The sequence below is a fragment of the Myotis daubentonii genome, chromosome 15 (genome assembly GCF_963259705.1).
Source record: "Myotis daubentonii chromosome 15, mMyoDau2.1, whole genome shotgun sequence".
NCBI lineage: Eukaryota > Metazoa > Chordata > Mammalia > Chiroptera > Vespertilionidae > Myotis > Myotis daubentonii.
In genome coordinates, this window is record NC_081854.1 from 52,256,680 (window position 1) to 52,323,951 (window position 67,272).

Here is a 67,272-nt window from a genome sequence, read left to right on the forward strand (position 1 = left end):
GGGTGCTGCCTGTCCCCTCATGCAAGGCCTGGGCCCCTCCTGACTCAGGGCGCCTCTGAGGCCGCTCCAGGTGGTGGCTGGGGTTCTCCCTTCCCCTCGCCAAGCACTGACTGTTCCTGGAGGGGCTAGTGACAGACACATGCCCCTTCCCCTCTCTCTTCCCGGCCCATCGCACCTTCCCTGTCCTCCCCGGAGGGGGTCCAGGGAATAGGAGTGCTTGAGGCTTCTGGACACCCCTCAGGACCCGCCGTTTCCTGGGAGTGGACCTGCTTAGAGGGACCCAGACCCCATCTCCACACCTGGCCGCCCATCCCAGGTAAACACCGTGGCCTTGGGCTGGATGACCGAGATCCCTGAGACCAGCCCCTGGGAGTCTAGGCTGGAGACCCCGCCACTACCACCACCAGAGGTTACCTGTGGCTGATGGGCACCACATTACCTGGAAACGCCCAGGAGGTTCTGAGCAGTGATGTGAGGGCATAGCAGCCTTGTCCTCTTGCCTCTGGAGACGTCACTTAAAAAAATGTTTTCATGGATTTCAGAGAGAGGAAGGAAGAGGGAGAGAGAGAGAGAGATAGAAACATCAGTGATGAGAGAGTCATCCATCAGCAGCCTCCTGCAAGGCACACTCCACACTGGGGATCGAGGCTGCAACCCAGGCAGGTGCCCTGACCTGGAATCAAAGAACCGTGACCTCCTGGTCCATGGGCTGACGCTCAACCACTGAGCCTCGCCAGCCGGGTGAGTTCACAACGTCTTTGGTGCCATTCCAAGCTCCCGGGGACCAGGCAGAGGCCAGGTTTCCCCTGAAACCACGTCTGGCTCGGCTTCCTCCTCTGCCCTGTTCCGCTTTCCTCACTTTTGTGTGATTGAGGCTCTCACTTAACCCCTTGCACGTCATGGGCTCTTTGGCTCTGCTTCTAGGGAGCTTGACCTGCAAACTTAACCTCGCGGCCTTTCCTGTAGGATGCGATCAGGGCTGGGGGTGGGTGGGGGTGTGTGACCCAGTGTTGGGGGCGCAGGAAAGCCTCCCAGAAGCGGACATTGGAGGTGGGGCCTTGCAGGTTGAGTAAGAGTTATTGAGCTGAGCGGTGCTCCATTGGCCAAATCTTGCCTGATTTACCTGCTGAGGACGCGGGATGGACCGAAGAGGCCAGAAGAGCCACCTGAGCAGCAAAGATCCTGAGGCAGGGCCTGTTCCAAAGAGAGAGAACCTGCGGCTCAAGGGAAGGCCAGACAACGGAGGGAGGAGGTGAAAGAAGAAAGTTGGGGCCAGAGCCGTCACCACGCTGTCAGCTCACGTCACTCACCATCGCACAGTGGCCGCGGTGGACGGGCTGTACACTCCTTCTTGCTGAGCCGGGAGAGAGCCTCCGGTCCTCGCCCTGGGCCTGGCACCCCATTCATCCATTGAATTAGCCTGCGAGGTGACACCCCTCACAGTCCTGGCCCAGGGCAGGCCGGGCTGGGCCGAGTCCAGAGGCCTGCAGAGGATGGGCCCAGAGTACAGTAGGGGCCTCCGGGGAGGCAGCCATTGTGGCCCATAAATAGGTTAGGCGGCCAGGAAGCAGGAAATCCTGAAAACACAATGAGGCCCGGGCGCAGGGGTTTCCTCCAGGCTCAGGGCTGGACCAAGGATGCTTCATGGGCCAAAAGCCTGACTGAGGCAAAACTCCCTGGCTGCTGGCCCCACACGCCGCTCTTCCCACAATCCTCAGGGGCCTCAGGGCCTCGTCTTACTCCACCCACCCCCGGCCCCGCCAGGGCAGCTCAGGACAGTCCAGGACGGGCCAAGACAGGCGGCGGAACCCCGAGGGGACAGCGACTGTGGGCTCAGCTCCCAGCTGAGCCTGGCACAAGGCGGTGGTGTGAGCCGCTGGGACAGCCAGATTAGGGCCCAGGCGAGGACCCTGCTCCCCGCACCTGCCCAAGATCAGGGGTGTTTGGGCCCAGCCGTCCGACCCCAGGAGCCTGCACACCTCTGATGCCTGCATCCCTGGTCCTGTCCCTGCCCTGGGCTCCCCAAGGGCCTCGAGAGCACCAGGCTGACCCCACGTGGGCCTTAAGCATGGAGAAATAACGTGGTTCCTCATCAGAAAGGAAGCCGTAAAACCCCGGCTCAGAAGAATTTTACTGAGAAAAGCCAGTAACAAAACACAATGTCCGGTAGCATCCCAGTTTTGTTAAAATGCGCACACGTCCAAACCTGTGCACAGAAGGGAGGAAGGGAGGGCCAACAGAATGTCAAGGTGGTAGGTTTCTGGGGATTTGCACTTTCCTCTTTGTTCTGGCCGGTTGGTTCTAAGTTTTCCACAGTAAACTTTGCACTCATAACAAAACCAGCCCAAACCCCGTGGTGCCTGTTTTAAGTACAATGTGTACAAAGAGTCTTGAAAGCGGGGGAAATGTGGATAATCCAGCGCTGAGGGAACACAGGATACAATGCTGTATACATCGAAGTCGGGGACGAGATGCTCGGGGCAGCAACGGGACAGGAAGGAAGCTCGCAGCGTGGCCGGGCCGATGGCCTTGGCAGGGGCACCGCCACAGTCCCGTCCGCCTACAGTCTACGGGTATCCCCACACCCCTGCTAACTCTGGGTACCGCAGGTCCCGAACAGTTTTGGCGGTGCCGTGTGGGACAGTTGGAGGCTCCGTGTGATTTGATGCAATGGGTGGAAGAGAGAGCCTCATTATTCACACATCTCTGATCAACGAGCCTCTTCCCTCCACCCCCCAAGTCCCATTTTTATTATTGATTTGTAGGCACTCTTTCGTTAGGACTGGCCCTTAAGGATTCAGAAAGATTTAAGACATAGTCCCTGCCCCTAGGTTGTTCCTGGTTTATCAGCATAGACAAACGAAATCAAGATGTGATATGATGGCTGCTAGGCATTCATTTAGTCCTTTGTTTTGTGAAAATCAATCAAAGGAAACCTCATTTAAAGCGGAGTCAGGAGCCCTCACGCACTACCTCTGGACGGCCATTACAGACCCCAATAGGAAGGTGTCCGTTGCAGACCCCAACGGGGAAATCCTCCCTGCCAGTGACATTATTACCTTCCTCCTCCCGCAGGAAGAAGGCAGACTCCCTTCCTGGCTCAGCAAGTCGACCAATGAGAAGCCGTCACCACCCTGAACTCTCACTTTCCTCCAATGGACTTTCCTTCAAAACAGCCCCTCCCAACTTCCTCCTTTTCTCTATAAAGGACACTCCTCTCCTTGCTTGTGGGAGGAGCCTGTGGTTCCTGCTGCAGCTCGATTGGCCGGAATCGCTGTGGCTGAAGGAGCCCATTTTGCTGGCAAAATAACTGGCTGTTTGATTTCGAAGGTTGACAGTTTATTTAAATGATGAAGTCCGATCATGTCACTTCTCTGCTCCTGGCTCCACCTCACTCAGGGTCACAGCCAACAGGCTGCACACAACCTCACCTGGTCCGGTCCCCTAGGCCTCTGACCTCCCCCCCTGCCACCCCCTCTTCCTCCTTCCATCGGCCCCAGCTGCTCCGGCTCCTGGCCACGGCAGAAACCAAGCGTGATCTCTGCTTCAGAGCCCTTGTCTTTGAGCTTCTCTCTTCCTGGAACATTCACCTCCGATCTCCACAGGACTTTACTTCCTGTGTTTGTTCCCTAGGGCTGCCGGGACAAGTCACCACAACTTTGGTAGCTGAACAACAGAAATTCTGCGAAAACGCTTTCTCCAAATAAGGTTTCATTCACAGGTTCTGGGGACTGGGACGTGGACTATCTCTTGGGGCCCACCACTTAATCTACTACACTTCTTTAATATGGGGTGTTTTATTTAAATATTGATTTCAGAGAGAGGGAAGGTGAGGGAGAGGGAGATGGAAACATCAATGATGAGAGAGGATCACTGATTGGCTGCCTCCTGCCCACCCCTAGTCCGCAACCCAGGCATGTGCCCTGACTGGGAATTGAACCGTGACCTCCTGGTTCATAGGTCGACGCTCAACCACTGAGCCACGCCAGCCGGGCTAATCCGCTACACTTCTTAATCTCCTTCAGGCCTTTGCTCAAGTGTTACCTTCTCAGAAAAACTTTCTCTGGCCACATTCTTTAAAAATGTGTGCACACACACGCACACCCCACTCCAGATCCCCTTCCCTCCTTTTCTGCTGGATTTTTCTCTCTGGTACTTACTCTCAGGCACATCGTGTGCAGTTTACTGATTTATTGATTTTTATTGTCTGTTCCCCCATTTGCACGTAAGCTCGGGCCAGACAGGTTTTTGTCTGCCTGTTGTGTTTTGTTCTCTGCTGTCTTCCTCACGCACAGGACCGTGCTGGGAGGACAGAGGACGTGCAGTAAATAACTGTTGAAAGAAGGGATGAATCGATGATCACAGTGAGCCCCAAGCTCCGCTTTAAATAGAAGGGTACACACAATAGGAGCGTGGGCGGAGGGAAGGAAAGGCGTTCTGTTTGGAGTCGTGTCCAGGCAGGCTTTACGAAGGAGGTATATTTGAGCTGGGTCAGGCGGCAGTGGGGAGGTGTGGGGACCCCCGGAGGCAGGAAGGGCAGGACCACGACCCAGGGCGTGACTGGGAAAGGGTGAGGAGCCTGGTGTGGCCAGGGTGCGGGTTAGGGAGCAGGGAAGAGGGAAAGCGTGGTGTGCGTGAGGCAGGAGCCCACCTTTGCTGCCCTGACCCCTATGATGGGAAAACCATCCCGCGTCCAGGCCTCTCCCCAGGGGAGACCCAGATTGATGATCCTCCCAAAATACCTGGGCAGGGAAGCCCACGGCTGTTCTCAAGGACCATGTCTGTCCAGGTGCCCTGCTGAGCCCTCCACTGGCTGCAAGCTCAAAAGGGCATTTATTGGCCTGGGGTCTGGATAGGCCCACGTAGATCTCATTTTAGGCTTAAATTCATCCAGGGCTCAAAGTGACGCCAGGCATCAGTCAGCTCCAGAGGCTGGCTTTTCCCTGCAGTGGCTCTCAGGTAGCACCACACACACACACACACACACACACACACACACACACACACACGCCCCTCCCCATGGCGGCCAGCAAGCAGCTCCAGACCCCAAACCCATCAGGGAAAGAGCTGGACCTTCTGAAGGCAGCAGCCAAAGTCCAGAGGTTACCTTTGATGAGCCTACTGGGGTCATAGGATCATCTCTGAGCCAATCACAGTGGTTCCTGGGATGGGATCTGCTGATTGGCCAAGCCTGTATCTGAGAGGCGGGGCCAACCCCATCCCTTCTCCCCCCCCACCCCCCTCCCCCAGCTGCCCCCCAGGAAAATCCCTAGGCAGGTGGCCGGTATGGGAGGCAGGCAGACTGGGTGCAGGAAAGGCACAAGGCCTGAGGCTAATGTGAGAGGAGCTTTGGGGTGCACATTCCCCAGAACCAGGTGCAACTCTTCCCCTTTCTCATTCACCCCAGAACACACAGTGGGGAGACACACATGGCAGGGGGGAGATCAAGCTTCAGTCACCCGGGTGGTAACCAGCTGGATAACACGTCCTTAGTTCCTGTCTTCTCTTCCCTCATCACTTTCCCGATCCCGTCTGTGTCCCTGGGCCACCAGCAGTCACCTACAGTACTTTCCCGGATCCCAGTCCCGGGGCGGCTCCTGGGGAGCCCAAACGAAGACACAGGAGCATCCTTGCCCCCGCTGTGATTGGGTTTTCTTTTTCTTTTCTTTTCAGTCCTCACCTGAGGATATGTTCCCATTGGTTTTTAGAGAGCAGAAGACAGAGGAAAAGACAGAGAGAAACATCGATGAGAGAGAAACACATCGACCGGTTGCCTCCTGCACGTGCCCCCACCAGAGCCCAGGCCCAGGCCGGGGAGGAACCTGCAACCTAGGTACGTGCCCTTGACCAGAATCAAACCCGGGACCCTCCAGTCCGCAGGCCAGTGCTCTATCCACTGAGCCAAACTGGCTAGGGCTGATCCGGTTTTCAAAGCAAATCACTGGCAAACTCCTATTGAGACATAGAACCCCAGTAGCTGTGAGCAGTGTTAGGGAGGGCAGGCGACTTGGGAGGGGAGCCCCGCAAGGGCCCTGAAGCAGGGCTCTGTGTGGGGGTGGCTGCTGTGGCCCTGGAGGAGGGGCAGAGGGACCTCACTCTGCACCCAGAGGACCAGGGGACTGGAGGGCGCATCTGATTCCACGCTGGCCCGGCGCGCCTGGGGGACGTGGTCGGTGGCGCTATGAATTGGGGCAACCTCTCTGGGAACAATTTGGTGACTTAAAAAAAAATGCACACATCCTTTGACCCGAGAGTTTCACTCCTAGAAATGTACCCCACAGGCATGAGTCCGTGCGCGTGGAGCTCAGGGAATAACATATGTGACAATCGCCTGTTTCCCAAGGAGACGAAAAACCAAAGCGAAACCCGCGTCACACCCACCAGGATGGCCACTGTCAAAACCCAGGAAACAGGTGCTGGCGAGGAGGGGGAGACAGTGGGACCTTGTGCCCCGTGGGCGGGACTGTAAAACGGTTCTTCCCAAGTTAAAAACAGGGCTGCCCCTGGGCCCGGCGACCCCACCTCGGGGTTTGCGGGGAGAACCGAGAGCCGGGTCTCCCGCCGATGCATGGGACGCTGGTTTGCTCACAATCCTTGGCTATTGCAAATAGCCCTGAACGATTCTGACACCAATTCGGACGTGTTTCTTCAGCACCACTAAGCCATGAACTCAATTCTGAGACCGTCTACCTACAGCCAGGGTGGGGGACGTCCTGCCCGTGGGCCATAGAAGGCGTGAGAAATCGTTGGGTTTGTCCCTGCCAAGGCATTAGGGCCGAGTTAAGTAAATGACCAAACGGAGCAGGCTAGGTTTTAAGCTGATCATTGTGTGTGGGCTTTTGAATGATGTTATTAAAATCCCCAGCGGCCCTGGGCAGGGCACCCCTGACCTAGAAAGAGCATTAGATTCCCACGGGTGAAGGGCTCAGTCCTATAAGCCCGTCCCTTCCCTTCAGATGCCAATCAAAACTCCAGGTGGCTACCTGCGCGGCCGACCACGCAGCTATACATGGAGGGTTCTCAGGGCGCCCTCCTCGGGTCTGATTGCTTTGCTAGCTCGGCACGCCTGTCTTCCTGAGGGCTGATGGAGCTGAGCATGTTTTCATATGTTTGCTGGTCAGTGGGATACCCTTTGTTTTAACGAAGTGCTGACCAAGGCTTGTATGCATTTTTCTTTGGGATAATCGGCTTCTTTTCTTATTGTTCCGCAGGAGTTCTTTACATATGATGGCGGCAAGTCTCCTGTTGGACGTGCAGATGGCCCCGTCTTCCCTCTTGCTCTGCAGCTTCCTTTTCATTCTCTTAATGGTGCCCGGTGAGTAGATGTTCTTCATTGGAAAGCCCTGCTTTCTCAAGTAACCTTTAAAAGGTTTGTTTACAGTTTATGTAACGCTTGCAATTGTGAAGTCATCTCCCCGGGAAAAATTACTAAATGGGTGTTAAATGTCTGCCTCCTTCCCGCCCCACACTCCAGCCAATTCTGTTGGGTGTCGGCCATAAACATCCAAAATTAGAATGCGCTGAGGTCGGTTCGGGCTATCCTGTCTTCCGTAAATAGCACATCCTTGTTTAAAATGGAGGAATCGGGAAGCACCAGGTACTGGGAGCGCATTCTCTACTCCGCTGTTGTAACAGAAAGACGCCCGGAATGCCCAGGCGCCGCGATTGTCTTATATTCATTCAATGGAATCCTGAAGAGCCATTCAACAAAGAGAAGATGCATTTGTGCATAAGAATATGCTCATGTTCCTTGTAGGAATGTGGTGAACCACGTTTGCACAGCTCTGCCTGAAGGGGCCCAGGCCAGCGCAGCGAGGAGGCGGGGTGCAGGGGTGGGAGGGAGAGTTATATTCTTTTACAAATCATTTGGGGTTCCCTTCAAATCATTCAAAATGTTCTTCAGCCACGTACATCTATTATTTGTTTCTCTAAAAAAATTTTTTTATTGATTTCAGAGAGGAAGGGAGAGGGAGCGAGAGAAACATCAATGATGAGAGAGAATCATTGATTGGCTGCCCCCTGCACGCCCCACACTGGGGATCTAGCCTGCAACCCAGGCACCTGCCCGGACCGGGAATCGAACCGTGACCTCCTGGTTCATACGTCAACCACTGAGCCATGCCAGGCTGGGCTGTGCATCTATTATTTATTCCAAAAACAAAAGCTAATGAAAAGTCTGAAAAATACAAAATAAAGGAATTTGAAAGGGAATAAAAATCTTCATCCTAAGAAATGTAGGCAGTCATTTCATCGGAGCCCTGAGCGGTTCCCTTCAAAGCCATCAAAACCTCTCCCTGCCCCACGACTGTCTGGGTACGGACCAAGGTGAGTGAGGACTAAGCACAGGGTGTCTCCTTTCAGGGCGCTACTCTTGGTCATGTGACCCCCACGTGTGCACACTCATCGCCCACTTCTCCACGAGCCTTAGGGGGGCAGTGCTTGGGTCCACAGTAGTCATAGGGCAGTGATGGTGAACCTATGTCAGAGGTGACACGCAAACTCATTTTTTCGGTTGATTTTTCTTTGTTAAATGGCATTTAAATATATAAAATAAATATCAAAAATATAAGTCTTTGTTTTACTCTGGTTGCCAATATCAAACAATTTCTATATGTGACACGGCACCAGAGTTAAGTTAGGGTTTTTCAAAATGCTGACACGCCGAGCTCAAAAGGTTCGCCATCACTGTCCTAGGGGTTCATGGAAATATTTGAATTCATTTAAAAACAGTAGGAAAAAACCAGAATAAAACCCAGCCTGGATTATACTTGTCTTTATACCAACAGTCATAAAATATAATCATATATAATATGTATTATGTTAACTATGATAGATACTTATATTTTATATTTATTTTATGTTACATATTTAGGCTATATGATTATAATTATGTAGCATATGTTATATTAAATAAAACATGTTACATGCTATATAAGGCACGTATAATTTTTTTTTTCTTACCAGGAAGGGCTTCGTGAAAGGGCAAAGTGCCTAGAAGTCATAACACGGCCCTGGGCAGACGTTTCCTGGGAAGGGCCACTGGTAAGTGTGTCAGGCGTGGGGCCAGTGGCCTCTGTGGGAGTGAACTCTGCCCTGGAGACCTCACACAGTGTCACAGCCCAGCCAGATGGTGGGAGTGGCCATGTCTCGCTGTGTTGACAAAGACAGACGGTGGCAGAGTTTGGTCGGGGGCCAGCCCTCTGCAGTTGATGCTGGTAAGTTTCAGTATTTGTTGAATGAATGAATGAATGAATGAATGAATGAATGAATGAACCGGAGGGGGGTGCTGCCAGGACGCATCCCTGTCTGGTGGTTCGGTTTGGGTGGGTGGGGTGGACACGGGGCTGGGGTCAGTTTTCCCGTCACCCCAGCCTCTGACTTGCTGTGTGACGTTGGGCCAGCTGCCAGCCCCGTCTGTAGGATGAAGGCAGCGACCTCCCTTCGCAGGACTCCGCTGAGAGATGAAATGGGACAGAGGGTCCGGAAGGGCCCGGAAGAGGACAAGGAGGTTCCCCCTGGGCAGCTCAGGGCAGGCACGGCCAGCGGCCTGGAGGCCTGGCCGCCCAGGCAACGTCACTTGGGCAGAGGAAAGCAGGGGTGGGGGCAGCCGGGAGCATGACCCGAAACACAAACAGTCCCAGAGAGGGGCCGAAACTCCCGCTTGGGGAAAACACGCTTGGCAGGTTTTTGTCCTGCCTCCGAGCAGGGCAGGGGAGGTGCCCTGGGCTGGTGTCAGTTGGCAGGGGCTGGCAGCGGCTGGCAGGGCCTGGGCCCCTCACGTGCTCCTGGGCACACATCCAGCCAGAGGCGGCCCCAGGTGCCCCAGGTGCCACTGATCACCCAGGACACGACTCCAGAGCCTGAGGTTGCAGGGCAGGAGCCAGCCCCCCAGCCCCATGCAGGGACCTCACCCCGTCCCGCCCCCACCCCAACTCTCTGCAGGGCTGCCCAGCGGTCTGGTCAGGCACGCTCTCATGTGACCTGGAAGGGCAATTGGGGAGCACGTGTGAAAGCAGACAATATAGCCCTCACCGGTTTGGCTCAGTGGATAGAGCGTCGGCCTGTGGGCTGAAGGGTCCCAGGTTTGATTCCGGTTAAGGGCATGTACCTTGGCTGTGGGGATGTGCCCAAGGCAGCTGATCAATGTTTCTCTCTCATCAATGTTTCTAGCTCTCTATCCCTCTCCCTTCCTCTCTGTAAAAAGTCAATAAAATATATTTTTAAAAAAGTAGACAATATAGCTTTTCAAAAAGAAGAATGAGGTTGATCTTGAGACGGTGACACGGAAGAGGCCCAGGACATACGATTGGGTGAAAAGCCAGCGGCAGAGCACTGCGCACAGTGTGACAACATTTATATTAAACAGACCGGTGGCCGACAAATACTGTCTCTGTTGTGGACAGACAGATGTACAGTATATAACCGCACGGAGTGATCTGGGACAATGTAAGTCACCAGTGTTTGCACTTGGCATACGCAGAACGTGCGCACACACTGCGCTTGAGTAAGTAAGAGTGAGGGCCGGGCCTGGCCGGTGTGGCTCAGTGGTTGAGCGCCGACCTATGCACCAGGAGGTCACGGTTCGATTCCCGCTCAGGGCACATGCCCAGGTTGCAGGCTTGGTCCCCAGATGGGGACATGCAGGAGGCAGCCGATCAATGATGTTTCTCTCTCATCCATGTTTCTGTCTCCCTATCCCTCTCCTTTCTTCTCTCTCTAAAAGTCAATAAAAACATATTAAAAAAAAAAAAAAGGAGTTTTGGGTCGTGACCTGGACCTTCCTCCGGGGGCCAGAGGACCACGTCTGAGCCTAACTCTGCCACGGACTCTCTCTGGGACCCTGGGCCAGCCAACGGGCGTCGTTTTGGACCTCAGTTTCCCCAACGAGAGAATGAACCGGACGCTCTTGAAGGCCCCGTGTCCCCCTCCCGCCCCCCACGGGGTTAATTTCCCTTCTCGCGCCCCTCCCTCCTCTGTGAGTCCCAGCGGGGCCCCAGCCCTGGTGGCCTGTCCCGTGCTGCCGAATGGGCTTGTGTCGTGGTATCCCACCACAGGCCGGCCACGCCGCGACCGACTCACCCGTGTCCTGTTCTTGTTCCCATTGCGAATGAAGAACAACAAACATCTTTGTGCACACAGGCTTTCCCATGCTTTGAAAATATACTTCCTCAGTATTGATTCCCAAATGGCTCCATGCGTGCACGAACCCGCGCGAGAGCACGTGTGCGCAGAGCCTCTTGTTGACGGCAAGTTCTCCTGGACGTGAGGGAGGGTGACGGGGGCTGCGCATCACGCAAGCAGCTGGCCCCCGTGAGCTGGGCACCGCGGCCGGGTTCGGTGCGTCTGCGCTTCCGGAGCCCTCACTCCACTGCTGAGTTGTATGTGACCTGGGGCCCGTCTCCTCTGCCCCTTGAGCCCCAGACGTTGGCAGTAAAGGGCCGGATTGAGTGACAGGGGTATTGGTTGTTGTTGTTTTCAGTTACAAACACAGAAATGCCAAGTCAGACTGGAGGGACCAAAGGGAGTATTTATCGGCTCTCACCAAAGAGTCAGGGCGACAGCACCAGGTCTGGCTGTATCCAGGGGCTCAAACTATGGCATCTTTGTCTTTGCCTGTTCCCTGTGTGCTGCTCCCAGGTGGGGGCAGAGGCCAGAGGTGACTGGGATCGTTGCCTTTTCCTGGAAGGGGATCAGCAGGGGAGAAGGGCTGACTCCACCTGGGACCACTGGTCCCCACAGCTGAGGGGAACTGATGATGAATTCCGCGTGAGACAGGAGTGGCTCCCTCAAGGAAAACCAAGGTGCGTAGCCAAGAGATGGGAGGATGGGTGCTGGGTAGGCAGGGACACTGAAGCCGCCACAGTCTGCACATTTAAATCCATTATTTCGCTGCTGCTTAGCACCAGCTCTGGGAACGGAACGCCCGTCTTACAGCAAAGGCCGCAGCTCAGTGAGTTCCCAGGCAGAGGTGGGCCCCGGCCCAGGATTTCTGAGCCCCATCAGGACTTGCTCTGACTCACTCCACTGCCCCTTCTCTGGTGCTCCGCTCCTGTTCGAAGGCCTGCCTCTGCCAGCCTTCCCATCACAGCACGTGGCCCCTCCTGGTATCTGGGGACAAGGAGAGGACAGGGGCCCCACCCCTTCACCCCCTCCCAGTCTCCACTGCACCCAAGAGACGAAGCTCTGCTCCCCGGGACCCATCCTCTGTGGGTGACATCATCTGCACTCAGTTGTCTGTAGAATGTCTCCTCTCCATCAAGAACCAGATCGGAGGCTCAGGTGAGGAACTGGGTGTGTGTGTGGGGGGGGGGGGGAGGGGGCAGGGGATGAAGCCTATAGACAGCAGTGGGGGCGGGATGGAGGGCAGGGATCTCTAGGCTCGGCACACAGCCGGCAGAATCCTCCTCCTGCGACCAGCGTGGCCCCAGAGACCCGGGAACCCCGATTGGAGCCAATACCCATTGTCCGGGCCTCAGTTTACCCATCCGTACACAGGGCTTGGGCTAAGAACTTTGCAGCTCTGAATCTCATGAAATAACAAAGTTGTTTAAGAGTTCCTCACACTATGAAGAGTTCCTACAAATCTATACGATGAGATACCCCAAGAGCAAACCAGGCAACGAGCAGGCAATCCTCCCTCCCCTAAAAAAAAAACAAAAAAAAAAACAAAAAAAAACCACCCCAAATAGTTAACAATTGACAAGGGAGAAAGTTTAAACTCAGCAGCAACCAAAGGACTGCAAGTAAAACCAACAAAGCAACATGACTTTCACTGATAACGGTGACCTCAGGCCTGGTCCTGGGGGGCGGGGTGGGCACTCAGCCGCCTTGGGGGAGGAGTAGAAACAGGTGCTACTTCCTTTCTGGAGGGTAATTCCTCCTGTAGTAAAAGCCTTAGCACATTGTGGGCGGGGGATCCCACTTCGGTTCCCCTGGTAGGATTCTCTCTGAAGGCGAGAATCATGGAGATTTGCAAAGGGAGTTCAGCAAAACATGCAGTAGCCGGAGAAATAGTCTTAAAATCATAGCTCATGCCATCTTCTTCCCTGCCCCTTAAAATGCTCTGACGGTTTCTTGTCGGGCTTGGAATAAATCCAGCTCCTGACCCTATAGCCTGGTCCTGCGCCTGTTCTTTCTCTCTCCCTCTCACCCCCTTTGGCACCCAGCTGTCGCCTTTCTGTTCCTCAAACATGCCAGGCCTGGCCCAGCCTCAGGACCTTTGCACCGGCTGTTCCCTGTGTCCGGATGCTCATCTCCCTTACAGATAAGCCCCATGAGGGAGAGGGTCCCCGTATGATTCACTGCTGGGTCCTCGCCTGACCCCTGACATCCACAGATGTTCACTGAACAAACAAACAGCTAAGAGCGTGAGCTTTGGGGTCACAAGAAGGTGTGGGCTTGAGTTCAGGCTCCACCACTGATTCGCTGTGTGACCGTAAGCAAGTTCCTCCACCTCTCTGAGCCCTGGGCTCCTCTGGTGGGAAGTGCAAACAGAAGAACTGCCCGTGGGGTGCTTATCAGGATTTACTCCTGTAAACCACACCAGATCCGGTGCAGAGAGAGCCCGTGAGAACTAGCGATAATTAGGGATGTTCCCAAGGTATCATCTGTGATTGTCCTGCCGTGGGTTGCAGAAGCCTCTCCGTAGCATCGTAGCATGAATCCACCAATAGGAGGTTGTGGAAAACAACCTGTGGACATGAAAGGGGATTAAAGATAACTGTTTAGCCCGGCCGGCCTGGCTCAGTGGTTGAGCGTCGACCTAGGAACCAGGAGGTCATGGTTCAATTCTTGGTCAGGGCACATGCCTGGGTTGTGGGCTCGATCCTCAGTGTGGGGTGTGTAGGAGGCAGCCGCTCCATGATTCTCTCTCATCATTGATGTTTCTATCTTTCTCTCCCTTCCTCTCTGAAATCAATAAAAATATATTTAAAAATGAAAGAGATACACTGTGTAGTCACTCCTTTCACCATCCTGGGAATGGAACGCATGCTCGTAATAATTCAGGCAGCAAATAAGGAAAAAGTCTCCTATATCTCACGTTTCTCATCCGCATCTCATGCGATACTAAATGAAAAAGGCATGACTGCAAGGAACTCACGTTTAACACATAAAATATATTAACATATACTTGTCAGGGAAAGCCTGTGGGATTTACAATAAAACGTTAAGGTCGAGTAGAAGAGAGGGTAGAGATGGCTGGCATTTTCCGAGTCACCTTTGGCTCTCCTGTGCTGTCCTCATTGGCCAACACGTGTCACCATTTGCAATCGGAAAAAACCCACGTGACAGTTAATGGAGCCCCCCGCCCCTCCTGCCACCACCTGGCTCCTTGCTTCCCAGGCCTCTTGAGAAGATCAAGTGTCCTGCGTGGTCTTAGGCAGCTGGGGGTTTGTGTCAGGACCCCGGAGTGAGCCCTGGCTCTTAGTAAACATCCAAGGATGGAGGAGATCGGTGCCCTGTGGTCCTGGGGTTGGGCTCCCTCGGAGAAGAGTCCTAGATTGGCAAGAAGAATGCACGAAGCTAAACACCCATCTGGGTGCCCTGGGCATCAGCCGGGATAAACGTTTTAAAATAACCAAAACCAACTCACGTTGGCTTAAGGCAAAAAAAAAAAAGGGGGTAGGGGAGTTTATTGGTACATGTAACTGAAAAACCCAAGCCCGAGAGCGTCAGGAATGGCTGGATCCAGGTGCTCAAATGGTGCCTTCCAGAATCTTCCAGGCTCTGTTTTCCCCTGTCCTGGCTCTGCTCTGAGGCAGGCTCTCTCCGTATGGTGGCACGAGGACCCATCAGCAGCTCTAGGCTCATGCTCCCCTCGCTCAGCGACACCCCCCCTTCCCGACATATGGCTTCTCTCTCCCTAAAGCTCCAGAAAAAGTCACCAGGAGACCCTGATTGGCTAGGCTTGGGTTTCCTGCCCACCCCTGAACCATGCCCTGGGTGCTGATTGGCTGGCCCTGGTTCACAAGCTCATCTGGCCACCCATCGGATGGGGTCAGCGCTGCCAGAACCTGGACTGAGAGGGAACCAGTTGTTGTTCTCCCAGGACAGTGTGTGTGTGTGTGTGTGTGTGTGTTGGGGGGTCGGGTGGGGCTGTTCCCAGAGGGTGGGCTCCCCTCCACAGTGTGTGGGAGCACGAAAACGCCCTTTATCGGGAGGAACGCTGGGTCCATCGGAACACCCTGTGCTCAGCTTTGCTGAAGAGCAGAAGAGAAAGCCCCGTGTGGGGCGGGGAGGTCGAGGGGTGTCAAGGCGGGTGAGGAGGAGAGCCTTGCCTGGGGACCGGGGGACAGTTCAGGGCCGGCGCCCGGGCCTCAGGGCCCCCACCCGTGAAGGGGTTTGTGTGGCGCAGCCCCCGGGCCTCAGGCCGGCGCTGTGTGTTTTTGGAGGAGATGACGGGCTCCCGCCGCCCCTCCCTTCCCACCGGCTCCGAATGATCTCTTGACAGAGCCCGTGTGCGGCCGCGATGCGTGCTGGCAGCGCCGCGATATCGTTTTTCCAGGCGGGGCCTGTTCGCTTGGCTGTCAGTGGAGGTTGGAGGCTATTTCTGGCCAAGACCGAGGTGGGTGAACATGTGGGGGTGGAGGGTGTCAGGCACACTTGGGGGGAAACCCGAGCCGGCCTCCTGCCCGGGGCCTGGGAAGGAGGGCTGGTGCTGTGGGTGGGGCGGGGCCGGGCCAGGGTCACAGGAAGAGGCCTAGGCAGCTGGGAGAGGAGCTGGTGGGACTTGAATGTCCCTCCTCCCTGCACCTGTCCCCGGGCTGGTGACCTTTGACCCCACACCGCACACAGTCCTGGGGAGAAAGGCGAGGAGGGAAGCCTCCTCTTCAGCGCCCACCAGGTCCCTGCGCCTAAAACGGAGACACAGTAAGAAACCACGATTCCCTGGGCGAGGTGCCGATCTAAGGGTTTACAAGGATCCGCTCGATCAAGCCTCACAACAGGTGTGGCCACTAGTCTCCTGGGGAAGGAGAACCTCAGACAGGTGAAGCGACTTGCCCAAGGACACACAGCCGGTGAGCAAGGGGGCCGCAGTCAGCATCTGGGCGCCTGGAAGGCCGGCCAGGCTGGGCTCCAAGGCAAGGAATGGCCTGGACGCAAGGGCCGGGTGAGCCAGGGGTGGGAAGAAGCGCAATCACCTGGAGGAGGGAGGGAGGGGATGTGGAAAGGCAAGCCTTAATCCGGGCCTTCGAAGGATCTGCGCACCCTGGACAGGATGAAATGTGCAGGGAAGGGTTTTCAAGCAGGCGGGAACAGCATACGCCAAGGCACAGAGGCAAGCAAGTTCAGGGGGCATGTGGGACGGGCAAGCCGCCCGGCAGGGGCCTCGGCCAGAGCTCTGTGGGTCCTGAGGTCGCTGGAGCAGTGGGCTGAGGCGGGTACTGCTTTGCCCTGAAAGTATCTCGAGGCCTGGAATGCCCAGCATTTGCTGGAATCGCGAGGAGTGGCTGACCTCTACCCTTCGGGTGATCTCATGGGTTGGGAAGCACAGCCTGGCAACCTGGGGCCCCAGAGGCGGGACTGGAGGGCGCGGAGGGGGCCTGCTTCTCTCGGGCCTACATGCAGGAGTCCACCAGCCCGGGCGGCTGTGGATGGGCAGGAAGCCGGCCATTCCTTCGCGAGAGCCGGAGGAGAATGGCCTCTGTGTGAGCCACAACAAAAAGGCCTTTCTGCCAAGTCGGAGGGGGAGGAAGCGGCCGGCTTGGCCCCTGCCCCAGCCTGAAAGGAGGCTCTGTTGGTGGCCCTGGGGTCTTCCCTGCCTAGAATGTGTGGGGCGGGAAGCCAGGGTGGCTCGGCGGTTGAGCGTCTCTGTCCCAGGGTGGGGAGGCATTGGGCTGCTGCGAGGTCGGTCCTGTAGGTTCTCATCCCGGCACAGCCACTGCCTCGCTGTGTGACCTTGGGCAAGTCACTACACCTCTCTGAGCCCCACTGTTCTCAGGGGTTAATTGTAAGTGGGGGAGCATGCGCGTCGCCTGAGGCCGCCAAATGCCGGGCCCTGTCACCAGCGCTGCAGCCACCATCCTCTGTCCATCTTCCCAGCAGCGGCCTTGGCAGGTCACCTTATCCCTCCCACTGAGGTTTAAGTTTGCAGTATCGGGGCTGAAGCCTCAACTCCACGCTGTGCGAACGCAGAGGGAAATGGGCTGGAAGAAAACTGGGGGAGTTGATGGGACTCATCTTCTTCCCCTTCTCTTTATCTGTAGTGTCTTCCTTGTCTTCCTTTGGAATTAGCAAAATCTAAAGGAACAAAAGATCTAAAGGAAGGGATGGGGGCTGTGAGGGGCCCAAGGTGAGTTTAGGTTACAGCCGTGTTCATCAAAAAACCAGTTTAAAGATGCAGGCTCCTGTTAATGCTGGGGCAGCCAGTGTCTGGGGGTGGGGTGGCGGGACTGGCTGGGGTGCTCCATCCGTCCCTCCCCAGAGACCTCCTTCACACAGCCGGCCACCGAGGGATAAGGAAGGGGCTCCAGAGATGAGCTGGCTGTCCCTTCGGCCACTGGGTCTCTAAGATTTTACCGAAGAGCTAGGGGGTGGGAGTTTCCTGCCGGGCTGACCCCTCCGCCAAGTCCCAGTGAGAGGCCCCCCCCTGCGTCCCACACTGCCTCCCCCCTGCCCGTGACCTCGGGCTTCGGGTGACCCTGAGTTTCAGCAGAAGGCAGACCTGGGTGGGGTCCTGTGGCTTCTGCCACAGAAAAGCTTAGAAGATGGAGTCCGCTCTGGACCCCCAGGCCCTCCCCTCCCCGTGCCCCCCAGGTCCCTGTGTGGGGGCGCACAGGGTTTCCAAACTTAGCCTGACGGGCCTTGGGGCTTCCTAGGGCCAGCATTTCCGACTCTCTTCAGCCAGTTTTCAATACAAAGAGAGGAAAGGGAGGGGTCAGGGGGGCTGGGGAGGGGCGTGCAGCTGTGGGGGAGGGTGGAGCCCTGAACAGGTTGAAGGACCCTGTTGGAGGAGTTGTGGGACCCACTGCAGCTGATCACTGCATTCCTGGGGGTGCAGGCCGGTGCCCAATAGGACGGCCCAGAAGACAGACGGGGCTGGGCGTGGCGGGGGGGTGGGGGGGGGTCCAAGGCTGACCCAGACCTGAGGGCCAGCACTGCTTGTCCCCTGCACTCCTGGGCGAGCCTTCTTGCTGCTTCAAAGATGCGAGGGCAGATCTGGGGTGCCCCTCGCCCTCCGACAGAGCACGAGGTGAGGGGAGTCCGCAGTGGCATCGTTTCCCAATCCTTCTTGACCAGGCTGGTCCTCAGGCTGCTCAGAGCCCAGCCTGGATGGGTGGCCCGGGCCTCCCACTCCTCCTGGGTGTGCAGGGCGTGGGACGCTGGGCTGCCCTTTCTCGCCAGGAATGAATGACACATCATCCCCACCCCTTCCTGTCCCACCCCAGCCCCCTGCCCCAACCTCCTCCCAGCTACTGAGGGCAGCTGCCTCTCACTCTTACCCCAGCTCCTCCCTCCCAGGGCGCCTGGGAAGGAGACCCGCAGAGCTGGGAGCAAGGCCTGTTAGATGTGGGAACAAGTGCCCACCCCACCCCCTCCCACCGGGGACCTGCAGCCCCTCCAGCTGTCAGCTCCGGCCCAAGGCCTCTTACAAAGGAGGCCACGCTCGCCGGCCATACGGTTTAATCAGTGCAGGTTATTTACAGAAAGACACATATGGGGTGGACACGGACCCCCGTCCCCGCTTGGCTGGCTCTCCGTTCTCAGGATGGAGGGGGCGGAAGCTGCTGGACCCGCATTTGGGGGCCAGCCCATGAGAAGTCCCTCCCTGGGGGCCTCGGGGTTCTGGGGGGCAGAGCCGGCTATACAGTACCATTTCCCACAGCAGCCTCGCCGCCTCTGCTCGGTTTGGGAAGGAAAAGAAGGGAGCAGCTCGCCCTCAGGGCTGAGCCTGGCAGCCTCCAGGCCCCAGTGGCTCCCGCTGGCCTCTCCCACCAGGGCCCGGGGGTGGGGGTGGGGTGGGGGGCAGGGAGCTGCAGGGGAGTAACCCCCTCCAAGCCTGGTGCATGCTGGGCTGTGGGCACCCACACAGGTGGGCATGCTCTATGACTCCAGCGCCCCAGCCTGGGCACCCATCAGCCCCCTCTCTCCCAGGAGAGCTGGCCAACTGGCAGCTGGAGCCTGAGGCTGGTGGGGTTCCGAGACCCCTGAGGATGGGGGTGTGGGGGAGAGAGGATGGGATTAGGCCCAGGGAGGGGCCCAGGTGGGTCCTATAGCTCAGAGAAGAGAAGGTGGACTGGGGGCTGGAGGCCCAGCCAGGGAGCGAGGCTCCTGGCTGGAGGGGCCTTGGCAGACGCCCTTTGGTCCTTGGTAAGGCGGGCCCAGAACCCCGTCTCTAGACAGATAAGGAGGTGTGGGCTCAAGGGGTACGTGGGAGCTGGGGGCTGCCGGCCCCTCCCTGGCCAGGGGCGGGTAGGGTTCTTAGGCACAAGGAGCTCGGGCTGCTGGGGTTGGTTGGGAAGGAACCAGACTCAACATGGACTCACAGCCAGGGTCACCTCCCCTTCCTGTCCCCCTGGCTTGGGGTGGCCCTGGCGGCCTACACCCACTTCGCTGTTCCTAAGGCAGAGAAAGACGTAGGTGGGCGGAGGCCAGGGGAGCTCCCGGTCAGGTTCTGGGGCTCCGGCTGCGGGCCTGGCTCCCACCTGCGCCTTCTGACCCTCCCCTCTGCTGGCTGTGGCCTTGCCAAAGGTGGGTGGGGCCTCATTCCAGGTCTGGAGCTAACCTCCATTTAGAAAGCTCTACCCCCTGCCCTGAGGGACTGGCCCAGGCCAGGAAAGTAGAAACCAATGCTCAGTTAGTGTGCAAAAACCAAACAAAAAAACCTGGGCATAAATAAACCACGGGGGCAGGGCTGGCAGGGGTGTTGGAGGGCCTGCCTGGGGGGCCCCACCCGGGGGCCGAGGGAGCCACGGGAGGCTCTCGCCGGGTGCCCCAGGGGCAGTCTCAGAACCAGCCTGGCCCTAGCACCGTGAGGAGCAGGAGGCGGCTCAGACCCACTCCTGCAGGGAGCGCTTGCAGTACAGGAGCATGCGGGGCGCGCCCTTGCGCTGCATCTGCACCAGGGCGTACGTGAGGCCCAGGATGCACAGCAGCAGCAGCAGCGGGGGCACCAGCACCATCACCATGTTCACCGTCCGCGTCACCTCCTCCATCTGCACCACCACGCGGCTGCCCCCGTCCTCCTCCGGCCCGGCCCCGGCCTCGCGGCCCCCGTCACCCTCCTGGCCGTCCCCGCCGGCCCCGGGCTCTGCGCCCGCCTCGGGGTCGGGGTTGAAGGGCGGGCGGGCGACGTCGGGCCATCGGGGTCCCGGCTCTTCGCAGCCCATGAAGTCCCGCAGGATGGACTTGGGGTAGCCGGGCTCCATCCGCAGGCGGTCGTTGTCGAACTTCCAGTATCGGGTGCCCTTGTAGAAGTAGGTGTAGGCTGCGGGGCAAGCAGGCAGGGGTCAGAGTGGGGCCTGGCTTTAGACACCCTCCTTTCCGCATGGCCGGTTTGGCTCAGTGGAGAGAACGTCAGTCTGTAGACTAAAGGGTCCTGGGTTCGATTCCGGTCAAGGGCACGTGCCTCAGTTGAGGGCTCAATCCCCGGCCCCAGGTTGGGTGCGTGTGGGAGGCAACCAATCGATGTGTCTCTCTCACATCGACGTGCCCCTCTCTCCCTTCCTTCCACTCTCTCTAAAAATCAATGGAAAAATATCCTCGGGTGAGGATTAATCACAACAAAAAACACACAGAACAACTTCCTTCTACTTGCTTCCCTGAGCATTTTCAAATCTGCCTCTTCCCAATTACAGGTGCCCTTGACCCAAACCCTGCAGAGTGGGGCAGGGTTTGGGTCAAGGGCACCTGTGCTTCCGGCGGGGCTGACACTGACGAGGGCAGTGCAGGGGGCAGGAGGCTCAGTCAGGGGACCCTGTCCCCTGTCCAAGGTCTGGGTTCACCCCACACGAGGCCGGCCAGTGTCTCGCTCAAGGCCGCACAGCCCGCCTGCAGCGGACCTGGAGCAGAGCCCAGCACCGCCTTGGCCCGGCTCTCCGGCCTTGGGCATCTGGCCACGTCCCGTCAGCCCCAGGAAGGGCCAGAATCACGGGGCGAGTCTACACTCTGCTGAGCAGGGAGATGAGAGCGGCTGCAGAGTGCTGGCATCACACACAGAAGTAGGGGGATCCCCTGAGCAATGGCAAAGCCCAAAGGGAACCTAAGAACCAGGGCTACGGCTCTTTTAAGCCCGCCAGAGACCACCCTGGAGAAACAAAGCCACAGCTCCCTGTCGCTCGGTTATAATGACAGAGATCTGGCTTCCATTTCCAGGGAGGAGAGTGGGTACCCGGGAGGACTCCCATCCCATGGCTCTGAGCCCAGCTCGAGGCTGGCTGGTGAGCAGGGCAGTTCTGAGCGCCAGTGCTGGACACGGGTGGGCCTGGGTGGGACTCCTGACCCCACCACTTCCTCGCTGTGGGGTCTGGGGCCCTTTATTCAAGCTCCGTGGTTGAGTGTGTGCGTCTGTAAGCTGGGATGGTGAGGATGCAGGGAGGATCAGAGGGTCATGCGCCAGAAGCTCCCAGCAGCCTGGGGCCTGACACAACCCTGTCCCCCACATATGTCATCACAAGGTCTGATGGCCTTGGAAAGCCCCGCCCCGTGTGTGGGGGAGGGGATGGTGAGTGCGGCCACGGCAGGGTGCTGGCCTTGGTACCTGCATCGTTGCTCAGGAAGGCTCCTCTGGGGGAGACGGGGATCCCCTGCCAGACACTGATGGGCTTGGGGTAGCCGGGGTCTCCCCGCTGCGTCTCCTCATTGAAGCGCCAGTACCTGTGACCGAAAGCACAGACTGTGGGCCTGCTGGGCCTGGAGTCTGGTCCCCACTGGTCGGGGGTGCTCTCTGGGTGGGCCTGGGGGCAGGGGGGCGTTTCCCGGTCGGGGAGGGCACTCACCTGTCCTCCTGGAAGAAGAAGGTGTGCCCCGTGGGCTCCCACCAGATGGCCGTGTCGATGCGGTCGTAGGGGATGCCCAGGCCGTAGCTGGTCAGCGGCTGTGGGTAGCCGGGCTCCAGGTTCGCCTCTCGGAAGAGCCAGTAGCGGTCGCCTGTGGGAGGAGCGGGAGGTGGTGAGAACAGGGCTGGGGGCTGAAGAGGTGGGCAGGGCGGGGGCACAGGAAGGTTATTCTGGGCCCACAAATCCATTCACATCCACTGCCACACTCACACACACACACACACACACACACACACACACACACAGTCACACTCACACCCTTGTACATAGGACAGGCACTGACACCCACGACAACACACAAGGCAACTCACCCTGTGTCACACCCACTCTGCACTCATGGACAACTGTGACACACTCGTTTACACACATGCATGTGACCGCTCACACCTGAGCACACACCACACACCCAGTCACATGTGAACATGCACCCCTGCCTGGCCTCTGGGTCTGGGGGCTGTTCCCTGGGGCACCCCAGCACATGGCCCAGGGCTCCCCACTTTTGGTTCGGGCCCAGCCCTGTTCTGGGGGAGCTGCTGCCTCACGGAAGCTCAGGGAGGGCCCTGGGACACAGGTGATCAGGCCGCTGCCCAGTGGGCGCCATGCCCTTCGCTCTCCTCCCACCCCGGGCCCCGCCCTGCCCACCACCCAGCTCACCTTTGAAGAAGACAAAACGGCCATCCTGGCGCTCGTAGGCAGCGCTGATGTCGCTGGGCAGACCTCGCCAGAAGTGCCCAATGGGCATCGGATAGTTGTCCAGGACGCGGTTGTGCCGGACCCGCCAGAACCAGCGGCCCTGGGGAGGGCGGGGGTGTGAGTGGGCAGAGCGTGTGCACTGCCTCGACCTGGGAGAGGGACCACCTGGGGCCACCCCTGCCTGGACCAGGGAGGGTCCGGCACAGGCACTGAGGGCAGCACCGGGGGAGCCCTCGGCGGAAGGGGCAGAAGGGGCGGGGTGTGGGGCAGACCCTGGGCCTGCTGTAGGACTCCAGGGAGACCCCTCATCCCCCGGCTGGGGCTCCGCAGTCTAGTCTCCTGGCTTCTGGGGCTGCTCAGTGAGGAAGTGGGGGTGCCGAGCAGCCAGGTGGGGCACGGCTCTGGGGGTGGGCGGGGCGGGGGGCTCGGGCTCTGAGTCTGGGCCAAGGGGCCGAGGGAGGCATGGGCAGGGTCAGACCTTGAACACGAACATCTCCCCACGCAGCATGGCCACCGTGTCAAAGTCCCCGTCGCAGATGTTGGGGCCATACTGGTCAGGCCGCTCCGTGGCTCGGGGCTGGACTGGGGGGCCTGGCCTTGGGGGCCGCTCCGGCTTCCCGTCTGGGGGTGGAGGCTGGGGAGGTCTGGGGGGCCGCTGGTCTGGCCGGCCTGGCCGCCGGGGCGTCACCGTGGGGAGGGGCCGGGTGGGTTGCGGCCGTCCGTCTGGGGAGCCTGCAGCGTCCAGGGAGGGGGAATAAGAAGTGAGGAAGCTGCCCGGCCGGTGTGGCTCAGTGGTTGAGCATCGACCTATGAACCAGGAGGTCATGGTTCGATTCCCGGGCAGGGCACGTGCCTGGGTTGCAGGCTTGATCCCTAGTAGGGGGCGTGCAGGAGGCAGCCAATCAGTGATTCTCTCTTATCATTGATGTTTCTCTCTCCCGCTCCCTTCCTCTCTGAAATCAATAAAAATATATTAAAAAAAAAAAAAGAAGTGAGAAGGAGGCCCCAGAATCCAGCCTTGTCCTCCTCAGAACCCTGCGACCCCAGGCCCAGCCTGAAAAACCTGTGCCCCAGGTGAAGGGCCCGTCCCGGTGAAAGGCCCTGTCTGTCCACACAGACCCCCTCCCCACACCCCCATCCTCAGGAGGATCCCCATCCTTCTCCATAGAGCCCCCTCGTTGGCCTCCCCACGCTGGGCTTAGGTCGCTGTGCCCCGAGGCAGCTGGTGTCTCCGGTTCCCCAGTTCCCCTGGAGGCTCGCGGGACACACACAGAGGCAGGAACATGGTTCTGCAGCCCCTGCCGAGTTCCATCTGATTACCAGGTTGCTAGGGATACAGTGAGGCATGTCTGCCATGTGCCCAGCAAGGTGGGCACTGCCGGTACCCTCAGGAGCCCTCACCGCTGGGGCCTGGGTGGGGCCTGGGTCGGGGGTGCCTCCTGCCTGAGGACACTGGGAAGTGATAAACCGACAATATTAGCCGAGAGTCCAGGGCAGGTTTGGGCTGGGAGCGACAGTAGGAGGAATGGGGTCCTGGAACCTCTGGTCAATAAGACTATCACTGAAGCTAGAAGGAGAGGGGGTCAGAGATGGAACCACCCCCCACCCCCACCCCCCGCAGGCTCCAGCAGGAGCCACTGTTGGGCTCTGGGTATAGGTTCTGGGTTTGATTTCTACCACCGTCTGAGTGATATGGACAAGTCACGAATCCTCTCTGGGCCTCAGTTTCTCGTCTATAAAATGGGACAGCAGTAGCACCTGTGCCTGGTGGGGCTGGGTTGAGGGGTGGCGTGCAGAGTCCACCAGCGTGTCCCTGCCGCTCGCTCACCGTAGAGCTGCTGGATGCCCCGGAGGTCGTCCTCGGGCAGCTGGAAGTTGTCAATGTCCATCCATTGGTAGAACGGCGCCATGATGGCGGTGGGGTTGCTGGAGTGCTCCAGCCCCAGCGCGTGGCCCAGCTCGTGCACTGCCACCAGGAAGAGACTGTTCCCTGAGGTGGGACAGCAGCACGGTCAGCTCTGGCCTGGCCCAGGACCTGGCCCCCTGGACTGTGGGCTGAGGCTGCCAGGGAGCCTGTCCTTGTTTCACTCTTAGAAGAGGCTGAGCTGCTCTGACTTCCGGGCCTCCAACTTCCCCATCTGAGCAATGGGTACAATGATCCCTTCTCTTCCCTCCCACCCCTTGAAGATGGTAGGACAACAGCTTAAGACCAAATGTCCATGCTCTCCCCTCCCAACCCTGCGTTCCCAGCTCTGCCTCCCTTGCCCTCGCCTGGCCAGCTGTTCTCACCATGCATGTCGGTGCTGGAGAAGGTCCAGGGCTCATCTGCGTCGAAATGGGTGTCCCCGCCCAGGCCAGGGCCCGGGAAGTAGGCGTGGGCCAGAAAGCCGCCCGTGCCATCAAAGGGTGAGCTGTCGCCATGGAAGCCAGAGGCAAAGAGGACCATGATGTCAGCCTCCTTCTGTCTCCGCAGCCTGATGTCCTGGTAGGGCACCTCCTGGAAAACCAGGGGCGTGGCCTGCTCCCACACGCGGAAGGCCCTGCGCACCGCCTCCAGCGAGTGGTACCAGCCCAGCTTCTCCGTGTAGTTCTGGATGCTGCAGGTGGGCGGGGAGACAGGCCCGTGAACCCAGGGCCTGGGGCTCCTGCCCACTGCTGGCACCCACTGGGTTGGAGGCCAGGACACATGCTCTCAAGGTACGTGCATAAGATCTGAGCTGGGCCCCGGCCGGTGTGGCTCAGTTGGTTGAGCATTGTCCCATGCACTGCAAGGTTGCTGGTTTGACTCCTGGTCAGGGCACATGCCCGAGTTGTGGGTTTGACGCTTGGTCAGTGTATGTGTGGGAGGTAACCGATCGATGTTTCTCTCTCTCTCTCTCCAAAAAAAAGAAAAGATCTGAACCGATTTAACAACAATGCCTGACATTTCAACCATTAGTTTGCTTGGAGGTGAACTTGAAAAAGAGGCATGTCAAAACCAGGAATTCATTAGGATATTCCCACATAAGGCTGCATGGTGCCAAATACGCCTATTTTCTGAAAGAAAACGTTAAGTAAATGAATGTACGGGGGATATGTAGCTGAAAGAACCAAAAAGAGCAATGCGAATGCCTGAGGTTTGGGGCTATCGGTTCTGAATGTTGGGTTCCAGGTCAGGCTGACCTGGGTTCAAGGTCATTTTCTGTGTGACTTTGGGCAAGCGAGTCATCTCTCTGAACTTGAGTTTTCTCATCTGTAAAAGGGGTAAAGGTTAGTGCTTTCATCATGGTGTCCCCGGGAAGGTGAAATGAATGAACTCGTTAAATCAGAGGAAGTGTCTGCTGGACCATGAATTCACTGGGGGCCTGGGGTCTCAGAGGCCGTGGGAGCTACTCCTCCTCGGGCGACGGAGCTCCGGTGGGGCCGTGGCTGGACAGACACAGGAAGAGGAGCCCTTGGGGACCGCGTTTCTTGCCCGAGGACTCAGCACAAAGGAGGAGGGTGCCTGCGGGTTTTTGCAGGTGACTTGCTGCCTGCCCGCCCACCCCGCAGATGCCTGGATTCCGGCCCCCTCTCCTCCCCCACCCTCAGGTGCCTGACACCCCATCCCCACACTGTGGAGGCCCTCAGTGGGTGCCGGTGCAGTGAGGCCGAGCCAGGCAGCTGGTGGGGGGAAGGGGAGGGGGAGGGGGAGGGGGAGGCCGGGGAGGGAAGGAGGAGAGAGCGGAAGCCGCTCCAAGGGTCCCGACCTTCTCAGGAGGAAGATAGCCTGGGGTGTGCAGCCATGGTCAGTGTGGGAGCCAGAGTGGGTTTGGACTGTCTATACTGGGCACCCTGGGGGCGGGGGGTGGGGGGGGCTGCTGAGAAAGGAAACCTTCCAGACAAGTCCACTGGGAAGCCTGAAGCCTCAGACCAGGTGATGGGGAAGTGCCCTGGCAGGGACGCCACCCTGGGAAGCTGGGGTCCCTACCTGAAGGTCAGGTGGGGGTTGTTCCACTTCCTGCCAGTGAGGGCATAGCGCTTCCGCCGCCGCAGATTGGCTTTCACATGCACCCCGAACTGATCCGGCACGCCACAGCGGGGCCGCTTCATCCACCTGGCTCGCGGGCGGGGAGGGGTGAGCACACAGCCTCCTCCAGGCAGCCCACCGCCTTCCACCCTCCACCTCTGGCCTTCAGCTGCCACTCAGGGTGTGGTGGGAGACCAGCTAAGCTCTGTCCCATTCAGAGCAAAGCCGAACGACGCTGTCCCATCCCAGGCATGTACGCTACCGAGTCCCTCCACTGCTGTCAGTGATGGCAGACATCACTCATCTACCCTGTGCTCCTTGCGGCCAAGCTGGGATTCGGCCTCAGGAGCTTTCTCAACACAAGGCTTCAGGCAGCCCCTCCCAACCAATCAGAGCTAGCACAGAGGATCAAACTATTTGTCGTCTCGTATGGAGACCACGCTTTTCTGGTAACTCCGTGTGCCAAGACCTCCCGAGAGCAGGCCAGGCGGAGGGCAGGGGCCAGGGGCGTCTGGGGAGGGCCCGACAGAGGGACTCACGTCTTGGTCTCCTCGTCAAGCACGCCGGTGACAGGGATCCCGTAGAAGCGCTGCATTTCGGAGAGGGCTGAGGCCAGGATCTGGGCCGAGCGCATGGTGGACATGTGGCGGCTGGGCTGAGGCAGGTAGCCGTAGAGTCGCAGCCAGTTCTGCAAAGGAGAGACCACGGTGGTCAGCATGGCTGGCTCTGGAGACACAGCCTGCATCAGAGCCGCCCACTACCATCGCCCAGAGCCGCCACCACCTCCCTGCTTTCACCTCCTGCGCTGGTTTTTATCATCTCTTAAAAAAATTATTTTATTGAATTTGAGAGAGACAAAAAGGTAGAGGGAGAGAGATGGAGAGAGAAACATTGACTGGCGCAGGTCTGAACCTGAAACCTGGACATGTGCTCTGCCTGGGAATCAAACTGGCAAACTTTTGGGCATGGGATGACACTCAACCGACCGAGCCACACCGGCCAGGGCCCTTGCGTCTATTTTCACACGAGCGCCCAATCAAAAGCCCTTTACAAGTCAGGTCTGGTCTCCAAAGACTTCTCATCTTAGAGGAAAAGCCAATTTTTACAGAAGCTACCAGGCCCTCGCTACCTGACCCCACTTCAGCTCTCAGCCCTCACTCCTACCATCCACCCAGCCAGGCACCCTCCTGCCTCAGGCCCTTTGCACGTGCTGCGGTCTCCCAGATGTCTGCACGGCTCCCACCCCGTGTGCTTCAGGTCTCCGCTTCAGCCTCACCTGACTGGAGGGTGTTCTCTGACAGCACTGAAAAAGACCCCCACCTGCTGTACCCTGCACCCCCTCTCCTCCTTTCTTGCACTTGTCACCATCTGACACACCGCATATGTCACTTAGGTGTTTACCACTTGTCTCCGCCACTAGGATGACAGGAGGACGGGATCCCTGATGAGCCTGGCTGAGCTGTAGTGAGAAAGGGGACTCTGGCCTGATCACTCATGGCCCCATGGCCACGAGCGCACGATGACCACCGTGGGAGGCTGGGCACAGAGGCCAGGGACTTCTGTGGGCCTTGGCCACATGGAAAGGGGTCCTTTGCACCTTTCCTGGGCCACCCTGGGTCTCTGGGTGCCCCCCCAGAGGTACGGGACCTGAAGGCCTGCTGTGCACCCACAAGGCAGGATGATGACCAAACATGGTGGCTGCTCTGGGCTGACAGCCAGGTGTCAGCTGGCCAGGGCCACGCCCCCATCTGTCTGCCACCAGTGTCACAGCCAGCTCCTCGGGGACTTGCTCCCTCAGTGCCACCCTCAGCCCAGCCCCGGTATCCGGCCACACCCCTGGCTCAGCAGCACCCAGACTGCCGCTGGAGGGAGCGCTGCTGGGCCCAGGAGGGCAGCGCAGAGACACAGAAAGAACCACCAGGCTTCTCAGGCCCGGGAAACAGCCACAGAACCAGGAGGCAGAGCCGGGGGCAGATGAGAAACAACCATGACTCTGGGGACAGACAGGGCTGGGAACATATCCAGCCAAGCCTCGCTGAGGGGTGGCTCTGTTATCCGAGGACTTGCCTCACATCTGGGGTTTCTGTGAGGACTAAGTGGGGACACTAGCGCTCGCACTGTTGGGCAGGGGAACGTGCTCAATAAACGTGCCATTGATGACAGAGGCCAGGGCTGTCTGGCTGTCCCTGGAGGGGCAGGTTTTTGCTTCTACCGACAGGGCTGAAGGTTCCAGGCTCCAGCAGGGCCTGAGGGCTGTGTGGCCTCCCCTGCCAGCCCAGCCCAGCCCAGCGGTGTGGCCCAGGGCACCTTCCCTCCGCTCCACCAGACATAGGCACAGTCAGGGCACCTTCCCTCAGCTCCTGCTCTTTCCAATCACAGGAAACTGCTCCCAAAGTTCCTGGGTGTGTGTCTAAGGGGGGACACCCGCCACCCTTAATGGACGATTTTCCCGAAGAGGCTTGGAGAGATCTAGAAGGTCAGGCCATGATGCTCAGCTCCGCAGGGAAACGATCAGCTGGAGGTGGGGCTGCTGCCTACAGCGAGGGCACCTGACATCACTTATTTCCATAAGGTAAAAATATCTCCGGGAGCTCAATCACAGGCACCCCGGGCTGATTAGCAGTGTCTGCAGAGTGACAGGAGGGCAGGGAGGGGGAGGCTCAGGCTGGGGCCCTGGGCTGGGGGAGGGGAGCGAGTTGGGCCTGTCTGCAGGGAGGACCTCAGAGCCCAGCAGAGGGCATGGGATTAGGGGAGGCCTTTTGAAAAATACATATATTTTCATTGAGTTCAGAGAGGAAGGGAGAGGAAGAGAGAGACAGAAACATCAATGATGAGAGAGAACCACAGCACGCCCCCCACGGGGAATCAAGCCTGCAACTCAGGCATGTGCCCTGACCGGGAATCAAACCATGACCTTCTGGGTCATAGGTCGACATTCAACCACTGAGCCACACCGGCAGGGCACCTAGTCTCACAGGTGGAGGGCCAAGCAGGTGGAACTTGGTTTCTCAGCTGGGGACACTGAGGCTTGGGCATGTCAGTAAGCAGCAGAACAGAGGGCCCTCCTCCACGAGGGTCATTCAGTGGGAGGCAGGGAAGGTTCTAAAGCGAACTCTGGAGCCATGAGGCCCCTCCTACCTGCAGCCCATCCTGAAGACCCCGCCCACCTGGCTCCTTCAGCCATTTCTTTCTGGAGCTCCACATGTGTGCACAGGTACTTCAGGTGAGTGGCTGGGTCCAGGCAAGGAGATGTGGGGCCATCAGGTGTCTGAGGGGATCCCTGGCCCCCTGCCCCTAGCAGAAGCCATACATGCAGCAGGCCAGGGCCGAGACTGCTGTGGGCTGGCCATCCGGTCAACGCTCACAAGAACCCCATTCCCGTTATACAAACGGTGAGTGAGGTTCAGAGAGGGTGCGTGGCCCACCCAGGGTCGCACAGCCGATCTGGCTAGAGCTCGAGCCCACAAGCAGAACGACTGGACCAGGCTGCGTGCGAAACAGCACCAGCCCCGCTTGGCCGGAGGCTGGGGACACCGGGCTCCGGCCCTTCCCAGGAACAGTGCCCCGCACAGCCCTGGGGGAGGGCGTCTGATCCTCCCCACGCTCCCCAGCTCTGGCTGGGTCTGGGCACTGGGCCATGTCAGCTGGGCTGCCCCCCGGGGCTGCAGAGACAATGCCAAGGCAGGCCCGCAGGGAGGGTGTGTCTGGGAAGGAGCTTCCAGATGGATCAATGCCGTGCATTAAGCACAGCCGTGGGGGCAGGGGGCGAGGGCTGCGGCTGTCACCACAGCCGGCTCCTCCCACCGGCCTTATCAGAACCTGTGCGATAAGGTCGGTCCGCAGGGCTCTGCTTTGCTTCTGTCACCCGTGGCTCTCCGTGGCGTGTCACCCTGGCGGGGCTGCCCAGAGAGGCACAAAGGCATCTCGTTGGCCCTTCAGGGCGCTCGGTCCTTGCTGTGCTCCTCCCCACCCCCGCGTCGCAGTCTGAGGGCTCTTGGGAGCAAGCCAAGGCCATGCCGGGCACAGAGCGGGATGATGAGCCTGGGGGAGTCACAGACGCTGCAGAGGCAGGGCATGCACCCCAGGCCCGCTGGGCCCAAACCTGCGCAGGGGTCTGAGCCAGGCCTAGGCTCCCCCAGTCTCAGGCTGGAAGGGACCTCAAAGCCATCAAATCCAACTACTTCACAGAAACCTCCATGGGCCACCACTGGGCTAGGGTCCCATCAGGCCTGTTCCCCTGAAAAGATGGGGGGCTCACTGCCACCAAGGTGGCCCGTTCCATCTTCGGGCAGCCTTGATGGTTGGCCCTTCCTCAGGCAGAGCAGAAACCTGCCCGTGCCATCTGCCCCTTGGTCCGGACTGCTTCGGCCGCACAAGGGTGACAGCACAGGTGACCTAACCAGCTCCAAGGCCGCTGAGGAAAGGGGGCGCCGGCCAGGCCACCCCGTCCTTGGCGGGTGATTTACTACCTTCAGAAGCAGCACGGTCCATATTCGAGCAATTCTAGAACTGCCCTTCGAGAAGGGAAAGCTGCGGGTGGGGGAAGGGGCTCTGGGGGGGATGGTGCGGGGCTGTGAGCCATAGAAGCAGGAAAGAGGCTGGCGGCCTGTGTTCCTGCCCCTTCCTTACCTTGTGGCCTCCCAGCCTGCCGGGCTTTCCTTAACCTGGGGCTTTCCTTAACCCGGAGCAAGAAACAGCAGGGTCCTCTGGCCAGTGGTGGGCAGGGTGGGGTGAAAGAGGCCTGTTTGCTAGTGGTTCCGGTTGGCGGGGGGCCAGGCCTGGGCCTCACCTGGAAACCCTCATAGGTGTTAATCTCCTGGATGGGGGTGTCCACAGGGCAGAGCCTGGGTGGCCGGACTGGAGAGGGGGAGGGCTCCAGGTTCAGCCAGCCCCACCTCCACCATCTCCTTCCCACCTGGCTGGGGCCCAGCAGGACAGAACCAAATGTGTTGAAGGTGCTCAAAAAAGCATGGTAGCCTGCTGGGCCCAGGTGAGGCCACGGCGCACGGCGGTTGGTCAGCATTTTACACGTTAATGCGCAAGGACTCTCCCCACTGACTCCACCCAGGAGATGCGCTCACTAGTCTCATTCTGGAGATAGGGAAACTGAGGCTCAGATGGGTTCGACGACTTGCTCGGTAGCTAATGCTGTTTGCTCCTCACGGTCACTGCTCTGCCACCATTCTGCAAGCGCTTCCTACGTGCCAGGGGCCATGCTCACAAGTGTTGGACAGGAAGCTGGGCTCTCACCCCCGAGGGTGCAGTCGCTCCTGGGAGAAGGACAGGGTGGTGTCCGGAGCCAAGGACTAGCTTGAGAGCTGATCTGGACTCTGGTCTCCAGGCGCCATGGCTCCGGTAGCTCAGCCATCAGATGGCAATGGGATGGGGGCGTCCACCAAGGCTGGCTCATGGCTGGGACCCAGGCCCTCACCTGTCAGTCCAGATGCTGGAGGTTGAATGTCTTGTTTCCTGCTGTCCCCCCATGGGGAATGGGATCGGGCCGAGGCATCCCTCCTTGTCTCTCCGATTCATGTCCCTCTCAAACATCTCTGTTGTTCTTGCCCCGGGCTGCAAATTCTGTGCTCCCTCCCCCAAAGGGCCCAGGCATCCTGGAACCAGGTCTTTCTGGGGCTCATCTTGCCAGATGGCACCTACTGTGTGCCACAGGCCTAGAGTGTTCGGCCACCTTCGGGGTCCCAGGTCCTCACATTCATTATGGAGTCTTCCCAGGACCCTTTTGGTGATGGAGAAGGCTCCAAACAGGGAGCCCCTGACCCCTCTCTGCTTCTGTGACTCGGAGAACACAGCTCCAGGCCCAAGTGAGCCACATAGATCTTGGGATGATACTAAGGATGCCAACTATCCCAGTCGACTTGGGCTGCTATAACAAAAATATCATAAGCTGGGTAGCTTATCATAACAGACATTTATTTCTCAGTTCTGGAGACTAGAGTCCACACTCAGGATCCATGCAGGCCCTCTTCCTGGTTACACACTTCCTGGTTGCTCACTGTTCTCATATGGTGGGCGGGGCAAGGAGCTTTCTGGGCCAGCTTTTTTTTTTTATTATTTTTTAAAATATTTTTTATTGATTTTTTACAGAGAGGAAGGGAGAGGGATTGAGAGTTAGAAACATTGATCAGCTGCCTCTTGCACACCCCCCACTGGGGATGTGCCCACAACCAAGGTACATGCCCTTGACCAGAATCGAACCTGGGACCCTTGAGTCCGCAAGCCGATGCTCTATCCACTGAGCCAAACCGGTTAGGGCTGGGCCAGCTTTTATAAGAGCACTAATCTCATTCATGCTGGCTCTCTATTCATCACCTCACCACCTTCCAAAGGCCCTAATATCATCACCTTGGGAGTTAGATTTTAGCATATGAATTTGGGGGGGCGGGCATTGGTGACACATTCAGTCTATAGCACCAACTTTAATGTCTGCTGACCACAGCTGGCCTCACAGAAGTCCAGCTCCCAGCTGGGCAGAGGTGACGATGGCAGGGCACATCTGGAGCAGCAACAAAAGGGGAGTGGAGGGGGCAGCCAGAACCCAGCACTTAGCAGGGAGGGGCTTATCCATTCTGGCCAGCATTGCCCTTCTGAGTTGGCATCAGAGAACTTGGGCAGTGGATGCTGGGGTTCGGAGGAAGGCTTCTTGGGGGGGGGGGCACGTTTCTATTTATGTCATTTCTAGGTGTGTTTCTATGTCATTTCCTCTCCGCCCTTCTTGGGTGGAGCAAGGTGAGGTGTTTGTCCAAAGGTTGGAATGTGCAGGTCAGACGGATGCACTGTTCAAACAAGGAGGGCACCCTTCAAGGAGGCAGCTGACTGAGGGGACCCCAAAGCAGCCCCAAAGCAGGGACCTGGCAAAGGGCTGGGCATGAGGGGCACGGCCCAATCGGACCCTGGGCCCCTGGCGGCATCCATCAACCCAGTTCTCTGGGGGTTTGCAGATACACCGTGGAGGGATGGTTTGTTGGTAGAAAGAGAACAGACTGGAAAGAAGGGATGGGTGGGAGAAGAGAAGGGTTGCCAATGATAAGGCTCACTTTCCTCAAGGGCCGGCCCAGGCCTCTGGAGTTTCTGCTCCGTATTTAAGAAGGGGTATTAATCAGAGTGTAGGAGGGGGTGGCCAGCATGGAAGTGCCCGCAGAGATGGGAGCACAGGACACCTGGGGCTATGGCTCCCCAGTCGGATCTGAAGGTCAAAACCAGAATTCAAGCTGACCCCCCACCCTTCCTTTTGCTCGTTCTGCTCAGCAGCCAGGTAGGGACAAGAAAGGTACACAGGAAGGAGTCTGTCAGGGAAGATGAGTGTGCCCATGCTTTCGTGGCAGCTGCATCATACCTGTGACCTCTGGCAGCCTGAGTCACCTGTAGGGGCTGGCTGAGGGCCTGAGATTATACCTGGGGAGGAGGGGGCCAGTGGAAAGAGACCATAGCTTCTCTGGTGAAACCAAAAGCATTTACTAGTAAGCAGGCCAGGTGCCATAGCCAGCAAGAGTGGGACGGATCTGAAAGGGGGCCTGGACTCTTGGGGCGGGGGCAGGGGTGTGTTTGGGGGGCTGGGGGAAAGGCCAGGAGCTACAGTTGCTACCTCAGTCAGGTGAGGCCTGCATGTAGGCAGGGGGGTCGGGCTCCAGCCCAGAACAGCTGGAGACTGGCACCTGGCGTCCAAGGGAGAGAGTGGGACAGGGCAGAGTAACTCAGCGGTGGCTTCTTCAAGAAAGACAGCCTTGCCCAGCTGGTGTGGCTCAGTGGTTAAGCAACTGACCTATGAACCAGGAGGTCACAGTTCGATTCCCGGTCAGAGCACATGCCCAGGTTGTGGGCTCAGTCCCCAGGGTGGGGCGTGCAGGAGGCCGTGGTCAATGATTCTCTCTCATCACTGATGTTTCTCTCTCTCTCTCCCTTCCTCTCTGAAATCAATAAAAATATATTTAAAAAGAAAAAAAAAGAAAGACAGCCTTCTCCAGGCAGGGGCTTGGCAGGTTGCAGGTGCCTGCCAGCTCCTAGCACATGCCAGACTCCTGGATCCTCGTCTAGTGAAACTCCTGTGGTTTCTGCCTGGGAGGGGGAGGGGCTGGCCTTGGCTCAGTTACCAGGATGCTCAGAGAAGGCGCCAGCCATGACCCGACCTGAAGCCTGGAGTTTTGGGGTTCTGGGGCGAGGACCAGAGCCCTTCCCTAGGGGAGGGAGGCTCTGGACACAGGGTGCAGGCCAGGCCCAGGAGTCTCAGAGGCTGGTCTCGGAGAGCGTGGACAATTGTTCCCAAGCCTTCTGGCAAATGCACTGGCTGCTGAAGCCATTCAACTCTTTGGGCCTAGATCTGGCCAAACTTGGTGCAACTCCAAGGAACAGTCTGTACCCCAAAGCCAATCCCAGGAGCAGGGACAAGCCCCCTGTCTCTAGCCCTCCATCTACCTCGGTTTCCACGTTGGGCCCCCTAAACCTTCCAGTCTCTTTCAGCAACAGCCAACCCATAATTCTCCCCCAGAGAGAGGTTGCAGGTCACTCTCAGAATCTCTAGCTTCGTGGTCGGCAAACTGCAGCTCGCGAGCCACATGCGGCTCTTTGGCCCCTCGAGTGTGGCTCTTCCACAAAATACCACGTGCGGGCGCGCAACGTACAGTGCGATTGAAACTTCATGGCCCATGCACAGAAGTCGGTATTTTGTGGAAGAGCCACACTCAAGGGACCAAAGAGCCGCCTGTGCCTTGCGAGCCGCAGTTTGCCGACCACTGCTCTAGCTAATGCCACCAAAGGCTGAGGGCCATGGTCTGTGACCCCTGTCTGGCCCTGGGAGAGGACTGGGTGATAGAGGAGCAGAAGCAAAGGAAGGAGAGAAGGAAGTCCTGCAGACCACAGGTCCGAGGACCTATCGCCTGGCCATCTAAGATGACACTTCATCATGCACGGCCACCAAATTCCCACGTGGCCAGTAATCGCTTCCTGTGCCGCCATGCCGTTCCTAAGTGCAGCGGTTCTCAACCTGTGGGTCGAGACCCCTTTGGGGGGTCAAACGACCCTTTCACAGGGGTTGCCTAAGACCATCGGAAAACACATATATCATTACATATTGTTTTTCTGATTAATTACTATGCTTTAATTATGTTCAATTTGTAACAATGAAATTGGGGGTCACTACAACGTGAGGAACTGTATTAAAGGGTCGCGGCATTAGGAAGGTTGAGAACCACTGCCTTAGTGGATTAAAAGCGGCTCCAGGGCGGGTCTGTGACTGGCCATCCTTTAGCTCTCCCCTCCAGAGAGTGGCAGGTGGGTCCAGACACTTCACTGGGTACCTGGCTCACAGGCTGAGGGGCAAGCCCCACCCGCAGAAGCCCCTTGAGTGCCTGCCCCTATGAATGGGGGGGTGGGCAGCTGGACCAGGCATGGGCTGGGCTCCCACTCCACCTCCTGCCAGCGCCCGGCTCCCTGCAGCTTTCCCTGGCCAGGCGAGGAGCAAGGGAAGAGCAGGTGGGGAACTGGCGGAGAGGTGTAACTTGAGCCGGGAGGAATTCCCTGCCCTTCCTCCAAGCTTTTATTAAAGTCGGGCGGGGAGAGGCAGACTTCCATCGGAAAATCTCCCAGGCAGCAGGGAGATGTGGGGAAGCCGCTGGGGGCTGGGAGAACCGGCGCTCAGCCGGGCAGCGGGAGGCTTCAGGCCGGCTCAAGGGCACCGAGGCCGGAGCCTACCCGGGGAGCGCAGAGGCGGTCTTCCCCTGCCATCGGTCCACTCTCCCTTCCTAGTCCCCGCAGGGAACCGGATCTTAGAAGTCGGGCCCTAGGCGGTTTGGCTCAGTAGATGGAGCGTCGGCCTACGAACTGAAAGGTCCCAGGTTCGATTCCCGTCAAGGGCACATGCCCGGGTTGTGGGCTCCATCCCCAGTGGGGGACTTGCAGGAGGCAGCCGATCCATGATTCTCTCTTATCATGGATGTTTCTATCTCTCTCTCCCTCTTTGAAATCAAAAAAAAAAAAATACATACATATATATATAAAGAAGTCGGGAAAGAGTGGACCCCACTTTTAATTTGGGGCAATGGAGCTGGTGCCCTCACTATCCTGCCCCGAAGGATGGCGCTGGGCGACTCCATGGAGCCGCTGGCACTTAGACCCAGCTCTTCCCTGGGAGGCCGCACCTGATCACCCACCGGACCGACCCAGAGTGGGGGCCCCGTCCGACGTCAGACGGACGGGCTCGGGGTGAAAAGATGTGCGGAGCCCGTCCTCTGCGCAAAGGAGCCTCGGGCGCGGAAACTCCGGTGGCTCGGAAGCGCCGGGGAGCCTGGGTTTCTCTCTCGGACTCAACCTGGCCGTGGCGCGGCTTCGGTCCAAGAGCCCAAGAAAGTCGCCAAAGCGCCCCTTCCACCCGAGTCTGCGGCCTCGGAGGTTCGCATCCCCTTCCTCATCCCGGCCCCCGCGAGTGCCTCAGTGTCCCCCAGACCAGATGCTTTCTAGGCGGGGACGCGGGGGCGCCGCCTGCTCAGCCCGTGCTCCCCCAGGGCAGCCCCCACCCCACTCGCAAAAAACGTCACGGCGCCCGCAGGGCTCTCGAGGAATCGGCCGCCGGGAGGGAGGGAGGAAGGAGGCGAGCAAGGGCTGGGGGCGTCAGAAGCGGCTCCCGGACCCGGGCTGGGGCGGAGCAGCGCCCAGGGCAGGGGAGTGGTAGGGAAGGGAGGCAAGCCCTACGCCCCCAGGGTTTGGGAAGAGGTGCACTGCACGGGGAGAGCTGGGGAGGGCCAGCGTGCCTGGCCCCTTTCTGCGACCCCCCCCATCCCTAGGGACTGGGGGGCTCGTCTCCTCGCTTCTACCTCCCGGCCGCAGCCTGCGGGCGTGGCTCCTTCCCTGCCCCCCAAGTCTCCCAGTCCCCGGCCAAGTGCGGGCGGGGGTCCTTACCTCGGCATTGACTTCTGCGTCCTCCGCTGCGCCGGGGCCCAGGCAGCCCAGAGCCATCAGGAGCAGCGGCAGCAGTCGCGGCCGCGCCGCCGCCTCCCGGCCGCCAGGGAGGCTGCCCGCCCAGGACGGCCGTCCGGGCGCGCTCCGTTCGCTGCCCATGCTCGGCGCGGCCAGCCCGGCCGGGAGCGCCGCACGCGGGGCTCGCCCGCTCCGTGTCCCTTCACGCGGCTCGGAAACTTGCGACGCTCCCTGGCTCCCCGCCCGGCGGGCGCGCGGCAGACGGACTCCCGGTCCCGGTCCCCGCCGAAGCCGCAGAGGTCCCCTCGGCAAATTCCCACGCCCGCGGAGAAGCGGGCAGGGCAGATCCGGGCACGCGGAGCCGGCCCACGGGGGAGAGGGCCGGCCAGAGCCGCCAGCCGCCGGGTCCCGCAGCCTGGGCGCCCGGGGCCCGGCTCCCGAGAGCAATTGCAACTCCCGAGCCTTTGTCTGGCTCAGCGCTCCGGCCGCCCGGTCCCGCGGCGCCCCCTGCGCGCCCAGCTCTCTCTGTCCATGCCCGGGGCCGGGCGCTGCCCAGAGCGCGCGCCTCCCGCCCGGGGACCCTGCTCGCCCCGCGCCCGATCGGGCCCGGGTCCCCGCGCAGTCCCGGGAGGAGGCGCAGGGAGCCGGTCAGAGCGATGAGCCAGCCAGGGAGCCGGAGCCCGACGTCCCCGGCGAGTTCGGCGCAGCTGGGGCGCTCCCAGCCCTCCTCCCCGCGCGCGGTCGCCGCGGCTCTTAAAGGGCCAGTGCTCTGTCTGCGCGCGGCCGCGGGCGGGGGGCGGGGGGCGGGGGCCGGGGGCGGTGTCTTCGGCGGAAGCTTCTTGGTAGCAGGTGCCGGCGGTGGGGCCGGACAGGCGGTCCTTTCACCCCTTCCAGGCGGCGGGAATCCTCCCCAGCCCACCTCCTTCACTCCGATCCCTGCCTTTGGAGAGTGGGGTGGATCCCTAAAGTGACCCCCGGCCGAGCGGGTAAGGAGAAACGAAGACTCCCACTGCTCCCACCCGGGGGGTGGGTGGGGCTACTGAGGCTACGGGTGGGCAGGAAGGAGGGCTGGGAGGAAGGACCCAGTATCCTGTTTTAGGCTGAAGCAGCAGCAGCAACAACAAAAGATAAACAAAATCTAGGGATTTGTTGTTTTCTCAAAACCCCTCCAGTCTTTGCCTCTCCCAGTGACTTTTCTTAATTGCAAAGGGAGGGGTTGGGGATGTTGCGTGTGCCTGCAGGGAGACCACGCACGCGTTTAGGAGGGGCAGGTAGCGACCTGCGTTCCCTCTGACCTGGGGCACGTGGGCACGTGGCTTCACTTTCCTGGGCCTCCGTGTCCTTACCTGGGACGTGGGCCGAGGGTTAGGAGTGCTTCCGGTCCCGGGCCTGGCACACCTCAGGTTCCCAAGAGGAGGACACTACGTTGTGCCAGTGAACTGTGACAGTTGGGCCTGACATGGTGCTGGGCTGGGGGGCAAATCTTCCCGCCATCGAGTGGAGCTTGCAGGGCGAGATTAAACCCTGCCCTCCATGTGGACCTCAAACATCAAAAGCCTTGAGGTCCCTAGTCCAGAGTCTGAAGAGGCGGTGTGCTCACAGCAAGCACAGCCCTGGCCCAACACGTCGGTGTCAGGGGTTGGATGTGAAGGCGCCCCGCAGGGCAGGAGCCGGGAGACCTTCCTTCCCCTCTGCCACCTCCCAGCCCGGAAATGGGAGCTTTCCTCACCACAGGAGCTTTCTCTTGAACTCTCCGCCCCCCCCCCCCCCCCCCCCCGCAAATCCCCTCCTCACCTCCCGGAAATGGGCAGAGATCTGGCAGAGTTTGATAAATTGGCTTGTTCACCCACCTGCCAGGTGGGAAAAAAGAGCACCATTAAAGAGAACAGACTGAAGTTAAAGCGGCAAAGATAGAATTTAAAACACAAAACAAGCCCAGCCAGTGTGGTTCAGTGGTTGAGCATCAACCTATGAACCAGGAGGTCATGGTTCGATTCCCCATCAGGGCACATGCCTGGGTTGCAGGCTTGATCCCCAGTCTGGGGTGTGCAGGAAGCAACCGATAGATCATTCTCTCTCACATTGATGTTTCTCTCTCTCTCTCTCCCTCTTACTTTTCTCTGAAATCAATAAAAAAAAATTAAAAGAAAACGAAAACAAAAAACGATTGCAATAGAGGAAGAGAGACTCAGTATAGAACTGGGCCTGATTCCCAACACAACCAGTAACAAGTGGGGACGTACAGCTGAGGAGCAAAGGGTAGGGCATTGGTGGATGGCAAATGACTAAGAGGAGACATCAAGCCTGGGGGGGATTCTGGCCGAGGCGATCAGATATCACCCGGGGGGGCAGTGGGGTTCTAGAGGTTGACCAGATATTAAGGGTGAGGATTTCTCATTAAACTGACTTAGCAGGTTTCTTGCTACAACTGGATCCTACAGAGAGTACAGGCACGGACGCTGCTGGGGAGAGGGCTCAGGGGCGCCACTAAAGGCTGATCAAGCAAAGAATCCTTGCAGTCCCCTCTTGTTCAAGGGAAGAACTGTTCTTTTTTGCTCTGAACAACGTTAAGTCCATGTCTCACTTGGTTGCCTTTGTTACCTTAGAACCAGCTGGACCATCTGTTGAGACTTGGTGACAGTGGATGATGGCTGTACTATATGACCCACAAGCCATGTCATGGGAGGGATACTTTGAAGATAAACGGAAAGACGAAGATTAAAGGCTGAACCGGCTCGTGTGCCCCAGCCTTGTAGACCTTCATGGACAGACTGGAAGAAGTCGGTGACCTGTTGCCCTTCCTCCGCGGTGATGCGGGCATTTCTCCGATACGGCAAAGATGTCAGGTGGGTTGCAGGGGACAGAGGTGCGGCAGTCGCTTCCGATCACTGTGCAAGTGCCCCCTTCTGCAGCCAGGGTCCCGTGAAGGGCGATGCCAGGATGGAGAACATGGAGCTCGGTTTCTCATAGTTGGGGAGTCACCAGGTCAAGGCCAGTGGTTAATCAGGGACAAGGTGGATTGCAAGGTCAACTGCCTAAGCAATGAATGTGGTTGTCCCCCCCCCTTATCTGTGATTTCACTTTCCATGGTTTCAGGTACCTGCGGTCAGCTGTGGTCTGAAAATATTAAGTGGAAAATTCCAGGAAGAAACAATGCATACGTGCCCTGGCCAGTTTGGCTCAGTGGTTAGAATATTGGCCTGTGGACCGGGGGTCAAGGGCTTGGTTGCAGGTTCCCCAGCTCCAGTAAGAGCATGTGGGGGAGACAGCCAATCGATGTGTCTTTCTCACATTGATGTTTCCCTCTCTCTCTCTCCCCCTCCTCCCTCCCTTCCACGCTCACTAGAAATCTATGGAAAAAATAACCTGGGGTGAGGATTAAAAAAACAAGGCGTATATTTTAAGTTGCCATCGTTCTGAGTAGCGTGATAAAATCTCGTGCTGTCCTGCTCTGTCTTGCTAGGGACGTGAATCATGCATGGGGCATGGTCCCAGGCTTGGGAACCACTTGGATTTCTTGGGTGGTGGGGGACGAGGCTGCTAATTTAGCATATTTATCAGCCCATCTATTTCCTCAGGCCTCATCTGAATTTTTTGTGTCCCTCAGGTTTCTTTTTATTTTAAAGGTTTTAAATTGATTTTTAGAGAGAGAGGAAAGGAGAGGGAGAGAGAGAAAAAAAACACACACAGCATAGACATGAAAGCGAAACATCTATTGGCTGCCTTCTGCACGAGATTGAGCCCGGGACCTGGCATGTGCCCTGACTGGGAATCGAACTGGCAACCATTTGGTGCATGGGACAGTGCCCAACCAACTGAGCCACACTGGCCAGGGCTGTCCCTCAGTTTTAACTGCAGTGATCTGCTGGGGCAGTAACAATGCTCTAGAAATTATGCTGTTTGGGGTCCGTCTGTTACTGGGGTACCAGCTGCTGTCAAGAATCCCCCGTGTTTCTATAACATACCCAAACCAGGCACCAGCCCAAAGGCACAGCGGATATCAGCGTGAATGTTAACCTTCCCTCTGCTCCTGTGCAAGCCGCGTAAGAGCCACGAATTCAGTGACGTGGGCTGATTTGGCACTGGGCAGGGCTCGGTGTTCTAGAACTTCATGTTGGACTGTCACGGCATATCCAGCCTCCTTCGGGAGGTGAGAGTCAGGGACGGGAAGAGGAAGGTCAGCTTGGGAGAGGGGGTTTTCTGGTAAAGCTAGCCTAGGACAGGATAATGATCTGGTGTGAATAATACAGTTGTGGGGCGTCCCACCTGTGGGCAAAGGAGGCAGGGTTAAGACAGTGACAGTGATGTATGGTGATGGGAGAGGGAGGAAGGAGTAAGATTTCATAGGAGGTAAGCTGAGACGCAGAAAAGTGCCGCATATTTTATGAAGCGATGGGGTCTGCATAGCCTACGGAATGTGTATGTCAAGCGGGTGACCTAATACTACATCAGAGGTAGCTTAGACGAGTGTGGTGGTTGCAGCCATGGCTCACAGGGGGATATGCTTGGTCTCTGGGTCAAAGGCCAAACTAATATCCCAGGGGTCTTTGGTGTCCATTATGTTTCAGGGATAACATTCCAAGGGCATGACCCTCTGCTTCATGCACAAGCCAAAGGCAGGGAGGAACTGAGAAGTCCAAGGATGGGAGGTGGAAGAGGAGATCCCTTGCCCGGCCAGTGTGGCTCAGTGGTTGAGCATTGACCTATGAACCTGGAGGTCACAGTTCGATTCCCGGTCCGTGCACATGCCCAGGTTGCGGGCTCGATCCCCAGCGTGGAGCCTGCAGGAGGCAGCTGATGGATGATTCTCTCTCATCATTGATGTTTCTATCTTTCTGTCCGTCTCCCTTTGTCTCCTGGGTCTGGGGATGCTTCCCTAGTCACGGCATAGAGGAGTGAGGCAGTCATGGAGAAATGAGGCATCCACATCGGACCCCACAAGACCTAAAACACTTCTCCGTGGTCATTTTCTGGGAGGAGAAAATGTTGAACTGTAGAGGCTCTGTCTGTGGAGACAGGTTACCTGCCGCTGAAATATCATGACCCAGATACAGAGAGAACAGTTGGAGATTGTCTCTAGCCACCTTGTGGCCCTGGCTCACGGCTGGCTTAGGAAGGTGTTCTGTGTCCCGAGGACTTGGGATGCCGTACAAAGGGGGTCCTAAACCAGACGGAACACGAATAAGGACTGGAACGCTGGGTGTTGGAAGGGACATCCGACAGGATAGTGCTGGGATTAGGTGCCGAGGCAAATCTGGGTTTGACGACTTCATTGATAGATCGCAGATCTCGGACTAACGCGTGCCCTTGCCTGTTTGGTTTTTTGACAGCCAGAAGGGGAGTATTGCATAGACTAGGAGTGGGGACCAGACGTGTTTTGTTTAACAAACCTTGGGTTATGGGGCAGAGTCAGTCCCTCAAGTCCTTCTGGCTTTGAATGACGCTGGGAAATCATGGGTGGGGGTGGGGGCAAGCAGACTGGATGGAGGCAAAGGTCTAGGTCGCACTGTCCGATGGTTATGATCCAGGTCCCAGTAACGGCACGAAGAACTGTAACAGAGAACCAGAGTTGACAGAAGTTAAAGTGGTAAAGATGGATTTTACTCAAAAATCTATTGCAGAAGGGAGAAAGAGAGAGAGAGAGAGAGAGAGAGAGAGAGAGAGAGAGAGAGAGAGAAACCATTGCAAAAGGGAGAGATTCCAATGTAGAATGGGGTTCAATTCCAAATACAACCAGAACAAGTGGGGATTTATCAACTAGGAGCAGATTGTGTGTGTGTGTGGGGGGGGGCATTGATGAATGGGAACTCTCCCAGAGGAGACGAGGTCAGGCCCAGGGGGATTCTGGGCGAAGGCAGGCTATCAGGGTGATCAGATCACGTGGGGGGGGGCAGTGGGGATGGGGAGTTGGATCAGGTAACCAGGGGTGGAGGTTTCTTGCTAATCTGATCAGCAGGATTCTAGATGAAACTGGATTCTAGAAGTACATGCCTGGGCCTTGTTGGGTGGAGGGCTCAGGGGGCCAGGCTGAAGTTTGGTCAAAGGCAGAATTGTTGTCAGCACCAACAATGGGTGGGCATTACCTGGGGTTTGACCGAGGTTGCTTGGGGCAAGGAAGTCGGGGTTTGGAGAAAAGGTGGGGCAATTCCACCCCTTTCCACGGACAAACTTCTCTGTGGGGGTCCCTCCTTTGGGAAATGGATTTCTAAATTTTTTTTTTTTTTGCTCTGAAATTTCCTTTTGGGAAATGTACAGTAGACGTCAGACATGAACAACAGGGTCGTCCCAGTTTAACTGCACGCCTTGCCATCTTTCCCACTATGTATTCCCAAGCAGCCAAATTTTTTTTTTTTAAAGTTTGAATTTAGGTTGCGACGTAGGAAAGAGAGGTGCCTAGGAACCATGCGCGTAGGGGCCTATGGCAAACCAGTTTGGTCATTGTTTTTCTCTTGGCTGGAGCTTCCTCTAGTGTAAGTCCTGTCTGAAGGCGATGGCATTCCTGGGACCAGACCTTGAAGTTCCCAGTGATGGGTCCTGGCTCCTACAGGTAGCTCGGGGCCCAAGGTGAGTTTGTACATCCATCCATCACAGGGCTCTGTGGCTCTCCAGGGTCTGGCCAGCACCCAAGGCCCGAGGGGACCAGAGGGACCGAGAGGTGTGAACCCCGGCCCTTCCGTCAGCCAGCTCTAAGCATTATCCACATTTTACCAGATCGGTTCATCTAGACCAGCCGTTCTCAACCTGCGGGTGGCGACCCCTTTGGGGGTTGAATGATCCTTTCACAGGGGTCGCCCAAGACCATCGGAAAACACATCTATAATGACATATTGTTTTTGTGATGAATCACTATGCTTTAATGATGTTCAATGTGTAACAATGAAGTTGGGGGTCACCACCACATGAGGGACTGTATGAAAGGGTCGCGGCACGAGGAAGGTTGAGAACCGCTGGTCTAGAGCTTAGCCTCCCCCATCCCTTTCCCGTGGAGTCTTCTGAATGAAAGCCCAGACATGGCATCTCGCAGCACACTCTCCTTCTGAGACCCTGGTGGTATGAGGGGGTGCCCGGAACAGCTCTGGAGTAGACACCGGGTTCTCGGGGTTCCTGCCCCGCACTGATTTACGGCTCCGTCGGATTCAGTCGCGAGCAAGTGGTTGCCCCTCTGCGGGGTTGTCTCCCCATTTGTAAAGGGAAGGTTCTGGTTCAGGGAGTGGCCGAGGCCCCTTGTTTGGTAAAGCAAAGCACTGTGGATGGGAACCAGGCCCAGGGCCCCCACCCCCACCCCCACCCGCCCCACCCTGCACCCCCACAGGCCTCTCAGGCTCCGGGTACCACAAGACCAAGAATAAACAAACAAGACGAGGTAATTTCCCTCGCCCTGGGAAGCAGAGCTCGGGTGGTCTGCTCTGCTGAGCGGGGTGGAGAGCCCAGAGTGCCAGGTGGAAGCGGGCCAACCAGGCGAGGGAGGATCCTCTCCCTGCCCTGCGGGGAACATCTGAGGACACCGAGGCCAGATGTGTTGATTTTGCACCCTCCCTGGTGTGATAACATCCCCATCTCCAGCTTGTCTTTACTCCACGCCAGCCTGGCCTGGGGCGGGCAGCCTGGCCTGGGGCGGGCAGCCTGGCCTGGGGCGGGCAGCCTGCCTGGGGCAGATCGGCCTGCCTGGGGCGGACCGGCCGCTCTGGTCCTGCCAGAGTCGGGAGCATCGGAGCATCAGACACATCGCCTCTTAAGGAAGCGCCCCAGCGGCTTCTGCACTGTCAGCGCGCACTCCAGGTCTGGGCGCCTGCCAAGCCCCTGCCGCCCTGCCGGCCTCCGCCCCTCCCCCAGTGAATCTCCTACTTCCTCCCTCTGTCACCACCTTCCATTCTCCATTGACGAGCCGGTTATTGATCTTGGCCCGTTTCTCAAAGTTGCCCCACGCTCATTCCATCCATACCCCATCCTCTCGCACCTCTCGCACCCCGCGCCCCGCCTCCCACACACACACCAAGGTCCAGTCCTCCCAGTTTGTGGATGGAGGTGCTAATCACACCCAGCCCCTCCCAGGAAGAGCAGGCACCCCAGACAGTGTCCCTGATGCGGAAAGTCAGCTGGTCTGTGCCCATGGAACCCGCCTGTGGGAGGCCGGCTTCCATCCTGAACCGGCAGCCTGCAGGAAATGGGGTGGCTGAACCGTACAGAGCTGGGGAGGGGGCTTCTGCTCGGTGCACCCCGCCTGTGCATCCCCTGCCCCCCCTTGTGAGCATCCAGAGGCCCGGATGAGCCTGATTCACCCAGCTGCCCAGGTCAGGGCCTGGCACAGAGCAGGCGTCAGTAACTGCTGACTGCATAGCACAGCCGGATTGCCGTGTTCCTTCCGTGCCAGGAGAGGCGCTTGGCTGCTGCTCCTCCATCTCCAGCGTGAGCTCAAAAGCCAGAACGGACTGACCAGTCAGAGTTGACTCAGCAGATCAGTGTGGTGGGGCTGGGGAACCAGGCACAGAAGGCGACTTCAGGGACCTTCGGCAAGCGACTGGGAAGCAGGTGCAGGAGGCCTGGCCCCCATTCCCCACCTTCCCTCCGGCCTGACCAGGGCAGGATGGAGGCGAGGGTGGAGGCGGGGCCTGCCTCTGATTTCTCCCGTGACCTGGGGCTGGTCATTGAACCTGCTCTTCTCTATAATGGAATAATCATTCCCCCCAGTTCACCTTTCAGGGGGCTTATTGGGAGGAACGGACGAGAAGGTCCCAGAAAGGGCTTTTGAAATCGTTTTAGTATCTAAATGTCTATTCTTTTTTTTTTTTAATATATTTTATTGATTTTTTACAGAGAGGAAGGGAGAGAGATAGAGAGTTAGAAACATCGATGAGAGAGAAACATCGATCAGCTGCCTCCTGCACATCTCCTACCGGGGACGCGCCCACAACCCAGGTACATGCCCTTGACCGGAATCGAACCTGGGACCTTTCAGTCCGCAGGCCGACGCTCTATCCACTGAGCCAAACCGGTTTTGGCTAAATGTCTATTCTTACACCGATGACGAATGGGGGTGGCGACCTCCAGCCTCATGCCTGGCCCTGGCCTCGATGTGGCATGTGTGACCTCGCTGGTGTGCGGGCCTGGCAGGCTGGGTGACCCCACCCCAACATGAATGTCTCGCGTGGCCATGTTAGAAGTCGTAACGGACTTCCAGGGTCCCCCCAAACTGTGAAGCACCTGAAGAAGGTGGGGGGTTGGGGGGGTGGAGAAGAATCATCTTTTCACATAGTTAGATAGAAGCAACCCAAAATACAAACTGTAATTTTTATTTGTTAAACATAATTTAAAACTGTAACATAAAAATATCTCCTTATCCATCACTGGAAATCCAGATGGCCACCCGAGAGGACCGGTCCATTGCTCTCGTGAGGGCTGGGAGAATAAAAGCCCTGGGCAGCCCCTGGCCCTCTGTCCGTGTCCCAGAGAGCGAGCCCTGGATGGGGGAGGCGCCTCTGCCTCTTTGGGAAAAGCTGCTGGGAAACCAGAGGTCACAGCAGAGCGTTGGAGGCCTGGCTGGAAGCCGCCAGGGAGGCCAAAATGACACATCTGCTGGAGCCTCCCCAGGCACCTGGCTGGGGCGACTGGGGGGAAGGAATGGAGAAAGCTGATGCTGAACCTCGAATTAGCACCCTGTGCCTTGGCCCTGACATGGCCTTCGCTGGCGTAGGAGGGGCTGGGACTAGCGATGAAGGGACAGGCTTCAGCGAGGGAGAGTGACAGACCCCTTGAAGGACCCTACGTCCTGGCTTGAGCAGGGATGAGCCAGGACACATGGTTTTGAAAAGGCTGGTCTGAAGCCAAGGGCATTGCAGTGCAAACAGCTGAGGGAGCCGTGGGGTGTGTGGGAGTGGGGGGTGGGGGTGGGGTGGGGAGGGGCCATTTGTTGGCGGGACTACAGTGGGGATTCTGGCTGAGTATGGGTGGGCTCACCGGGTGACCCCATTTTTATCTATATTTTTGCATAAGAACCACAGATCTAGAGCTAGGGAGCCCCGTCTGCCCTCTACTGGTGGTTTTGGGGAACGACCACAACACAGCAGCTCTGGACCGGCAACCCAAAAGGGCGGGGAGAGGACCAGGCCTGGGGACCACCAGGCCTCCCAGGCAGGTGTGCGCAGGCTCCTCCACCTCTGCCTGGCTTGCGGCGGGACCTGGGACGAGGAGGGCCTCTGGCGCTCACTTCAAAGGCACCGAGAAGAACTTGTTCCCGGACTTGCAGCGGACCTGCTCGGCGTGCACACGCAGCAGCACCTCGGAGTCTTCGAACTCGTCCACAATTTCCTACAGGAGGGAGCCAGGAGGGGACAGTCACTTTAGGGGACTCGGGGGACCGGCGGGCGCTGCAAACAAACAGCTTTCTGAGGTCCTTCAGAGGTGGTGCTGAAGGGGGACCCCAGGCCACACAGACCCCAGGCCCTATCAGCTCCACAATCTTGTGAGGTCGACCCTGCCATCCCAACTGTGCAGAGGAGGGAGTGGCTGCTCAGGGCCCTGCAGGACAGAATCCAATAAAACCAGGATGGGCACCCGGGTCTGCTGGAGCCCCCAGCAAGCTCTTGGCCACCTCCATCCAGCACGATCGGGCCAAGAGCTGGGGCGGCTGCTTGATGCAGGCCCATGGCTGCACCTAGCATGCCGGTTTTGTTGGGCTTGCAAAATGTTTTTGAAAAACATACACATTGGTTGCCAACATCAGGAACTAGGGAGACGATACATAAAAATCCGGGTTTCTGGCTTCTCTGGAAAAACAGGAGTGGTAGCAGCACGAGGCCACATTCCTGCACGGCAACACTCCCACCGCCTCCCTGACCCGAGGAGGCGAGCCGGCAGCTCGACGGGCCGACGGGAGAGGGAACTATTTCACCTCCTCATCACAGTATGAGAAAGGCCACGAAGGTGGATGTTCCTTACACCCGGCACGGTTCACTCATTTCCAACACCTGCCGGGCCCCTGGGGGCATCCCGGCCTCTGACCTCCGGGCACCCTAGGACTTCAGGGAAGGCCCGCAGCGCCCTCTCGGATTCGTGTTCTGGGGCCGCGCTGCTCAGGTTTTATCGCGCGCACAGGTCCCGAGGGAGCTTGTTGAAACTCGGGTCGGATGCTCAGGTCTGGGCTGGGGCCTCAGAGTCTGCAGGGCTGCGCACCTCACCCCCGGGGCCAATCAGCACCTCCCGCTTCCCGACACCCCTCGCTCTGAAGTTCAGCACCCTCGGGGCTCCTGCTCTGGGAACTCACCTGCAGCTCCCTCAGGCACTGGCCTTCCAGCTGGAGACGAGCATCACCCACGCACCAGGCCAGGCTGATGTGGAAGGAAGGGTCCTGCAGGGGAAGGGCAGGGAGGCGGGCGGTCACCAGGTGCCACGGCCGGCCCGGGCATCACAGCAGATCTGTGACATGGCATTCTCGCTGGATCCCTGGAAGGCTCCACGGGCGAGACCCTCAGTGCTGATCCGAGTTGGTCCCAAGCACCCTCTACAGGTAAACAAAATAGCCCTGGACCCAACTGTGTTCCCCCCGGTTCCTATGCTGAAGCCCTACCCTCCAATAGGATGGTACTTGGAGGTGGGGTCTTTGGAAGATAATTAGCCATGAGGGTGGGGCCCTCATGATGGGATACGCGCCCTATAAGAAGAGACGCCTGAGAGCTGGCTTCCCCTCTCTCTCCACCATGTGAGGACACAGTGAGAAGACGACTGTCTACAAACAAGGAAGAGCCGCCTCACCAACACTGACCGTGCGGACACCTTGACCTTGGACGTCTAGGCCCCACAGCTGGGAGGAAATAAGTGTCGGAGCTTAAGTCGCCCAGTGCAAGGTATTTTGTCGTGGCAGCCCGAGCGGAGACAGTCCTGTTCGCAGAGACTTTCCTTTACTTATGGGGGGAGTCACTGAATCTGGGACGCGGGAGAGAACCCAGGCTCTGAGCCTGTGTCCTGATCTAAAACGCTTCGACAGATGACACACTTTTTAAGGTGAGATGAACAAAAATCAAAGTGTCTAAAACGATGAAGAAGAAACAACCATTGTCTCCATTCAGGTTCACACTTGCCTATCTCAGCATGATTTGAAAAGAAGATATTAAGCAAAACCAGCGGCCCTTTAAAGCCCTGATACTCAGCTTGGAGTTCCAGAACCCCTGGAGACCATGGGGTGCAGGAAGGTATATGAAGCAATACCCTTTGGGGTGTCAAAACTGAGGAAAACCGCCTCTTACAAAAATATAAAAATAAACAAAAAACTATGGAGTAGAAGGCATAACTCTTGTGCATATTTAAGATGCATAAAAAAAGAATTCTAAGGAATGTTGGCCTTCGGATGGGCTGCACCTGACCACATCACAGACCCCTCAGCTTCCACGGGGGTGTGTCCCCTGAAGGCTGGCGCTGGGGACACCTGGCGTGGGAAAGTTCTGGAGGGCTCTTCGGTTTGCCTCTAACCGGGGCGGGTTTTACTTGAGAAGAAGAAGGGGCCGCTGGAGAAGAAAAGGCCCCGTGGGTTACCTTGTAGAAAGTGGTGAGGTCAAACTCCTCCATGACTCTGTCCACCTCTGAAACCAGGTCCAGGAACTGGGCGTGGCCAGAGGTGACCTCCAGCCCAACGAAGGTCCTGGGGGGAGACACAAGTGGAGACCACAGGGGCATGAGACGCAGCCACTGAGAACGGGAGCATCTGTGACGGGGTGGAGGACGTGACAGACGGATGGCCGAGCAGGCTGGACCATGAGTGCTCGTGCACCGTCTCCTGTTCATCCTCCCTCCTCCGGCTGGAAACCTTCCTGCCCCCGGGCTAACCACACGCCTCCCTTCCTCCCCAGGGTCTGATAACACTTACAGGAGTGCTTTCGCCGGCCACTGCCGAGTCTGCAGACCCCGAAGCCCCGTACTCATCTCTCCATCGTCACTTCGGAGTCTGCCCCTTTCTCGAGGACTTGGCTCCGTGGCACCGGCTACCCTCCCCTCAGCACTCAGACATGTCCTCTTTCATTTTTTAATCCTCACCCGAGGATATTTCCCCCCCCTCAATTTTAGAGAGAGTGGGAGGGAGGGGGAGAGACAGAAACATCGATGTGAGAGAGACACATCAATTGGTTGCCTCCCACATGCACCCCAACTGGCCTGGGGGGCGGGGATCGGACCTGCAACCAAGGTACATACCCTTGACTGGGAATCAAACCCAAGACCCTCCGGTGCACGGGCCGATGCTCTAACCACTGAGAACACCGGCCAGGGCCATCAAAAACTCGTTTGGCTCATCTGAGCCTCACAAGTGTCCAGTGATGAACGGATCAAGGACAGGCGTGTGACGTGGAAACAGAAGGGCACAGAGCTGGAGCTGTGAGCTAAGTGTTAAATTGGGGGCAGAGCTGGGCAGGAACTCAGGTTTTCTTCTGGCCGCAGGCTTTTTGCAGTACACCCAGATGTTTGCCTCTGCCCCTCCCCCACTACACCCCTCTGTTATGTCTCTTAATGAAAGAAAGGCTCAGATTTGGGAACAATCGCCTTTGTAGTCATCGAGTCGGTTAAAACACAAGCAAATGGAAAACTGCGACAGACAAGGCCAGAAACCAAGCACCTCCCCCACCCCCCCAATCTTTATTCTAGAGAATCTTCTGGAAATGACGGGGCCTAGGGGGAATACCCACCTGGTTTTCTCTTCATTGGTATAAATCTTTACCCGGTCGGCTGTAAAGCAGAATCTGAAATTTAGAAAAAAAGACCACATTTCAGGAAGAATAAGGAAAAAAGCACTTTGAAAATATAGTGAACTCACGGCACACTAGTATTGTCCCCCTATCATACAGGCGGTGAATTGAACCCTAACATATTAGAGCTGGACAAGACCTTAAATAATCACCCAGTTCAAGTGACATCCAGTTCCATCCAGGTGCCAGCAAAATTTCTACTTTAGGAATAGCCAGTCATTCCATTAAACGGTTTGAGACCATCTCAACTTACCGACGGGAACCAAGAGAGTCTTACTCGTCAAGTAGGTGGTAACAGATCACGGAAGGAATCATGTGTTCCTTGTATATTTAAAAAAAAGACAATTCTGATCTCACCTAAGCAATGACAAGAGCAGTCCCTGTGTGCCAGGAACTATAATGATGCCCATTTCACAGACGAGAAAACTGAGGGGGTTGGATGTGGTGAGCCACACTTTGAGCCTCAGTGTGCCTGATTCCAAAGTCCTTGCTCTCCTCTCGGATGCCTAGTGGTTTGGGTATAAAATTGGGGCAGAAACTTGCTCCCACCACTCAGATCAGTTCCACAGGGACCATCTGCTTCTTCTAGAACCAACACCAGAGGACCCAGGGGAGGGAGGGGAGAGGCAGGGGGGCGCTGGGCACTCACCTCTGGTGGGAGGCCACGCGCTCTTTCAGAGCCTGCACGAAGGGGAGGATCCAGTGGTGCCGCAGGACCACGCTCTGGGACAGGCTGAGGTGGAAGGCCTCCATCCTCACCAGCCGGGGCACGCGGGTCTGGGCGTGGGGCAGCAACGCGTCAAGCAGGTCCGGGAACTCCTCCCTGGCTTCGTCTGGAGGGCACAGTGCAGAGGGTGGGCCGTTCTCTTAGCCAGGGGGGCACGGCTGAGTGAAGGATCCCAGAAGGCAAAGGCCCTTTTCACTCTGGCTTTTAGGAGAAAATTACCGTGACAGCAGCCCGTGTCTATGTATTTTAATGATATTTCAGCCCGGCCGGTGTGGCTCAGTGGTTGAGCGTCGACCTGTGAACCGGGGGTGGCATGGGGGAGGGACGTGTTTGTCATGGTTCGATTCCGAGTCAGGGCACATGTACGGGTTGTGGGCTCGATCCCCAGTAGGGGGAGTGCAGGAGGCAGCCGATGAATGATTCTCTCTCATCATTGATGTTTCTATCTCTCTCTCCCTCTCCCTTCCTCTCTGAAATAAATTTAAAAATATATATATGTTTTAAAAATCTAAAAAAAAAAAATAAGAGGCACTTATGGGTCTCAGCCACTTGCCTTTCACACATTACTCACATGGGACGTAGACATGGGTGGCCCAGTTGCCCCGTTCGTGGGGGAAGGTGCGCACCCGGCCCCCATGCTTTGCACTGTCATCCTCAGGGCCCTCTTCGGTGCCTGCGAACATGTGCAGCACACTGTCCGGCACTGGCAGCCTCTGGCTGGGAAGGGGGCTCTGGACACTGCAAGAGAAAAAAAAAGAAAATGAGTGAGCACTTGTGTCCTCCGAGCATCCTTTACCTCCGTACGGGGGACCATGCATCTGTTTCCACCAGGTGCTGCAAGCGGGTCTAGACAACTGCAAAGCTCTCCCTCCAGGATTGTCTCATTGGGGCCCCCCAGCGACTCAGAGTCAGACCTCAGCAGGGAGCAGGCAGCAATGTTTGGATCAGACTGAGCTGGAGCCAGCCCTGTGCCCTCTGTGGGCCTCAGTTTCCTCTTCTGTAAAATATACTTCGACCCGATGGCGCCATTGGAGCTGCTGCTGGAAAAGCACTCAGCGGCACCAGGCCTGGCACCTCGGAGCCGAGGCTCCGCTGGTTCTGCTCACTGCTGGGTCCCCAGTCCCCAGCCTGGCGCGGAGCGGGTGCTCAATGAATCTTCACTGAATGAATGAAAACAACTCTCCACGCTTTAGTTCTTATTACTATGCAACTGTGTTAAACGAGGAAACAGACCTAGGGCGGTGCAGGGATGGGCGCCAGGAGATGGTCAGCCAGTGGCAGAGGCTGACCCGAACCCAGGCTTCTTGCCTCTTAACCTGGGTCTAGTCGGGAGTTGGGGCGGGGGGGGGGGGGGCGCATTCTGGGGCTTTGTCCAGGGGTGTCTCCTGGAATCTCCATTTCTCCGGCCTTCCCCCCCACGTCCCCCCCCCCCCCGTGCCCCTTCTCCTTCCCTGACCAGCCGCTTCTCACTGGGATCTCCCACCCTCCCCTCGGGGGCTCACGTGAACCCCGCAACCTCCCCAGAAAGACTTCTTTGCTCCTCACCGAGGGCGGCATCCAGCCCCCGGCCTGGCCGGCCCCCCGGCCGCGGCCTCGGCCTCATCCTCATCCTCCGAGCCGCTGCTGCTGTAGCCCACCAGCGGAGCTGCGCTCATGGGGCCTCCTGGGCGACAACAGGGTGGCCGGCTCGCCGCTCTCAGCACCCGGAATTCCGCGATGCCGGAAGTGCCCCGGGGGGGGTGGGACCTGGAGGGGCGGGGCCTGCGTTAGCTCCGCCTCTGGGCGGGGCCTGGAGGGAGGTTCGGGGCCAGCGCCGCCCAGCACCCTCCCTCCCCACCCGGACCGCACTGCCGGCCGCTCGCTGCTGGTGCGGGGCATCCCGGCCCCTCCGCGTGCCCCCAGCCTCCGTGTGCCCATGTCACAGGTCGCGCGAGAGCTCTGTCTGCAGCCACCGGGAGCAGACGTCCCGGCTACTGACAGTCCCTAAGGCAGCGGGCCGCGCTCTGGACTCAGCGGAGATCCTGCCCTCGCCGCCCCGGCCGGATCCGAGGTCCCCGAGCCCCCAGCTCAGGCCGGCCCCGCCCCTAAGAGCCCGCTGAGCAGTCAGGCGGGTCACGTGCAGAGGACCCGGTGTCTAGGGGCCCCTCTCCCAGGTGCAGGGGTCGGGCCGGGGTGCTCGGCAGCGGAGGACCCTCCCGAGTCAGCTGAGGCGTGACGGCCGGACGCCTGCAAAGCGTTCCGCGCGCCGGGCGGTCCGACCCTGCCCGGGCGGGCTTCGAGGTCCCCGGCAGGGGGCGGCCTCGCTCCGCGCGGCCCGCTCCTCCCGCAGCCGCCACCGCCCGGGCCGCCGCTCCTCCTCCAGCCCCGCCTCCCTGGCCCCGCGCGCCCGCCCGTCCTCCGGTCTCTGCAAGGCCATCGGTCCGTCCGCTCGTCTTCCCGGCGCTCCTCCGCTCCGAACCGCTATCCCGGCCGCACTCGCCGCTTCCCTGGTTCCGATCGCCGATAGCCCGTCCCCCGCTCCCGGGCCGGTGCCGCCGCTACGCGAGGCCGGGGATTGGCAGCGCGCGTAGGCCGCGCCTCGGCCGATCGAGCCGGAATAAAGGGGCGGCCGAGAACAGCGGGTCTCCTCGCGCCCCGCGCCCGACTCCGCGGGTGGCCTGGAGCAGGTGAGCGGCGGGGCGCCCGCGGCTGAGTCTGGGGGCCGCTCCCGCGCCCGCCGCACCCCTTCCCCAGCCGTCCCGACCGGCCCCCTCCCCCCGCCAACCATCCAGCCCGACCCGGCGGCCTCCGAGCTGGGCGGCCAGGCCGGCCTCGCGGCGCAGCAGCTTCCCGGGCCGGGCCTGCGCCCCCAGGCCTTCCTGGGGCCCATTCGCCCGCGGGGCCAGCGCTCGGGCTGCAGCGGCCTGGCGGTGCCGGGCGAGGGGCTGACAGGCGCTGCGGAGCTGAGCCGGCAGGCAGTGCGGGTGGGGAGGTGATGGGCTTTCTTTCGCTCTCCCCGGGAGGAGGAAGGGCTGGGGTGGGGCGCAGGGGTGGGCCTCCCCCTTGCTTCCCTACCCCACTCTCTCTGCAGGGCGATCAGGGAGGCCTCATGGCTGCACCTTCCTGGAGTGGGTGGGCAGTGGCGCTGGGGGCCCTGGGCCAGGGACCTTATGTTTGGCAGCCATTCATGCAGGAAAAAACAGCTGTGTTGGCGCAGCCTAGCCTACGCCGCCCTTGGAGGAGCCCCGCTCCCTCTCTTCTGGGGAGGCTTTGGCACCTGCCAGCTCGTGCAACCTGCTGCCTTCACCCAGCCCAACGGCTCTTTCCCCCTCTCCCCAGAAGATGGAGGGTGACAGCTTTCAGCCTGACTCTCACGTTTCTTTGGCAGAACAGTTAGAGGCCAGGCTGGCCGGTGAAGGCATCCACTTCTCTTTCCCTCAGGAGAAAACTTTGAAACTTTTCAGTTTTAGAGGCAGAAGAGCTGGGAACCTGTACGTGGGTTACATTGGATTCTAAAAGTTCCTCCCTCTCGCTGTCATTACCTTATGCTGCCACAAAGTGGTGAGTTAGAGATTTGCCTGGATTGGGTGGTCTTTACCCAGGAAGTTGTAGACTTGGAGCCAGGGAGCAGGATGGTCTCCGGGAAGGCGATGAGGAGAAACGCTCTGTGCTTAGCAGGTTACTCCCCACAATGCAGAGGCAGGCTCGTAATTGCTTATATCTGCCTGCAGGCCTCGGCACAGTCACATCAGAGGATTTAGCACTGTTTTTTTTTGATATTCTGTGGGATTAGTAGAAATTCTCCTGTAGATATTGAAGCTTGGTGGGTCAGTGGACCTATCATTTAATCCCACCATGCATTGGCTCAGGTCCCCGCAAGACCATCCAACCTGCGTGTAGGGAGAGAGAGCAGTCGCATGGTCAGGGTGGAGGGCCTAGGGGATAGTTGAAGGGGATGTGGGCCAGCCCCTCACAAGAGAAGGCTTTGAGAGGGTCCTTTGTTCTGTGCAGTTGTTTGAAATATTGACCGATGGAGGCCGTCTGCTGTGGGGCCCTCACACCTGGGAGGCCTGGCCTCTTTGACCCAGCAGGCTGTTCTGAGCAGTGATGTTCCGAGTCGGAATTCAGGGCAGCAACGGGAGAGGAGCTGGCAGGCCTTAGGGAGGCCCCAAACGGAGCCTCTCTGCTTTTATCCATCTTATATACTGGGCTTCCATGTAACAATTTATTTGCAAAAAAAAAAAAAAAAAGTTATGCTGCTAAAATCATTGTTTTGGATAACGCGGCCCAAGCTGCTCAGCTTTTCTTGGAGCCCGAGCAGAATGTGTGACTTGGTGTGGTGGACGGGTCACCCCGGACTCTCACCTGTGAGGCAGCTGGTGAAAGAAGGCTGGCAGTACGTGGGGGGTGGGGGGCTGGGACGTCCTGGCCCAGGTGGGGTGGAGGCAGCTACTGTCCCTTCTGCCCGAGGCGCTGAGCTGCTGGTGGTGCGTGAAGGGAGCAGACCTCCCAGCCCCGAGCCTCCCCCTTCCCTGGTGTGGTTGATGTCAGTGTGGCCAGTGCAGGAAAAACAGGGAGAGGGCCCAGTGGCGGGACTCTGCCTCAATCTCACGATTTCTCTCTTTTCTACAGAGCCCGTCATCCGGGAAGGCAGAGCCTCCGGGGCATTGTTGGCACCCTGCCCCTGAAGAGCCCCCGGTGCTGTAGGCAGAGCCTTGTAGCCTGTCGTGGTTAATGACTGGGGCCATCTGACCAGAAGTCCCTCCTCTGTGCCTTGTCTGAGGTCCTCGTCCACCCCTGATCCCCGGCACCTTCTCTCTCTGGGTTGGGTCATCTTAATCGGGGAAACTGAAGCCATTACTGTCCAAGCCCTGCTTCATCTTCCCAAGCATGTCGGAGAGCTGGCAGCAGCCGCCGCAGACGCAGCCGCAGCAGCCGCAGCCCCCGCAGCCGCAGCACCACGCGGAGCCGCCGCCCGCCCTAGCGGAGCACGCGCTGCCCCCCGGCACGGCCGAGAACCCTCTGGGCTGTGCCGTCTATGGCATCCTCCTGCAGCCCGACCCGGGCCTGCAGCCCCCACAGCACGAGCCCCTGCAGGCGGCAGGGGAGCCAGGCCCCAAGTGCGGGGTGTGCGGGCACGACCTGGCACACCTGTCCAGCCCGCACGAGCACCAGTGCCTGGTGGGCCACGACCGCTCGTTCCAGTGCACGCAGTGTCTCAAGATCTTCCACCAGGCCACCGACCTGCTGGAGCACCAGTGCGTGCAGGTGGAGCAGAAGCCTTTCGTCTGCGGCGTCTGCAAGATGGGCTTCTCGCTGCTCACCTCGCTGGCCCAGCACCACAGCGCGCACAGCGGCACCGGCGGCCTCGTGAAGTGTTCCATCTGCGAGAAGACCTACAAGCCGGCCGAGGCGGCGGAGCCCGCGGCCACGGCGGCCCCCTCGCTGCCCCCGCCGCCGCCGCCCGCGGTTGTCCCTCCCGAGCAGGTCGACAAGCCCTACAGCTGCCCGGTCTGCCAGAAGCCCTTCAAGCACCTGTCGGAGCTGTCGCGGCACGAGCGCATCCACACGGGCGAGAAGCCGTACAAGTGCACCTTGTGTGACAAGAGCTTCAGCCAGTCGTCCCACCTCGTGCACCACAAGCGCACGCACAGCTCCGAGCGGCCCTACAAGTGCGCCGTGTGCGAGAAAACCTTCAAGCACCGCTCGCACCTGGTGCGCCACATGTACGCGCACTCGGGCGAGCACCACCTGTTCCGCTGCAACGTGTGCGAGCTGCACTTCAAGGAGTCCTCGGAGCTGCTGCAGCACCCGTGCACGCCCAGCGGCGAGCGGCCCTTCCGCTGCGGCGAGTGCCAGAAGGCCTTCAAGCGGCCCTCGGACCTGCGGCAGCACGAGCGCACGCACAGCGCCGAGCGGCCCTTCAAGTGCGACCTGTGCCCCATGGGCTTCAAGCAGCAGTACGCGCTGATGCGGCACCGGCGCACGCACAAGACCGAGGAGCCCTTCAAGTGCGGCCTGTGCGAGAAGGGCTTCGGGCAGCCCAGCCACCTGCTCTACCACCAGCACGTGCACACCCTCGAGACCCTCTTCAAGTGCCCCGTGTGCCAGAAGGGCTTCGACCAGTCGGCCGAGCTGCTGCGGCACAAGTGCCTGCCCAGCGCCCCCGAGCGGCCCTTCAAGTGCTCGGTGTGCAACAAGGCCTACAAGCGGGCGTCGGCCCTGCAGAAGCACCAGCTGGCCCACTGCTCCCCGGCCGAGAAACCCCTGCGCTGCACCCTGTGCGAGCGCCGCTTCTTCTCGTCCTCGGAGTTCGTGCAGCACCGCTGCGACCCAGCCCGCGACAAGCCGCTCAAGTGTCCGGACTGCGAAAAGCGCTTCAAGTACGCGTCCGACCTGCAGCGGCACCGGCGCGTGCACACCGGCGAGAAGCCCTACAAGTGCCCCAGCTGCGACAAGGCCTTCAAGCAGCGCGAGCACCTCAACAAGCACCAGGGCGTGCACGCCCGCGAGCAGCAGTTCAAGTGCGTGTGGTGCGGCGAGCGCTTCCTGGATGTGGCCCTGCTGCAGGAGCACAGCGCGCAGCACAGCGCTGCGGCCGCCGCCGCTGAGGGCGCCTACCAGGTGGCCGCCTGCCTGCCCTGAGTCCCTGCTGTGGCCCGCACCCCCGCCCCCCCCCCCCCCCAGGCCGGGCCGGCCTCCTGGTTCAGAGGCCCCTCCACCCAGCTCCATGTTCAGAGGCTCTGGGCAGGAGGACAGGAGAGCACTGGGCAGGTGGAGAGGCCTGGCACTTCTGGAACCTGCCCAGAGGTGGGGGAGCCAGATTGCCCTGGCTGGTCCCGGCTCCACAAACCTCTTTCCCAGGAGAGGATTCGTTTTCTCGGGAGCCATCGGCCTCCTTTGTCTTTGTGGCCTGGAACCAGACTGGAAGTCAGGTGGCCTCTCTCCTCCCCAAGGAGGGGTTGGTGCCAGCCCGACCTTCCCAAACCTTGTAGCCTAATTAGAAACCAGATGGTTAGGAAAGAGGACAGTCATGGAAGGGCCTGGGCGAAGGGCTGGGCTCCAGAGGTGGGCTGGGTGGAGGGCACCCTCCTTCAAGTTGCTGTTTGAGGGAGAAGGCCGGCCTTGTGATTAGTCTTGGGGACCAGGAGGGCACGCCGTGAGCCGCAGGCCTCTGTCTGCCCCGGCCAGGGGTTTCTGACAGGTGAGATGGATAAGCGGGCCACACACTTGTGCGCTGGGTCTGCCTGGAGAGCAGTCGGCCTGGCCAGAGGGAGGAGGCCGAGAAGTCCCCAGGGGAGGACACTCAGCCAGGGACAGGGCCCCGGACAGTGCTGTCTACAGGAAAAGGAGGAGAGACAGGAGGTCTAATCCCGATACTTTAGAAGCGCCCCTCCCACCTTTGCCACCTGGTTCCGAGCTCTGTTGGGGAGTGTGCTCTCAGCCAGACAGAACTGCCGATGTGACGGGGATGGTTAGGCCACCTGGTGCCCGGGCCACTCCCATGACCTTCCCAGTGGTTGTGGACAAGTGCCCTCCCCCTTGAATTGTGTGAACCACAGTGTCAAGGGTGTGGCCTCAATCAGCTCCCGGCCCTGCGTCAGGGCCCAGGCCAGGCCTGTGTACCCAGGGCGGGGCAGGTGAAAGGACCGTGTGCATGGCCAGCCCCTGGGAACCTTCCCCTATCAGGGACCGCAGCCATCTCGCATTGCCCAGATGCCCTGGACGACATCCAGCTACTTCCAAGGCCAGGGAGTTCTCCCTTGGGTCCTCCTGCACCCTCCCTGTCTCTGGCTGCCCGCATTGCTCGTGGAGCCGTGGTGTCGGCAGAGGGAGCAGGCGGGGGAGGGGTTTAAGGAGATCAATGGGTGGATGGAGTCCACTGCTGTCACTGGAGCCCGAGGACCTTCATCATGGAGATGAGTATTTAGGCCCCAGCTCTGCCCCTGCCTCTTCCAGCCCCCTTCCCTGGTCATGGGTCTTAAAAGACTTTAATCAATGCACCAAGGACCCAGAGGAGCAGGGAGCCCCCCCTCATCCCACTCTCCCTTAACACATCTGAAAAGCACATCCACCTCCTCCATCTGACCCGGTTCCCCTCCCGTGGGGCTGGGCCGACCCCCAGGAAGGGCCGGCCCCAAAAGACAGTCTCAATGCCTCAAAAGACATTGACCCCAGGCTGACAGCAGTCCCAACTGCTACTTTTTTTTCTTTTCCTTTTGCTTTCTAAAAGCTATTGTTATACTCTTCATAACATCGTATATTTTAATTTCATGTCATTTTGAATCTTATATAAAAATGTGAGAATTTGGATTTTTAAAAAGAACGTCTCCATTTTAGATAGCCCCTTTGGATGTTAATATATAGTGAGTCCAATGTATGCTTTAGAAGTAAAGACATTGCCCATCACAGACCCCAGCGCTGCGTGTTCTGGTCGTTCTTCCACGGGGGCATGACGGGACGTGGAGAGGGAGGGAGGGGTGCGAGCCAGGGTGGCAGGCTTGAGCCTGGGACATAGGCTGGGTTCGGATCCTGAGTTTTGAACCTTGTGGTTGTGTGACTGGGCAAGTCACTGTGGAAACTCCCTCGCTGGGGACTCATCTGTAGAATGGGGAGGTTAACCCTTCCCTTGCTTGGCTGTTGTGAGAATTAAATGGAGTCGTGTATGGAGGCCCTGGTGGGGGAGCTGTGAAGATGCTGACAATACCAATCGCAGGATACCTGGGCCCCTCAGAAATGGCCCTGCAGCCCTGGGTCGCCAGGACGAGCAGGTCATGGATGGTCAGAAGCCGCTTGCTCAGCCCCAGTGGAAAACCAGCGCCTGCCGAGAGCAGCGATGGACCCAGAGGAGTGCCTGCTCTCACCCGCTTCCACTCGCCTGTGATCCGTCTGCATGCTCAACCCAGCCGCCTCCCGTCTCAGCCCTCCTACACCCCCTTTCTCCTGTACCCCATCCCTGCCTCCCAGCGGCCCAACTCCCGCTCAAACTTCTTCCATTTCTCAAAGGCAAGGGCGGAGGTGGGGATAGAGAGGGAGAAACAACCTCCCCAGGTTGGGGCATCTGAGAGCCAGTGGAGGGCGGTCAGCAAAGACACGCTGTCCTGGGGGTGGGGGTGGGAGTTGAGGCTAGAAAATCAAGAAGACAGGGAGCTGCCCACAATGCAGGGGCTCAAAAATGGGTACAGAAGGCTTAGTGGAAAGGCTGGGGGGACGGGACCCCAGATATGACCCGGACCTCACACTTCTCTTATTTCCTCTGTGTGTGGCCACAGGAGGACCCCGCCCCCGAGACTGAGAAACCATGTGGTTCCTCTGCTGGCGGCCACCACTCAGCTAGAGGACACCCGGTCCTTGGTGCCTGTGCCAGGCTCGGATCCCGGCTTCCCCTGTAGCTGCATGAGCTCAGGCAAACCCCAGCCACTCCCCAGAGATGCCTGAAAAGCACTGGCATGTGCCTGGTGATTTATAGCTTCAGGTCCTCCTTCCTGAACGGAGGATGGTCTGCGTGTACCAGAGGTAGGAGCAGCCCCGGCTGGGAAGGGCTGAGCCCACGTGGAGCCTGCAATGACCTTTTCTTCCTTTGTCACTACCCCTGCTTCCCTTCACAAACCACCGAGGCCCCTCCAGCTCCCACCTGGCCCTCAGCCTCCAGCCTGGGCCCAACCAGGACTGTGAATGAAGCCCAGAGGCTCAGTTTCAAGTCCTAGCCCTTTGCTAACAAGGGACCACAGGCCTTTCTCTGCCCCTCTCGGGGCCTTAATTCTCCATCCGAAGCAGAGGTCTTGACCCCTGATCTCCAAAGGCCCTCAGAGACCCGAGGCTCTGATTCTGGGAAGGTGACAGGATCGATCCACATCTCCTTTTCCCTCCGCGTCCCTCCTGGCCTCCAGCCTGCTGCCCGCCTGTCTCCGTCTGCGTTCTCTTGGTTGTAAGTGGCAGGAACGGCACACACTGGCTTACGCAGCTGCGCAACGCACCCGGCCACACACACAGGTACCTCTCTCACCTGTCCCATATCTGATGCGACTGTCCTCCTCCTAGAGCAGGGGAGGGGCATGTCCGGCCTGGGGGCCGTATAAGGCCTGGGAAACCATTTGGTCTGGCCCTGCCAAGGCAACTGCATGCGGGACTCAGAATTCAATAAATTAGCAGCTTCCTTTCATAGCAACATAAATTTATATTAAGTGAATTATATTAAGCAAATGGTGATATAAATATCCAAATGGCCCTCAGCAGAAAAAGGGTTCCCCACCCCTGTCTTAGAGTGTAGCATTTTCACAGGGGAACTTCAGACATTGTGACCAGGGTGGCACACTGGCGCCGTCTTCTTTAGTCTCTGGGTGATCATTCCCTTTGCCCCAACCGCTGACGGTATGGCAAGAGAGTGGTACCTTGTGGGGAGGAGGACATCCGGATAAGAGCCAGAGCTGGGAGGAGCGAGAGGGGGAGGCTGGCATAAACTCTACCTTTTGGAGTTAGCAATTCCCGCTGGCTGGGGAGAGGCACTGCCCTGGTGGGGGTGGGGGCGTTCTCCCAGGGTCCACAGGTCATCGCCGGGGCAGGCAGGGCCACCAAAGACAACTTCCCTTGGGAGCCATCATCCTGGCAGCTCTGTCAAACTCCCACTGTGTGGCTGGCTCTGTGCTTGGCCCCACAGGGCACAGTGGGAGGGGACCCTGTGCTCATGAGCTGTGATGGCAGTGGCGTGGTGGCGTGGTGAAGAGCACACAGTCACAGCTGGCTAGTGTCCCGCCGCTGTCACTCCTCAGTGCCAGGTTGTTGGACTTTCTGAGCCTCATTTTCCTCATCTGTGAAATGGAGCCAGTAATGCTCTCCCCTGGGCTTAGGGCGAGAGCACGGTGAGGTGGCATTGCCCTCACTGTGTGCAGTGTTTGGCACGTAGTGGGCACTCAGGAAAGCAGGGCATGGGGAGGGCAGAGGAGAGAGGGAGCCGGCCTAGCTCTCCCATCTGAGTGTCAGGGGTGTCCCACTCCCCTCCGATGCCCTGTTCCCAAGACCCATCCGACCCCCCAGCTGGCCTGAGCCTCATGCCATCCCCGTGAGATGGGCAGGGCAGACCCTTGAGATATCCAGGGGCTGCCCAAGGCCATGCAGTTAGTGATAAAAATAGCCTGGCACTGCGGGGGCTGGCCAGGTGGGGGACAGGCAGTGGGGCTGGGACCTCACAGGCCTCCAGCTCCAGTCACTGGAGCCTGGGGCTCTGGCTCCACCCGCTGCAGTTGACCAGGAAGCTGGAACAATGGCCGGGACTGAAGCTGGCACTGGGTCTGGCCAGGGGAGCAGGAAAGCTCTTTCCCAGCAGGCAGAGGGGGCGGCCAGCCCTCCGCTTCCTGAGGTTGAAGCCGCTGGGCTCCGTCTTCCCGTCTGTGCGGAGCAGCGTTATAAAGAGCCCGGGCCTCCGCAGGCCCCTGGTGGAGGGCCTTCTCTGGTCTCGTCCTCCCTCCTGACTCTCAGACCCCCACCCCCACCCCCTGCTCCCCCTCTATCCGGGCCGGCCAGGCTCCCTGTGATAAGCTGGCATCCTCACACTGGCGGGTTTCTTTGTTCCTGGAAGGTCATGCCTCCAGGAAAAGCCTGACCTTCCGTAGATTCTCAGATTCCAGCTGGAATGCCTGGCCCTCCTCAGGGCCCAAAGAGAAGGTGGAAGGAGGGCCGGGTGGGGAGGGCCTGTGGGTCCCCCGTCACGGTAGGCGTCCATCTCCCCCGGCCTGCATGCCTGCCTTTGCTCACCCGCCAGCACTGGGTAGAGCAGACAACTGTTTGCTCACAGTATGTTCACTGGCGGTGCCTGTGGAGCAGGAAACTTGCTTCTCTGAGTGGCCTGGGGCCCTCATCTTACTTCTACTCTCTGTTGTGTGGCCGGGAAGAGTCCCCAGGCCTGGCCAGCCCTCCAAGCCTGCCTCCACCTCTCCAGCTCCAGCCCCAGCCCCAGCCGCACACCCCCGCACCCCCTCCCCCAACTCCCGGCACACTGGTATGGTGTCTAAAAATCCCTTTTGAACCTCTTTTCTCTTTAGGGCTCAAGTTCACAGTCCGAGGTAGAGAGGACTTGCTTGTGGGGCTACAAGCAGGGGACAGGGCACAAGGAAACCCTAATTCTCAGCCTGCTTCTGCATCTCACCCCCAGCTGGGCCTTGGGGCTTAGATCCTGACTCTTTCCCGGGGTCGCCAGACTTTTCCTCCTGCCCCACTAGTCCTGCAGGAGTCGGTAGGGGCAGGAAAGGGTAAGATATTGTCATCTGCAGGTCCTGGCCACTCCCAGCCCCTGCCACACACACACACACACACACACACACACACACACACACACACACACTGAGTCGGTAGGGGCAGGAAAGGGTAAGATATTGTCATCTGCAGGTCCTGGCCACTCCCAGCCCCTGCCACACACACACACACACACACACACACACACACACACACACACATAGGATATGAGCCTGGTGCCTTCCTGGGTGAGCATTAGGTTTATTTCCAGTGAGGATGAACTCTTGGGGAGATGGGGGCTGCCACCATACCCCCTCTGTCCATCTGGGAAACTGAGGTGGCATGGTCCAGCAGCCTGGGCATCGGCCTCCTTTTCACAGATTAGTGCCAGGGGGTCAGGTAGTTGACACGACTGTGGAGAGAAACAGGGGTGAGGTGGGCACCTCTGGGGCATCCTGGGGAAAATCTGGTCTCCAGTCCTCCCTCCTGACTCTCAGACCTCCCCCCCCCCCCACACACACCTTCCTGCCCTAAAAGCTCTGAAAACACAGCTTCTACCTGCTTCTCTTTGGCTCAAGAACCTTCAATGGCTCCCTATTTCCCTTGTTATATTTTCAGTTAGTTGCTCTGCTTGACTTCCAAGCCCCCTCCCTTCCAGTTTGCCTCACCTTTCTCTCCCTCTGACCCCCAACCATGCACCGCATTTCTTATGTTCAACCCTTTAGTGAACTGCGCTGGCAGGCGTTATATGTTAGTAACAGAATAGCACGTGCTCCCTGGGTGTGCGCAGGGTGGGCGAGAGAAGCCAGCTTCCCATCAATCATTAGGACACAGCAGCCTGTGCACCATCAGATAGGGACACCACCCCTAGGGAGGGGGTTTGCGCTGGAGGGGAGAGGCATAGGGGCGACTTCAAGGGTGGGATATCCTTGGGTTGGGCTGTAAAGACTGGAGCGTGTGGTTGTGCTGGTGGCTTGGGTCGCGCGCCCAGGAAACTGCGGACTGATGAAGAGAATGGGGCTGGAGAGGTGGGAGCCGGCCAAATGAGGCAGACGCTTGAATGTCGTGCACACTCCGGCTGAGAACACTTGTGCCAGCTCCTGCCAGCTCTGCATCCCGGAGGGGAGCCCTGACCCTCTCCATCATGTTTCTTATATCTGTCTGCTCGTCTGGCCCCTGTTCTCCTCGCGGGTAACCCTTCCAACCCTGCATGGCCGGGGGCACATTGGGTGGGACAAGCTCTCTGCCTCCCTCCCCCCACTCCAGGTGGGCTGCGCTCCTGCCTGGGCGGGTCTCTGGAAGGCAGCGGCTCTCTCTAACCCTTGGAGCTCCCTCGCCCAGGAGCCCAGGCGGAGGGAGTGAGGGAAGGCCAGGTGTGGGGCGGGCGGGGCAGTTTCCTACCTGTATTTGGAGCCGAATTGTCGGAACGCATTCCTGCGGGAGAGGGAGGAGGGTGAACCGGGGCGGGGAGGCGCAATTCCCATCTTAGGGAACCTCGCTCCCCGGAAACCTGGCTCCCACCTCGGGAGCCTCCAGGCCACCAGGATTACGCTGCACCTTCGCCCACACGAAAGGGCGAGGTTGCCAGGGACTGGGGGACGGGGGGCTCCGTTCGGCAGAAGTTCAACAGTTATTCATTTTGAAATTGCGATTTTCTTGTGGTCTAGTGGAGCCAACGAATTTTCCCTCGTCTCACAGGGGTCCGGGGCGGGGAGGGGTGGGGGGAAGGCTGTGGCCTCACTTACAGGGAATCGAAAGGCAGGGGCTTCTGTCCGTAGCGGTCCAGGCTGGGGTTCTGGTTGAGACAGTACTGGGGCAGGCCAGAGGGATGGGGGTGGTCCGTGAGCCGGGAGACACGCACCCCCCAACCCCATCCCGCTCACGCCCCACACAGCGCTCTCTGCGGGAGATCTCGACCCTGAGGACTGGGAGACCCTCCCTCTGCCCACGCCCCATCCCGGGTTAGCCGTTCCTCCCTCCACCCTGCCGGGCCCCAAGGACGGGCCAGCGCAGCCCTGCCTACCCGCCAGTTCTGGGTCAACTCCGGCTTCAAATAGCGCACCGCGTAGCCGCTGAAACTCTCGACTGCGGAGAGAGCGCCCATCTCCTACCCCGAGCACACTCGGAGCAAGCCCCGCCCTCTCTCACCTGAGCCCCGCCCCTGGGCCCCGCCCCGCCCCGCCCACACCTGCTCCTAGAACAGGTCCCGCCTTAACTGCACGGCCAGGACAAGCCCCGCCCTCTCTCACCTGAGCCCCGCCCCTGGACCCAGCCCCGCCCACACCTGCTCCTAGAACAGGTCCTGCCTTAACTGCACGGCCAGGACAAGCCCCGCTCTCTCTCACCTGAGCCCCGCCCCTGGACCCAGCCCCGCCCACACCTGCTCCTAGAACAGGTCCCGCCTTAACTGCATGGCCAGGATAAGCCCCGCCCTCTCGCTCACCTGAGCTCCGCCCCTAGACCAAGCCCCGCCCACACCTGCTTAGAATCCGTCCCACATCAACTGAGCGGCGGGAACAAGCCCCGCCTTCTCGCTCACCTGAGCCCCGCCCCTAGACCAAGCCCCGCCCACACCTGCTTAGAACCTGTCCCGCCTCCAGACCCTTCTTCGCGGGTCGCAGAACCCACCCTGGGCTCAGCCTCAGCCTCAGCCCAAGGGCTCCTGGCTCGTACCTGGCTCCACCCTGTCCCTAAGACGAACCTCGCTTCCACGTCCCTCAATGCGTCTCAGCCCTTCCCTCTCAGTGCCCCCACTGCTGCCCAGCTTCCCCGCCCTGTCCTTGCTGGAGCGCCACCCCCACCCCCCTCCCCTGTCCGTAGTCAGCGCTGCGGATCCCGGACTCCAGGTTCCCGCGGCTCGGCTGCCTCTCCCGCCCCAGGGCATCCTCCGCGCCAGGGAGACTAACCCCGCTTGCTCGGGGAGGGCAGCTTGAACTCTCCGGCAGAGGACACGAAACGGGACCAGTCCTCGATGGCGCGTGTGAAGCTGGGCCAGCTGATTCGGTTGAT

At 58.9% G+C, this 67,272-nt stretch overlaps 4 protein-coding genes across 11 annotated transcripts in view; 1 reads left to right on the forward strand and 3 right to left on the reverse strand.

The window, feature by feature from the left end:
- Window positions 1–18,607: 18,607 nt before the first annotated feature.
- On the reverse strand, window positions 18,608–38,310 carry MMP15 (matrix metallopeptidase 15). Of its 4 annotated transcripts, none has more exons than XM_059667915.1 (10): window positions 37,585–38,309; window positions 27,219–27,367; window positions 26,641–26,766; window positions 24,981–25,288; window positions 24,520–24,681; window positions 23,170–23,423; window positions 22,648–22,791; window positions 21,939–22,084; window positions 21,701–21,816; window positions 18,608–20,428 (listed from the first exon to the last, which is right to left on the reverse strand). In XM_059667915.1, exons 1-10 carry the CDS (start codon window positions 37,741–37,743, stop codon window positions 19,992–19,994), a joined length of 2,001 nt encoding a protein of 666 aa, XP_059523898.1. In that variant the 5' UTR covers window positions 37,744–38,309; the 3' UTR covers window positions 18,608–19,991. The 4 variants fall into 4 exon arrangements, with proteins under 4 accessions (XP_059523898.1, XP_059523897.1, XP_059523899.1 ...); XM_059667914.1 differs by having other exon boundaries at window positions 21,939–22,089; window positions 22,653–22,791; window positions 37,585–38,307; XM_059667917.1 differs by lacking the exon at window positions 18,608–20,428 and adding an exon at window positions 20,515–20,638 and having other exon boundaries at window positions 21,679–21,816; window positions 21,939–22,089; window positions 22,653–22,791; window positions 37,585–38,308.
- Window positions 38,311–38,451: 141 nt separating this feature from the next.
- On the forward strand, window positions 38,452–60,453 carry ZNF319 (zinc finger protein 319). 5 transcript variants are annotated; one of them, XM_059667919.1, is made up of 3 exons: window positions 38,452–38,588; window positions 40,209–40,448; window positions 56,668–60,453. In XM_059667919.1, exon 3 carries the CDS (start codon window positions 56,926–56,928, stop codon window positions 58,678–58,680), a length of 1,755 nt encoding a protein of 584 aa, XP_059523902.1. In that variant the 5' UTR covers window positions 38,452–38,588; window positions 40,209–40,448; window positions 56,668–56,925; the 3' UTR covers window positions 58,681–60,453. The 5 variants fall into 5 exon arrangements, with proteins under 5 accessions (XP_059523902.1, XP_059523905.1, XP_059523903.1 ...); XM_059667920.1 differs by lacking the exons at window positions 38,452–38,588; window positions 40,209–40,448 and adding exons at window positions 54,587–54,722; window positions 55,424–55,596; XM_059667921.1 differs by lacking the exons at window positions 38,452–38,588; window positions 40,209–40,448 and adding exons at window positions 54,631–54,722; window positions 55,477–55,596.
- USB1 (U6 snRNA biogenesis phosphodiesterase 1) lies at window positions 46,877–53,809 on the reverse strand. The gene is made up of 7 exons (XM_059667924.1): window positions 53,602–53,809; window positions 52,628–52,794; window positions 51,979–52,162; window positions 51,270–51,323; window positions 50,128–50,233; window positions 48,863–48,946; window positions 46,877–47,907 (listed from the first exon to the last, which is right to left on the reverse strand). The coding sequence occupies exons 1-7, from the start codon at window positions 53,709–53,711 to the stop codon at window positions 47,803–47,805; spliced, it is 810 nt and encodes a 269-aa protein (XP_059523907.1). The 5' UTR covers window positions 53,712–53,809; the 3' UTR covers window positions 46,877–47,802.
- Window positions 60,454–64,431: 3,978 nt separating the features above from the next.
- Window positions 64,432–67,272, reverse strand: part of SPMIP8 (sperm microtubule inner protein 8) — a 4,595-nt gene continuing 1,754 nt past the window's right edge. Inside the window, exons 3-7 of the mRNA XM_059665547.1 lie at window positions 67,170–67,272; window positions 66,287–66,348; window positions 66,009–66,073; window positions 65,665–65,697; window positions 64,432–64,675 (exon numbers count right to left, since the gene is read on the reverse strand). The exon at window positions 67,170–67,272 is cut by the window's right edge and continues 72 nt beyond it. Coding sequence (XP_059521530.1) covers window positions 64,645–64,675; window positions 65,665–65,697; window positions 66,009–66,073; window positions 66,287–66,348; window positions 67,170–67,272 — 294 coding nt within the window. The 3' untranslated portion in view covers window positions 64,432–64,644. The remainder of the gene's footprint in view (window positions 64,676–65,664; window positions 65,698–66,008; window positions 66,074–66,286; window positions 66,349–67,169) is intronic.

What these genes read in the sequence shown, in the direction of transcription:
- ZNF319 (XM_059667919.1), top strand. Translation starts at nt 56,926, where the DNA reads ATGTCGGAGAGCTGGCAGCAGCCGCCGCAGACGCAGCCGCAGCAGCCG.
- USB1 (XM_059667924.1), bottom strand. Translation starts at nt 53,711, where the DNA reads ATGAGCGCAGCTCCGCTGGTGGGCTACAGCAGCAGCGGCTCGGAGGAT. An exon ending in CACCCATGTCTACGTCCCAT is followed by an intron (nt 52,163 to 52,627) that starts GTGAGTAATGTG and finishes TGTGCCCTCCAG; the next exon opens with ACGAAGCCAGGGAGGAGTTC. An exon ending in ACCAATGAAGAGAAAACCAG is followed by an intron (nt 50,234 to 51,269) that starts GTGGGTATTCCC and finishes GTCTCCCCCCAG; the next exon opens with GACCTTCGTTGGGCTGGAGG.
- MMP15 (XM_059667915.1), bottom strand. Translation starts at nt 37,743, where the DNA reads ATGGGCAGCGAACGGAGCGCGCCCGGACGGCCGTCCTGGGCGGGCAGC. An exon ending in CTCCAGCACCGACATGCATG is followed by an intron (nt 24,682 to 24,980) that starts GTGAGAACAGCT and finishes GTCCCACCTCAG; the next exon opens with GGAACAGTCTCTTCCTGGTG. An exon ending in GGGCATCCAGCAGCTCTACG is followed by an intron (nt 23,424 to 24,519) that starts GTGAGCGAGCGG and finishes TGGACGCTGCAG; the next exon opens with GCTCCCCAGACGGACGGCCG.